A 72089-nucleotide genomic window follows, 5' to 3' on the forward strand; every position below is an offset into this window, starting at 1 on the left:
AAGAATCGTTTTCTTCAAACCAGAGCTCATCTTTGGAAAGTAAGCATTCTAACATCTCAAGGGAGGTCATTTGAGGTGATCCAAGCACCTGGATCACTTCTGTAAGTGGAGGAACACCATTGTTGCTCTCACTTTGGAGCATTTGCAGTTGGAGGTCCATGGAGTAATTCAGGAGGTTCTGAGCCAAGCCAATCATCCAGGCACATTCCTCAGGTCATAGTGAAGCTAACCAGATGGCTGCAGCTCATCTGTAACTCAAGAATCAACACCCTCCATGTTCACTTGAAGCTGAAATCGAGGGAGGACCATAGAGCAATTCAGGAGGTTTCAAGCTCCAACAAGCATTCAGTTAGCATCATTGAGTCTTAGGGAAGCTATTGAGATCATTCATTCAAGCCCAGTTGCTCTCAATCATCCTCACGACCTCCATTTTCAGAGGTAAGTTCCTGAACCTCACTTCTCTAATTTAAGTACTCTTTGTGAAATAGCTCGATTCTATCTTGTTCAGTATCATTAGAGGATTGAAAACCCTCTATCATCATCCATTTATCTTGCAGTATAGTCATTTAATTTGATTTTGAAATTTTAGGGTTCTTCACGATTTCTGGTAAATTAGTTAGATGTAGTTAATATTAATTCATGTTAGTTACATATTTAGAATCGTGAGTGAATTTAGAGCAAGTTTCATGTTTACATCATTGCAAATGGTTGAGAGTTGAGAGAGTTCAGAAATTTGAATTGATGGAGCTTGAGGTTGAAGACGAAGATGGAGGGTGGCGCCATTTTTCAAATCTCTGAGCAAAGTTTGTTTTATTTTTAATGATAGGCATTCCCTTAACGACTGAACAAACTTGCCCTAGTGGCCTCCCATACGCCCTTAGTATCATCATGCCTCAAGTCTGGGGTTCGAATCCCCCTCGCCCCAGACTTTTTGATTCTTTTATTTTTCAAGGATTTGCAACTTGTTTTGAAACATAACCAAATGAAGGCAAGTCACTATCACCACACGCGCGTTGGCTCAGTGGTGTTTGTTTTGAGTGTGTGGCCTAGAGGGCGTGGGTTCAAACCCTCCAAGGGCCAAAACTATTTTTTTAACACACAATTTCTTTCATTTTCTCACAAACTTCACATATTTATTTAACCTATCAAATTAATTTATTTTCACTTCATTTTTCACACACTTATCATTTAATATACCTATTTTGTGAATAATCAAAAAAATCATAAAAATATTATTTATTTCATATATTTTTATTAGGTTTAAAATAGTATGTTTTAAGTGTTTTCTTAAATACTTTAAATACATATATTCACTTTGTTTTAACCTAAATCATTTTGTAAATAAAGTTTATGATAAAACCCTAATTGTTTAGGTCTTAATTAAGTAAAAATCTTTATTTTTACTTTAATTAAGTTGACTTTTGTCAATTCTCAAAACTGTTTTCAAATCTCCAAATAAATCAAATGACTAGGGTTTTCAAACAACAAAACCTTGTATCATTCAAAATCATTTTCAATTGCTTTTACACCAGTACTGTAAAGTACTGGGCCTCTAATAGAGTGTAAGTCCCAAAAAACCTTCTCTTCTTAGCTTGTTTTCAAAACTGTATTTTCAAAATCTTCTTTCTGTTTTCAAAACATTCTTCTGGTATTTGAAGGGCATTATTCCCGGTGAAACTCTTCAGATACCTATGTGACCTTTGTCCATCTTCACTTCTTCTGTTTTCAAAAACCATTAACTGTTTATCATATATATTCAACTGTTATCAACAAAACAACAAAAATTACTGTTGAGGCTCTGTACATACTTCTTCAATGGCCTCCACTCCATCCAGGTTAGGCTTTACAAGCTTTCAATTTACAGTCTTTATTTAAATTACTGTCAAATATAAACTGTACATATATTTGTTTAGAACTACGTTTGAGTATAAACCTTAGGACAGTTAAACTATATATATATTATAGGAATATGGCCTAGGATTGAGAATGTCTTCCCGGTGAAGGCTCTTTCCTAATTAGAGATCTGTAGTTCAAACCCCCAAGTTGAATTATTCCCGGTGAAACATCTTGGTAAAAACCTTAGAATCCAAATAATAGGACACATCCACCCAAAGAGGAATTATTCCCGGTGAAACCTCTTACCCATTTGCTTAGAGCCAAAATAAGTTCAAAACTACATAGCTTTCTCTTGTGCTATAACAAGGACCCTCGACTAGCCTCCTCTTGGGCTTTGTACAAGGACCCACAGGCTTCTTAAAAGCATTTCCAGCTTCCTCTTGAGCTCGTATACAAGGACCCATCAGGTTTCTTATAAACATAGGAACAGGTCTTTAGTCACCTTTTAGCCTACCATGGTGAGTTTCTTCCAATTTAAACCAGACTTTAAACAAGCTAAGTTTGTCTCAATTTTGCATTGAGTACACCTTTTGGAATGAGAGACATGGACAGTCTCTGTCACCCTTATCTTCATCAATCTTCCTTAGCAGAGTCTAGGATCCATGTTTGATCATCCTCAGTATTGAGTCAGCCTTCATCTTGGGCTTTAAACAAGAAGTCTCCACTAGATAATCTTTCTGCCATTCATTTTAATAAAACCCCTGGAAAGGGTTAGCCTCCAACATCTGTCTAAAATAAAATCCCTGGAAAGGGTTAGCTTCCACACATTCCTTCATTTTAATCCCCTGGAAAGGGTTAGCCTCCAAAGTCAATTAAAATCAACCTCCATTTCAACAAACCCCTGGAAAGGGTTAGCCTCCAAAGTCAATTAATAAAAAGTCAAAAAATAAAGATTCATTTCTCTTAGGAGATAATTTCCCCAAAAGAGTCAAAACCCCTGGAAAGGGTCAGCCTCCAAAAACATGATAAAAGTCAATCTTTTAATAGACAAATTCACCAGCTGAGTCAAAATCCCTGGAAAGGGTTAGCTTCCAAAGAAAAACAGTCTTTTTAATCTCCAGTAGAGTTAAAACCAACAAAAACAGTTAGCCTCAACCTTGGGCTTCATACAAGGCACCAAACAATAAAACTCCCCTGTCAAGAGTCAGCCTCAACCTTGGGCATTGTACAAGGCAGATAATAGAGTCTCCCCAGTGAGTTCTTCATCATTCAGTAGCCACAACCTTGGGCTTTGTACAAGGCAGATAAACCATACTTTCATGTGTCAAAGATTCCTAACACTTAGGATCTTTCCCCATATAGTCATCCCTACTCAATTCATTTATTTAAGAGTCCGCCACAACCTTGGGCTTTGTACAAGGCAGAAAATAATGTTTTTCATAGCTAGAGTCAGCCACAACCTTGGGCTTTGTACAAGGCACATAAATAGAGTCTCCCTCAGTAGAGTCAGCCTCAATTCTGGGCTTTGTACAGAACACCAAATAAAATCCATCAAATAAACACTCTCCAAATAGAGTCAGCCTCAATCCTGGGCTTTGTACAGAACACTAAAATACCCTGTAATTAATCCTCAATGGAGTCACCTCCCAGAGTCAATAATATTAATTAATCAATCAAAAAGCCTCAAGCTTGGGCCTCATACAAGCCAGCTAAATTCAAATCTTTTATACAGTAGATAGGCATAGCTTATCTCTATAGAGAGATATTTTTACTACTCTACCACATTCAAACAAACAAACATTTCAATTTCAATTTCAATCAAAGTCTCCCATTTAGGACTCTGAAAGACATGCTCTGGCACATCCCCAGACTTGTACACTTTCCCTAATTTGGACGAGCATCTTTCTTTCATTTAAGAGGCATCTGACTGGCATACTTGCACACACACAAGTAAGGTCCCCCTCTTGAATGAAATGAATTCAGTTATTCTGTCACTCTTTCAAAATGTTTGTGGTAGAATAGTACAAATACCTCTCTGTAGAGATGATTTCATGTCTCTTTACTGTAAACAGAAATTTAATTCCAAGCTTCAACCTTGAGCTTCAAGCAAGGCATCAAAAAAACAATTATTTTCCCTAGTTAGTTCCCCGAACTACATTAAGCTCTGACTTCCACTAGGGATATGTAGGCATGAGGTTCACAAGGAATCTCAGCGAGCTAATAAAATACCAAAAATAGTCAGTCTGTCTGTCTTTTCAAATCAAATCAATTCCTTCTCCTAACACAAAGGAGAAACTTTCCCAATCATTAGCAGCAAACACAATCACAATGACACAGAGAAGGTTCCTGTAGAGTACTACAGATATGTAGGGTGTTTAAACACTTCCCTATGTATAACCGACCTCCCGGACTCCAGAATTTCTAGTCTAGGTGAAATCCCCACACTTAGCAAACTCCTAGGGTTTAGTTGAGATCTTTTTTCCCCTTTCCTACTCGTAGGACAAATAAGAAAGTTCGTGTGATATCGTAGGTGTTAGAACAAGATTTGTTCTTATCAATTATCTTAGTTTTGATGATAACAATAATATGAATTTTGCTTAAGATAATATGGTACTCTAATCCAATGCAATTTCCCTTTCAGGAAATATATAAAGAGTACGCATAATTCAGCGCTCAGAAGTTGTGTCTCAAATGGTTCAGCATGCAACATCAGAACATGGTCTGGCAAGACATCAGAAGATGGTCGAAGCAGAATCAGAACATGGGTCTATGGAAGCATCAGAAGAACATGAGATCAGAAGCACTGAAGATCAGAAGATGGTATCACGCAACAGAAGCACTTCAAGATCAGAAGATCAGAAGATGCTATGCACCAAGCTGTTTTGACTCTGATGATATTCAAACGTCGTATTCACAAACATCAGATCAGAAGGAAGTACAGGTGGCAGACTACGCTGACTGACAAAAGGAACGTTAAAGCTACTAAAGGCAACGTCAGTAGACACAGCGTGAACAAGGCTCGAGGTAGTTGACAAAAGCGTATAACATTAAATGCGATGCTGTACGGAACACGCAAAGCATTAAATGCACTCAACGGTCATCTTCTCAACGCCTATAAATATGAAGTTCTGATGAGAAGCAAGGTTGACGATTTTAACGATTCTGCACCAAAACAACTTATATCAAACTTGCTGAAACTCTGTTCAAATCTAAACTCAGAATCTTCATCTTCATCAAAGCTCACTACATTGCTTTTGTAATATCTTAGTGAGATTAAGCTTAAACGTTAAGAGAAATATCACAGTTGTGATTATCGCTTTTTAGAAGCATTTGTAAACTCTTGAATAGATTACATTAAGTTGTAAGGAACTAGAGTGATCGTGTGATCAGTATACTCTAGGAAGTCTTAGCAGTTGGCTGAGCAGTTTGTAACTAGAGTGATCAGGTTGATCAGTAGACTCTAGAAAAGTCTTAGGAGTGAACTAAGCAGTTGTTCCTGGAGTGATCAAGTTGTGATCAGAATACTCTGGAAGACTTAGTTGCGGACTAAGTGGAAAACCATTGTAATCCGTGCGATTAGTGGATTAAATCCTCAGTTGAGGTAAATCATCTCTGCGGGGGTGGACTGGAGTAGCTTCGTTAACAGCGAACCAGGATAAAAATAATTGTGCAATTTATTTTTATCGTCCAAGATTTAAAGTCACACTTATTCAATCCCCCCCTTTCTAAGTGTTTTTCTATCCTTCAATTGGCATCAGAGCGCCGGTTCTAAGGTGCAAGCACTTAACCGTGTTTAGAAAAGATTCAGGAAGAGAAAAACGCTTCAGTAAAAGATGGTTGATGAAAGTGAAAAGTCTACACCTACACCTGCATCTACATCTGGCTCTGCTGAGCAATACAACGGTAACAATGGTTATACTAGACCGCCGGTATTTGATGGTGAAAACTTTGAATACTGGAAAGATAAACTAGAAAGTTACTTTTTGGGTCTAGATGGTGATCTATGGGATCTTCTGATGGATGGTTACAAACATCCAGTAAATGCTAGTGGCGTAAAGCTGTCTAGGCAAGAAATGAATGATGATCAGAAGAAGCTTTTCAGGAATCATCATAAATGCAGAACTGTTTTGCTGAATGCTATCTCTCATGCTGAGTATGAGAAGATATCTAACAGGGAAACGGCCTATGATATATATGAGTCCTTGAAAATGACTCATGAAGGAAATGCTCAAGTCAAGGAGACAAAAGCTCTTGCCTTAATCCAGAAGTATGAAGCCTTCAAGATGGAGGATGATGAAGACATTGAAAAGATGTTTTCGAGATTTCAAACTCTGACTGCTGGATTGAGAGTTCTTGACAAAGGATACACCAAGGCTGATCATGTGAAGAAGATCATCAGAAGCTTACCCAGAAGATGGGGTCCTATGGTGACTGCATTCAAGATTGCAAAGAATCTGAATGAAGTTTCTCTGGAAGAGCTTATCAGTGCCTTGAGAAGTCATGAAATAGAGCTGGACGCAAATGAGCCTCAAAAGAAAGGTAAGTCTATTGCATTAAAATCTAATATCAAGAAATGCACTAACGCTTTTCAGGCCAAAGAAGAAGATCCTGAAGAATCAGAATCTGAAGAAGAAGATGAACTGTCCTTAATCTCCAGAAGGCTAAATCAACTCTGGAAGACCAAGCAAAGGAAGTTCAGAGGCTTCAGAAGTTCAAAGAAATTTGAACGTGGAGAATCTTCTGATGACAGAAGATTTGACAAGAAGAAGGTCATGTGCTATGAATGCAATGAGCCTGGACACTACAAGAATGAATGTCCAAATCTTCAGAAGGAAAGTCCCAAGAAAAAGTTTCATAAGAAGAAAGGTCTTATGGCAACCTGGGATGAGTCAGAAGATGATTCAGAACATGAGCAGGCTAACTGTGCGCTGATGGCGACAGAAGATGACGGATCAGAATCTACATCAGAATCAGATTCTGAAGAGGTATTTTCTGAACTTACTAGAGATGAGTTAGTTTCCGGATTAACTGAACTTCTGGAATCCAAGTCTCAGATTTGTATTAAATACAAAAAGCTGAAAAAGCTATTTGAATTTGAAACAAAGAGGCTTGAGTTGGAAAATTCTGAATTGAAAGATAAACTTTTAAAATTATCCAATGATGTTGGATCTCCTTCTAATTCAGAAAAATCCACTCCCAGTCTAAACCATATTCTGAAAGAATATGATTTAAGTTTCAGGAAGTTCTTATCTAGAAGTATTGGCAGAAGTCAGCTAGCTTCTATGATATATGCCGTATCTGGAAACAAAAGAGTTGGCATTGGTTATGAGGGTGAAACCCCATACAAACTTGAACCTGTTGATGAAATGAAACTCACATACAAGCCATTGTATGATCAGTTCAAGTATGGCCACTCTCATGATATTAGGCACACTTCACATGCTCAAAATTTTCACATAACACACACAAAAAGGCATGTGACACAACCTAGGAAATATCATGAAACTCACATTAAGAATTATCATGTTGTTTCTCCTATTGCTTACAATGTTAAACCCAAGTTCAATCAGAACTTGAGAAAATCTAACAAGAAAGGACCCAAGAAAATGTGGGTACCTAAGGATAAGATTATTCCTATTGCAGATATCCTTGGCTGCAAGAAGGACAAAGCACAACATGTCATGGTACCTGGACTCTGGATGCTCGCGACACATGACAGGAAGAAGGTCTATGTTCCAAGACCTGGTGCTTAAGTCTGGAGGAGAAGTCAAGTTCGGAGGAGATCAGAAGGGCAAGATAATTGGCTCTGGAACTATAAAGTCTGGTAACTCTCCTTCCATTTCTAATGTACTTCTTGTAAAAGGATTAACTCATAACCTCTTATCTATCAGTCAATTAAGTGACAATGGTTATGATATAATCTTTAATCAAGAGTCTTGCAAGGCTGTAAATCAGAAGGATGGCTCAATCCTATTTACAGGCAAGAGGAAGAACAACATTTATAAGACAGATCTGCAAGATCTTATGAGTCAGAAGGTGACTTGTCTTATGTCTGTTTCTGAAGAGCAGTGGGTCTGGCACAGGAGATTAGGTCATGCTAGTTTGAGAAAGATCTCTCAGATTAACAAACTGAATCTTGTCAGAGGACTCCCTAATCTGAAATTCAAATCAGATGCTCTTTGTGAAGCATGTCAGAAGGGCAAGTTCTCCAAACCTGCATTCAAGTCTAAGAATGTTGTTTCTACCTCAAGGCCATTAGAACTCTTGCACATTGATCTGTTTGGACCAGTCAAAACAGCATCTGTCAGAGGAAAGAAATATGGATTAGTCATCGTAGATGATTATAGTCGCTGGACGTGGGTAAAATTCTTGAAACACAAGGATGAGACTCATTCAGTGTTCTTTGATTTCTGCATTCAGATTCAATCTGAAAAAGAGTGTAAAATCATAAAGGTCAGAAGTGATCATGGTGGTGAATTTGAGAACAGATCCTTTGAAGAATTCTTCAAAGAAAATGGTATTGCCCATGATTTCTCTTGTCATAGAACTCCACAGCAAAATGGGGTTGTAGAACGAAAGAATAGGACTCTGCAAGAAATGGCCAGAACCATGATCAATGAAACCAATATGGCTAAGCATTTCTGGGCAGAAGCAATAAACACTGCATGCTATATTCAGAATAGAATCTCTATCAGACCTATTCTAAATAAGACTCCCTATGAATTGTGGAAGAATAAAAAGCCCAACATTTCATATTTCCATCCTTTTGGATGTGTATGCTTTATTCTGAACACTAAAGATTATCTTGGTAAGTTTGATTCCAAAGCACAGAAATGTTTCCTTCTTGGATATTCTGAACGCTCAAAAGGCTACAGAGTATACAATACTGAAACATTGATTGTAGAAGAATCAATCAATATCAGGTTTGATGATAAGCTTGGTTCTGAAAAACCAAAGCAGTTTGATAATTTTGCAGATTATGATATTGACATATCAGAAGTTGTTGAGCCAAGAAGCAATGCATCAGAAGCAGAGCTTCTCAGAAGCAAAGAATCTGAAGATCAAGTATCAGCTTCTCTGGAGGATCTAAGCATTTCTGAAGAACCATCTGTCAGAAGATCATCCAGACTCATCTCTGGTCATTCAGAAGATGTCATTCTTGGAAAGAAGGATGATCCAATCAGAACAAGAGCATTCCTTAAGAACAATGCAGACTGTCAATTAGGTCTTGTATCTTTGATCGAGCCAACTTCTGTTGATCATGCTCTAGAAGATCCAGACTGGATAATTGCTATGCAAGAAGAACTGAATCAGTTTACAAGGAATGATGTTTGGGATCTTGTTCCTAGACCAGATGGATTCAATATAATTGGTACAAAATGGGTCTTCAGAAACAAGCTCAGTGAGAAAGGTGAAGTGGTAAGGAACAAAGCCAGACTGGTGGCTCAGGGTTATAGTCAGCAAGAAGGGATTGATTATACAGAAACCTTTGCACCAGTGGCCAGGTTAGAGTCTATTCGTCTATTAATTTCTTTTGCCACTCAACATAACATCACTCTCTATCAGATGGATGTTAAGAGTGCCTTCTTAAATGGTTATATAGATGAAGAAGTTTATGTCCATCAACCTCCTGGTTTTGAAGACTCTATGTCTCCTAATCATGTTTTTAAACTTAAGAAATCATTGTATGGATTGAAACAGGCTCCCAGAGCTTGGTATGAACGCTTAAGTTCTTTCCTTCTGGATAATGGTTTCACTAGAGGAAAAGTGGACACTACTCTCTTTTGTAAAACCTTTGAAAAGGATATTTTAATCTGTCAAATATATGTAGATGATATTATTTTTGGAACATCTAATGCTACACTTGGAAAGGAGTTTGCTAAGTCTATGCAGGCTGAGTTTGAAATGAGCATGATGGGAGAACTCAAGTATTTCCTTGGAATACAAATAAATCAAACATCAGAAGGAACGTATGTTCATCAAACCAAGTATGTGAAGGAACTTCTGAAGAAGTTTAATCTTCTAGACTGCAAAGAAGCCAAAACTCCTATGCATCCAACATGCATCCTAGGTAAGGATGAGGTAAGTAAAAAGGTAGATCAGAAGTTATACAGAGGTATGATTGGATCTCTTCTATATCTGACTGCTTCTAGACCTGACATTCTGTTCAGTGTTTGTTTGTGTGCTAGATTCCAATCAGATCCTAGAGAATCTCATTTAACTGCTGTTAAGAGAATTCTAAGGTATCTGAAAGGTACTACTAATGTTGGCTTAGTTTACAGAAAATCTAAAGAATACAACTTAGTAGGATTCTGTGATGCTGATTATGCTGGAGACAGAATTGAAAGAAAAAGTACTTCAGGAAGCTGCCAGTTTCTTGGAAGTCATTTGATCTCTTGGTATAGCAAGAAGCAAGCAACTATTGCTCTATCAACAACAGAAGCAGAATATGTCGCTGCTGCTGGCTGTAGTACACAGATGCTCTGGATGAAGAGTCAGTTAGAAGATTATCAGATATTTGAGAGTAACATTCCTATATTCTGTGATAATACTTCTGCTATATGTTTATCTAAGAATCCTATTCTTCATTCAAAAGCTAAACATATTGAGATTAAACATCATTTCATAAGGGACTATGTTCAGAAGGGTGTTATTTCTTTAAACTTTGTTGATACAGACCATCAATGGGCTGATATCTTTACAAAACCCCTGGCTGAAGATAGGTTTAAGTTCATTCTGAAAAACATCAGTATGGATTTATGCCCAGAATGAGAAGATGAGAAGTTCTCATGTATGAGTATCTTCTGAAATGAAAATGGATTATTTTTTATATCAGAAAAGTTTCTTTGTGTTTTACATTCCAGTAAATGTTTTCTTTTGTCGTTTTATGCATCTGAATCTTTTTAAATATTCTTTTTGATGTTATGACAAAAAGGGGGAGAAGATAAATGATAAATGATTTGATTAAATCTATCAGTTGCTGGGTAAAGAGGCTCCCACACATTCACTAACAAGAACTGCAAGTTCTATATGGTTTAAGTGTTTTGCAGGTACAGAGAAGTGAAGTGAATCTTCAGAAGCAAACACTAGAAGCAAAACCATAAGAAGCGTTATTCTGTAAAAGGAATAAGCTCTTGGAAACTGAAGCAAGCTGAGTGCTGTCAAGCTTCAGGAATCAGAAGCACGATCAGAAGCACTGATAATAGAATTTGAATATCATTGTCTATCCTGTTCTGACAAAATTCTATTTGCTCTGATACATATAATGTTATGGCTCTGATACATTATTTGCTCGGATACACGTTTTTAGCCAAAATGCTCTGATACATTTGGCTCTGATACATATCATGTATTTGAACATACATTTTATGTTCTAACTCGTTCATGCTGACTTTTGTCGTTTAGTTTTTGTTCTGTAACATTTCAGGATGTAGAGATGCTCTGATGATGCTCTGGTACATTCAACAATGTTCTGATACAAATCTAGCATGAAGTGATGATTGGTAGACATTCAAAGTTCTGAAGCTATCCGAGGGAAGCAGAAATCAGAAGATGTGAATGTTCTAGAAGATCCAGAAAACTCAAGTTCTGAAGCTGTCCTGAATGGAAGCAGAAATCAGAAGCTGTAAATGTTCTGAAGATCAAAGAAATTCAAGTTCTGAAGCTGTCCTGAATGGAAGCAGAAATCAGAAGCTGTGAATGTTCTGAAGATCAAAGAAATTCAAGTTCTGAAGCTGTCCACGATGGAAGCAGGAATCAGAAGCTGTGAGTGTTCTAAGGATCTAAAGAAATTCAAGTTCTGAAGCTGTCCAATGGAAGCAGAAGTCAGAAGCTATGAATTCTCTGAAGGCAGAAGCTTATATGATCGTCTCTACCGAAATAATCAGGGAAGTCTTTTATTAAAGTTCTTCGAGTATTTATTTCAGGGGGAGATTATTTATCTCAGGGGGAGATTGTTAATCTCAGGGGGAGACATATTCATATGCTTATGCTATAGCTGTGTAATTTGTCTTTTGCCGTCTACTCTTTCTGATCGCAAATTCATATCATTTATATATGTTTTTGTCATCATCAAAAAGGGGGAGATTGTTAGAACAAGATTTGTTCTTATCAATTATCTTAGTTTTGATGATAACAATAATATGAATTTTGCTTAAGATAATATGGTACTCTAATCCAATGCAATTTCCCTTTCAGGAAATATATAAAGAGTACGCATAATTCAGCGCTCAGAAGTTGTGTCTCAAATGGTTCAGCATGCAACATCAGAACATGGTCTGGCAAGACATCAGAAGATGGTCGAAGCAGAATCAGAACATGGGTCTATGGAAGCATCAGAAGAACATGAGATCAGAAGCACTGAAGATCAGAAGATGGTATCACGCAACAGAAGCACTTCAAGATCAGAAGATCAGAAGATGCTATGCACCAAGCTGTTTTGACTCTGATGATATTCAAACGTCGTATTCACAAACATCAGATCAGAAGGAAGTACAGGTGGCAGACTACGCTGACTGACAAAAGGAACGTTAAAGCTACTAAAGGCAACGTCAGTAGACACAGCGTGAACAAGGCTCGAGGTAGTTAACAAAAGCGTATAACATTAAATGCGATGCTGTACGGAACACGCAAAGCATTAAATGCACTCAACGGTCATCTTCTCAACGCCTATAAATATGAAGTTCTGATGAGAAGCAAGGTTGACGATTTTAACGATTCTGCACCAAAACAACTTATATCAAACTTGCTGAAACTCTGTTCAAATCTAAACTCAGAATCTTCATCTTCATCAAAGCTCACTACATTGCTTTTGTAATATCTTAGTGAGATTAAGCTTAAACGTTAAGAGAAATATCACAGTTGTGATTATCGCTTTTTAGAAGCATTTGTAAACTCTTGAATAGATTACATTAAGTTGTAAGGAACTAGAGTGATCGTGTGATCAGTATACTCTAGGAAGTCTTAGCAGTTGGCTGAGCAGTTTGTAACTAGAGTGATCAGGTTGATCAGTAGACTCTAGAAAAGTCTTAGGAGTGAACTAAGCAGTTGTTCCTGGAGTGATCAAGTTGTGATCAGAATACTCTGGAAGACTTAGTTGCGGACTAAGTGGAAAACCATTGTAATCCGTGCGATTAGTGGATTAAATCCTCAGTTGAGGTAAATCATCTCTGCGGGGGTGGACTGGAGTAGCTTCGTTAACAGCGAACCAGGATAAAAATAATTGTGCAATTTATTTTTATCGTCCAAGATTTAAAGTCACACTTATTCAATCCCCCCCTTTCTAAGTGTTTTTCTATCCTTCAGTAGGAAGAACTGAAATAAAATTCATCCCGCCACGGGCGCATTCTCCTTCCAAATTTCGCGTGAAGGGTTTAGCGTGCCGTCCTCCCAAGTGAAACGGGGAGGTAAAAGAAAACGACACCACAGTGACTATGCGGTTGGTGCGGTCTTAGGCCAAAGGAAGAACAAACAATTCCATGCTATACATTATGCGAGCAAAGTTTTAAATGAGGCACAGGTTAACTATGCCACTACCGAAAAAGAATTGCTCGCAATTGTATTTGCATTGGAAAAGTTTCGTCCTTACCTCATTGGTTCTAAAGTTGTGTGTTATACTGATCATGCCGCAATCAAATATCTTCTTACCAAGCCTGATTCAAAACAGAGGCTTATTCGGTGGATTCTTTTGCTTCAAGAATTTGATCTTGAAGTGAGAGATAAGAAAGGTACAGAAAATTTGATTGCGGATCATTTGTCTAGGTTAGTGAATACCGAGGTAACAAACAATGAAAAAGAAGTGTATGAAGAATTCCCTGATGAAAAACTGTACATGGTACAGGAAGTTAGACCCTGGTTCGCGGATATGGCTAACCACAAAGCATCCGGCTGGATACCTGAGGATCTAACTTGGAATCAAAGAAAAAAGTTTTTGAACGATGCTAATTTCTATGTTTGGGATGATCCTCACTTGTTTAAGTTGAGTAGTGACAATCTTTTGAGAAGATGTGTCGCGGATGAGGAGTCAAAAAGCATATTGTGGCATTGCCACAATTCGCCTTATGGTGGTCATTTTAATGGTTTGCGTACGGCCACAAAAGTCCTTCAATCGGGATTTTGGTGGCCTACTTTGTTCAAAGATGCTTACCACCATGTTGCCTCATGCGACAGTTGTCAAAGAACTGGTGGAATAGGGAAAAGAGAGGAAATGCCCCTCCAAAGTATTGTAGAAGTTGAGGTATTTGATTGTTGGGGTATTGACTTTGTTGGACCATTCCCTTCCTCAATGTCAAATGAATACATCTTGGTAGCTGTGGATTATGTGTCTAAATGGGTGGAAGCGATTGCTTCACCCAAAGCGGATGGTAAGACTGTGATTAAATTTCTGAAGAAAAATATATTTTCGCGGTTTGGCTCGCCAAGAGTAATAATGAGTGATGGTGGATCTCATTTCTGTAATGCCCCGCTTGAAAAAGTGTTGGAGCAATATGGAGTAAAGCACAAGGTGGCTACTCCATATCATCCACAAACTAATGGGCAAGTTGAGAGGACCAATAGAGAAATTAAGAGAATTCTTGAGAAAACTGTGTCTAGCTCTAGGAAGGATTGGTCAATGAAGCTTGATGAAACCTTGTGGGCATATCGGACCGCTTTCAAAGCACCGATCGGTCTGACACCATTCCAAATGGTGTATGGTAAAAGTTGTCACCTTCCCGTAGAACTAGAGCATAAGGCATATTGGGCCTTGAAGCTTTTGAATTTTGACCACAAGTTGTGTGGAGAGAGAAGAAAAATCCAATTAAATGAGTTGGAAGAGATGAGATTGCATGCCTATAAGTCTAATTCGATTTACAAAGAAAAGACCAAATTCTATCATGATAGTAAGATTAGAATGAAAGACTTTAAGGTAGGGCAATTAGTTTTACTCTTCAATTCCCGGTTAAGACTTTTTCCGGGAAAGTTGAAGTCTAAATGGTCCGGACCGTTTTTGGTCAAAGAGGTTAGAAGCCATGGGGCTATTGTGATAGAGGACCAAAAATCAAAGCAAGAATGGGTAGTTAATGGTCAGAGGTTGAAGGTTTATCGAGGAAGCGATTTTAATCGTGAAACTTGTGTTTTATCGTTTGGTGATCCTTGATTGCCTTTGACCGTCGAGCTGACCGACGTTAAACAAAGCGCTTATTGGGAGGCACCCCAATTTGTATATATTCAGCTTGTTTTATGTGTTTTTTACCGTTTATGTTTTTTGCGTTCTGGTCGAACCAAAATCAGTCTACCGGTAAAGTTTCACATGCTGGTAGAAAGAAAAATTTTTCTGTGTTCTGTCAAGGGCGCTTAGCGCGCTCCTAGCCCGCTTAGCGCGCTTTTGAAATTTTGGAACCCTTCGTTCCAGAGACTTGCGCGCTTAGCGCGCTTCATACCCCGCTTAGCGCGGGTTGGTTTTCAGAAAAAAAAATATTTTTGATTTTGGGCCCTTTGTCTTTGACCCGGCCCAACACGAATTCTGGGTGAGGGAAGTAGGGTTTTGAGGTTTGGTTGCCTCATTTCTCCCATTTTCTTCTCCTAGCTTTCTTTCTTTCTTTCTTTGCTTACTTTTTGTTTTGCTAATTAATCAAGGTTCTTGTGCCTTCTTCATCATCACCAAGGTAATGTCTTCATCTTCTTCTTTTTATTTCTTTTCTCTTATGCTTGCATTATATATTAAGGTTTAATTTTTGATTTTAGGAATATATGATTTGGTTAGGATTTTTGTGTTGAAAACCTAGTAGTAGAATCTCTTTTCCAGTACCATGTTGTGTTTAAAATCGTATTTGGGTGCTGGAGATGTTTGGAAATAGCCCTGGTTCGCAGGGGATTTTTTCTGCAAATCGCAGAGCCCGCTTAGAGCGGTAGGTGCGCTTAGCGCGGTCTGGGGATTTCAGAAAAATCCCCTCTTCTGCCTGTTTTTGTTTGATGCAGGGGGGAGTGGTATTGTCTTTGCTTCTTCTTGGGCTGTTTATTATTATTTTTTTTTGTGTGTTATGAAATGTGTTAACATATTGGTTTTTGTGTGCTGTTTCTTTAATCATTTCAGATGGGACCGAAATTCCTAGGCTCTAAGAAAAGAAAGTCCGGAACCGAAGGTGGCAGCTCTTCTCAAGCACCTAGGGCTATTCCGTTTAATCATAACCGTTTTAAGAGTCATGTCCAAGAGGAGAGGTACAAAAAGTTAGAGGTTAGGACATGGTGGCCTGAGCGAATTGTGAGAATCAATCCTGAGGGAACCTATGGGTGGTGTCATAACACCATTGAGGAGTATGGTTGGCTTAAGCTTTGTGAGCCTGCACCTAAGTTTCACTTGGAGATTGTAAGAGAGTTCTATGCTAATGTTGTTCCAAATGAGGAATTTCCGGTTGAAGGTGTTCCCTTTGAGTTCAAAACTTGGGTGCGTGGTAAGGAAATTGATTTTTCTCGTCAAGCTATCCGTGAGTTTCTTGGAACTCAATTACCTTTTGAGGATGGTGAGCTGTGTGGGTATCATGTGCAATTGGCAAGGGGTAATTTTGATTGGGAGCATCTGAGGGAGGTCTTGTGTGCGAGGGGGCAGTCTTATGATCTTAATCCTTCACAACAGCCCCAGAAATTCTCTAGGAAGTCGTTGTCTACTAATGCTCAGATTCTCATGTCTGTGGTCCTTCATAATTTAAGGCCTAGGAGTCACACTTCCTCTTTACCTGCTGAGTCTGCTGCACTGGTTGCTCGTATGATTGAGCATGAGCCGATTGATATTACTCGCATTATTGCGAATGAGCTGAAGAGAGTTGCTTTGAGTGGAACTCGGCATGGTGATCGTGCTCCATGCAAGCTGATTTTTCCTGGTTTGATCATGAATCTGTGCAAGAAAGCAAGAGTGCAGATTCCTTCTGAGGGGCTTGTGTCTATTGACACTTTTATTGATGACATTTTTATTGAGCGTTATTGTTTATCCAGGTTGACTGCTGTTCCTGTTGCTGCTGCTCGCCCTGCTCGCCGCCGTAGTAATCCTGATAGAGAGGAGAACTTGGCATTTCATATGGCGCATCAGAGAGCATTCATGTTTTTGCATGATTCTATGTCTCAGCTGAGGTTGCAGATGATGGAGCCCCATGTGGCTCATCCGTGGAGTTCTCGCCAAGATTTGATGGATTATGCTGATTGGCCTGAGGTCAGTCCATTTCCTGAGGAGGAGGAAGGTGGCGAGGATGAGAATGTGGAAGAAGATCATCAGGATGAGGATGAGTAGTTTTATATTTTATGTTTAGTGCTATAGTATATTTAGTACTAGTTTTTTTATTTTATTAGCTTTGTTATGTTTTGTTCCATCCTTGTATAGGATGAGGTATTTTGAACCTTAGGCATTGCTATGCCTTTTTGGATATTGTGACACCTTTTGGTGTTTGTTTTAAATTATTAAGTTTTTAAGTTTAATTGCTTTTATTTTTATGAACATATGCAATTGTTTTCTTTTAATTTTTGATTGTCCTTGTGAAAGTGTTTCCTTGAGGGAGCAAGTTTTACATCCAATTGGGGCGGTGATGATATAATGTGAAATTAGTACGTACAAGGTACATTTTTATCGTTTCTTTAATATACCATGAAGTAGATACTTCTAATTGTACAAATTAGATGTCTTATTTTATTTAACAAATATAGTTCAATAATGAATCATTTTAGCTCTAAAACTAGTGTGAGGAGCCTTTCCATTGTACATATATATATTATTTTGTGGTTACCAACAATGTGCGTTTAACTCGTGTTTATTATGTTTAATCTTGCGGTTTTATTTAATTGTGTAAAGCATGAAAGTGATCAAAGCATTTTGTTTCGCATTACGAGTATAACTTCTCTTCCAAATATAACCTACCCGGTGAGTGTGTGAGTATTTGCTAACCACTTTGAGCCATTTTGCCAAGATTCAATCGGTATCATGTCATGCCTTATAATTGCCGATTTTTGATTTGAATCTTGATGACTTTCTTTGAACCTTGAAAAGTACCATGAAATGTGGTTAGGATTGATTCCTTTTCGCCTTAGAATAGGGAGCATTCGTGATTATGTGGTGGTAATATTCAAGTTGGGGAGAATAAAATTTTGATCTTAGTTGTATTGGTGTGTAGAAGAAAATAAATAATTGCTCAAGAGAGAAAAAGAAAAAAAAAGAAAATGAATGAAAAGAAAAAGAAAAAGGAAAAGAAAAGAGCTTTGTATATAGCTAGTTCCTTTAAAATAAAAAGATGAACTCTTGAGCAATAAAATTGTGTGATCGGTTGATAAGGATGTGTGGATATAATCATGATTTGAATGCTCTCTTAGGAATTGACCCCTTTTGTTTCAATGGCCTTGAGAAATGACACTTCCTTGTTAACCAACCCAAGTTTCAACCCTAAAGTCTTTGTGATTCTTGCTTTTACGCTTTTTATATAAATGTTGTGTGGATGAATGCATAATTAATTCTGGATGTTGGCGACATTGTTGTGTGAGTGTTAGGACCTCAATTTTGTCTCTTACTAGAGAAGTGTATAGGTTGTGATTCAATTTTGAACTTATTTTGTTTTAGGAATTTTAGACATCAAATATGTACTTAGTATTAGTATCTGCATCATGGTGTTATTTTAGTAAAGGTAAGATGTTACTTGTGTGCTTATGGAATTTGAACCACCCAATTGTTTTTGTCTTAGCTTGTGATCTCTTGGTGTATTTGTTTTGTTTGAGGACAAACAAAGGTTTAAGTTGGGGAGAGTTGTTAGTTACCAATTTGTGTAAATATCTTAGGTAATTTTTGGTAACTCTCAAGTCTTTTTGTGGTTAATAGTAGTATTTTATTGTCATTTGGTATATATTTATTCTTATATTTATATTATTGTTGAATAGTTCTTATCTTTGCAATCTATGTTGGATTTTGTAGTTTTTATAGATAATTGGAAGCTTGGACCATGGAACAAGCACTTTGAAGATGTTCCAAGACCAAAGCCAAGGATTGCTGAAAAGAGGTAGCGCGCTAAGCGAGGTTGAGCCCGCTAAGCGCGCTTTTGAAGAAAAGAAGGAAGTTCTGGCAGAGAGTTCCGCGCTAAGCGAGGTCTGGAGCCCGCTTAGCGCGGTTGGGCGGTTTAAGCAATTATTGATAGCGCGCTTAGCGGGCTGCACCGCGCTAAGCGCGGTCTGCGAAACTTTGTTTATTTGTTTATGGGCCAGATCACTTTTGAAAGTATGTAGAGATATTTTAGAGAGAACCAAGAGCATAATACACTGTAGCAAACATAGAGTTGAAGATTGGAAGCCTTGATCGTCGATTAATCGCCTTTGATGCTTGTTGATCTTCATCCTTTCCTTCTTATGCAAGCTACCATTCTCATGGATAGCTAAATCCCTTTTGTATCAAGATAAGATGTAATCTTCCTAGCCTTTTGTATGTTTTTCTTGTGAATATATGTGTATGAACAAGTGATGATCAATATAGATGGTTTAGTTTGTTTATTAAAGCTTTTCTTTGGTATAAATGTTTGAGACATCAATGTTTGTATCTAGACCTAACTCATCATCTTTCAAACTATAAGTTGCAGACATGGATTTAGAGTTTGATGTTTACTAAGTATCGGTTTTAAAACGTTATTTGTATTGTTTAAACGGTGGAGAAATCGTCGGTTAAACAATACGGTAAATCTAACTATATCGTTGCGGACACGGACGATATAGGTGTCGATACGTAATTATATTGATCGTTAGCAAGTTCATAAGCATCTATTTATAAGGAAACATACAAATTTAGGTCGATGAAATCGAATCTTGATACATTTTCTTTAACTTAGAACTTTCATTAATTTACTCTTTGCTACTAAAGTGATTGAATGATCTTTTGCAAACCTAAAACAAAAGTAACATTAACTCAAGACAAAATAGGCTATAGAACGGCGGTGATATCGCAATAATCCCTGTGGATACGATATAAACGGAAAGTACACCACAATACTCTTTCAACAATATACGATAAGAGAGCGCAGAAGGAGGCTTGATGCTCTGACAGTAGATGATGTCATTTGGACACCATATACAGCTCACCAGATCCACCGTGCATCCAAAGGCGCTTCCTTATATTCAGGGCATATGAGGTTGGAGACCTCGGTGGCTACATAGTTGTCTGAGAGGTGTCTGCAACAATATGGTTATGTCCATGGCACCCCTCTACTAGTTCTAGGGCTCTAGAATGGGGAATTGATATATGGCTTTAGAGCCACATCATCAACTCTGCTTGTGACATTATATCTAGCGCAATGAGGGTTCAACATCCTTCGTAGTTTGAGGATGGTTACCTGAAGTGGTATCTCACTATATCACACCCTCACATCATACCACTTGCTGTAGGATGTTCAAATGTTAGGGGCCTTATGATGTTAGGGTTTCTGATGTTGAGGTACATGCTGAAGACGTGTCGCTGCCACCATCTCCACCAGGAACAGATGACCATGAGCGCCTTTAGTTGATCGCTGTTATTGTGGATAACCTCATGGGTTTGATAAACCCAGATGGTGAAGTTTTTACATGATTATCTCGGTTAGCACACATAGCCTGTAGGGGGCTATTTAATTTTTGATTTGATAGTTATATTCTTTTGTATATTTTGTGACTCAAACTACTTATCATAGTACTTTTTATTGCATAATCTTTTGGCGATTACATGTTTCGCTTTGAAGATGAACATATCATAAGACAAAAGAACAATCATAAATTAAAAATAACTAAACATGAAAACCTAGGTACTTCTAGATAATTATGGATGTTTCAGTATCTTGATTATGTCGTCGATAGATCTTGAATTATGCGCATCAAACTCGATCAGCCCCCTAGTTATCCTACGGCGAAATGACTTCCACATTGCCGTCACATCTTCATGGTCTTCAACTAAATCAGGTTGTATTTAACTCTTCCATTACTATCAATCCAATATTCACGAAATTCGATATTTCTCACCCTTCTGTTATCGGTATCAGGCAGTAACTCATTCAACTTGTCTGTCAAGTTGGGGAGAGATGTGGCGTCATCCAGAAGCTTGAATTTAATAGGAGGATTGTCTTCGTTCAAATACACTTTTGCCTTAATCAGACAATAAGGAAAAAGTATTTTTTTGAGATGACTTTCTCTATAACATATGCCTCTATTTATAACACTTTAGATTCATTCTATACCATATAAAATTATCGGTGAAATCACAACCGTACAAAACTTTTGGAAAAATTCTAATCTTTAAAAAAATAATTAGTCAATACACTGTCGAAAATTTCACCCTTTAATTAAATTTTCGGTACAAAATGGTAGATTTTGAAATTTCTGGAAAAAATTATAAGTTACTAGAAATTTCAAATGAACTACCAAAAATTTTGTACATACCGGAAATTTTCAACTTTGTACCGAATATTTTGTTCGACTTAATATTAAAAAAATATGGAGGGTGTCAGGTTTATTTTTGGTGTGGTAAGTGAAATCTGAGGAATCTACATGCCACCCCTAAAATTAAACATGCCAACCCCCCAAAGCTATGCTTTTACCATTATACCCTTGCCTAAAGTCACTAATTTTCAAAAAATATACGTTTCTACCGGAAATTTCGAAAAAAAATACCGGATTTTTAAAAATTTCCGTGATTTTTTATCAAAAATTTCAAAAAAATATCGGAAATTTTGAAAAAATTACTGGATTTTTTCGAAATTTCTGGTATTTGAAAAAAACTGTGATACCATAAATTTGAAATCTCCGATACATACCAGAAATTTCAAATTAACTAAAATTTCCGGTATGATGTGCATGAAATTTAGAAAAAATTACCGAATTTTTCAAAATTTCCAATACTTTTTTGCAAAAAAAAAAATTAATACCATAAATTTTAAATTTCCATTATGTACCGGAAATTTCAAATTAACTAAAATTTCCAGTATGTAGTTCCAGAAATTTCCTTATAACTGAAATTTCCGGTATGTTGTACCGGAAATTTGACACTGCATACCGAAAATTTCTTCCGAAATTTTTTTGTATCTCAACATTTTTCAACAAGGATAAAATTTGATTAAAAAAATATGAGAAGGTGCCAAGTATAAAAAAGGGTGGCACTTAGATTTCGAAAAATTTACTTCCTACCCCTACAATTAGACCTATACCCCTACATGAAAAAAAATTGGACGGAAATACCCTCTTATAAACAATACATATTTTATTTTATTTTTCATTTTTTTAAAAAAAATTTGAAACACCCAAAAATATATCACCCGGAACACTTTTTCAAAGTTTTCCGGTTCAAAAAAATCACACCGGAACACTTAGAAAAAGAGTTCCGGTAAAGGGGTTTAAATATGCACACCAGAACACTTATAAAAATTGTTCCGGAGGTTTAATTTTTAAAAAAAATTCTAAACTTTACGCAACGGTTTTAAACCGTCGCCAAAAGGTATTGGCCAACATAATAAAACCGTTGCCTGTGCTGATTGTAGCTTCAAACCACACTTTAGGCAACGCTTTTTTAATTTGTCATTCACTTTAGGCAACGCTTTAAAACCGTTGCGTTAAGGCTAGAATTTTATAAAAAAAAAAACCACCGGAACACTTTAAATAAGTGTTCCGGTATGCAACTTTAAGCAACTGAAAATTACCGGAACTCTTTTTCTAAGTGTTCCGGTGTAGTTTTTTTAAACCGGAAGACTTTGAAAAAGTGTTCCGGTTTATATATTTTTGGGTGTTTCGAAAAATTTTCTGAAATGTGAGGAAAAAATAAATTTTTTTAAAATATATACTATTTATACGAGGGTATTTCAGTCCAATTCTTTTTTATGTAAGGGTATAATTGTAGGGGTATAAAGTAAAATTTTCTTAGATTTCTCGTTAAATCTTCGGTAAGTGCATATATTAAATAGTAGAACTGACCCAATAACTAGGCCCAAAGCTATAGGAATGAGATGCTCACCTCAACATTACACCTCAACAATACAGAATGATACAACATGGTAATATACCTCTTAGGCCATTTCTACATACTAACAAACTTATGAACCAAACACCTAGAAGCATTCTTTAAATCTAAAACATCATTTAATATATCTTTAATAATTCTCACAACTCTATTAGAAATAATCACATTTCTTTCCGTTGCCATTATTTAAAATAAACAAACAATTTTGTCAAATGTACCATTTCATCCTATTTTTTCTTGTCATATTTTTGTAAGTTCCATTTACTTAACTTTAACACAAATAATTGAATGTAAAAATAATAAAAACCATTTAATATTTTCCTATATACTTATGTGGTGTGTGGTTAATGTCACTTCTTGTTAGTAGTTAGACATTTTTAATAGTTTTACAAGATACTCATGTTTCAGAGAAATGATTCAAAATCAAATATTTTTATATTTTATTCTTAAATAAATTTAAATGTTAATTTTTGAAAGATAAAAGAAAAGAAAAGAAGAAGAGAATCTACACTTCTTGAAGCAAAGGCATTCATCAAAGTCACATATGTCATAGATAGCTTCACATATATAAATATATAAAAATGGTACATTATCTTATTTTTGTCAATTACACTTGAAATGATGATTAAAGTTAATATATAAAATAAATACAGAACAATTTTGGTTTTTATTTTAAATTTTAGAAAAACCACTCTTAATATTATATGAGCATAATCAAAGCTTAACATAATTATTATCAAGCAACCACTTAAGGTTCCAATTTTTAGAGTCACATTTGTAAGCCCAATAAGCCCATCCAAATGTAGCACGAGAATATACCTCCACTTGTACATTCATAAATTTCTGGAAATCTTGTTTTGATGCATTCTGAACCTTCCAATCACCACTCCATTCCCCTGCAAAATTGATGTTAATGTAAACACTTAAAAGTAGTAATAGAAATTTATCATTTTATAAAATTGACTGAGACTATTTGAAAATTCTAACTCGACTGTGATATTGTTAAGTTGAATGTTAACAACAGAGTTCAAACTTTGATTATCTAAATTGCGTTGTTTACGGATAAAAAAAATGTTGACTTAGGCTATATTCATTGTACAATAATGTATGTAAGAAAAGAAAGCATACCAACAAAGATGAGGGGTCCATTTGATGTGGTCAGAGAATTAAGCTCATAAGCTCTTTGATATTTAATATAATCAATGTTCTGCTTCACATTCATATTTAAGAACTTGTCCGAAAACAGATTGTAGTAATGCACATCAATGACAACTTTATCAAAAGCCTTAACAAACGGTAGAAGCACTTTTGAATCTCTATCAAGAGGGTTAGACATTATCACATAAGCACTTGATGTGTGTTTCCTTACAGCCTCATAACCCGCTTTATAATACTTTTTAAGACTTTCCAAATCAACTCCTTGTGGCTCATTCATCAGTTGTATTCCAATTAAATTTGGTCTCTCAGCATATCTGCACCAGATACAAGATACACTGATTATTCAATAAATTTAAATAACAAACTTTTCTTATATTAAGGACCGGAGCGAGTGAGTATATATGTATGAAACCTTTCTGCTAAGAAGTCTATGATTGCCACCGTATCGGGAATACTAGAATCTCCCCATTCTAGATATCCATCTCTTGTCGCACTATGCGCTCTTCCATTTTGCGAAGCCGGTGCAGCATGCAGGTCTACAATAACTTTGATTCCATATTTTCTGCAAATTCCATTAACTACTAAGTTACAACCACTGGTAGACAAATTGGACTTTTTCATTTGTATGGTAAATAAAATAGACTAGGGACTTAACTGTGCCCATGTGAAGGCACTGTCAAGTGTTTTTAAGGATCCTCCAACAAATGGCCTAGGTGGTGTTGGGTCCTTAGCTATCCACCATCCTACAGGAATTCTGACTGCATTTAAGCCATTTTCTGACATGAATTTGAAATCATCTTCTGTTATGTATGTATTCCAGTGTTCCTGCATGATTTTGGAAGCTTTGTTTGGACCATAACCGTTTGTAATTTGGTATTCTCCTTTTATGATTGTGTCAGACAAAACAGTCATTTTGAATATAGAAGGGTCATTGTCCTCCCATATGGATTCTTCATAAACTGTTCCTGTGGTAATTAAACTCTCTGAAATGGCCTAATTAATCAGTAAACGAAAATATTAATCAAAAGGAGACACTGACACACAGACATCATCAGACACACAGACATTAGACACAACATTGAGGTTGAGACGTAACACCGGTAATATTTCGGTGTTATGTCATTGTCAGTGTTGTGTAGTTGTCGGTGTGTGATACTGACACATGACAGACAAGAACACACATTTTTTTCTAGAGATTACGATATTATTGAGAGTAAGTAAAAAAAAAGAAAGTACAAACCTGTAAAAACAAACCATTTGATGCTCTGATCCTAACCATGTTTGGATCATAATCATTTCTCACAATCTCAAATGTTTCTTTGTTTCCAGGTGAATCTATATCAGCCACTAATTTATTTTTATCTTCTAATCCCAAAAACTGCTTATTTGACACTCTCAAATTAAACATCGTTTCATTCACCCTCCACAACTGTCAAAAAATAAACATATATTAAATTAACTTACTTCTTATTTTTTTATCAACAAACCAAACGAAATTATAATTACTATAAGAAACTCAAATAGAAAACCGACTCTGAAAGTTTCCCAATGAAAAGGTTTGGTTCGGTTGGCGACAATAATAGTTCCTCCACCATGTTCTGCACATAGATACTTTTCCAGTTTTAATGACATGAATTGCACATGAGTTCCATCCTGAAATTACCAAATAATTTAGCTTATAATCTATATAAATATTTTCCCATATCAATAATAAGAGAGATTAATTAGTATATATAATATACCAAAAGATCATTGTTGATTATTCCATCAAAGAGAGAAGGTTTCATCCATCCTTCAATAACAAGCCAATTTCCAAGGTTCACAGCTTTGAGTTGCAAATTGAAATTCTTGGTTTGAGAAGCATAAACATTGTGAAATAATGAGAGGTAGAAAAAGAAAAAAAGGTTCACATAGAACAATTTGTTGCACATCTTATTATACTCGGTGTGTGAAGTGAGTGTTATGTTTATGCATGATGAGGAATTATAACATTATAATATACAGAAATTTCACTTTAGAAAATGTAATAATATTCTTGGATGCATTTCTAGTAGTATTCTAATGTTAAAGGAAATTGCATGTTTTGGTTAGTTTTTGCTATGAATGAGATGAGATAGTAACTTAGCATCTATCATATGTGTACTTATTAACTAATTTGTAATATTCATCTAACAAATTTTGTTACAAGGTTAGGTGTAGGGTGAACATTGTCAATTTACTACATTAAATATATTTTAAAAAATAATGGTAGTGTTAGGAATGGGATTAGATCAACCATTAGTTGTCTTAGACTAATGACTTGTTCTTTTCAAAAGTATTTTTAGACTTGTTAATCTAGCTAAATGTTTATTTAGATTTGTTAAAGGAATTATGACTCTTTTAAAATTCTTTTATCTGTACTAGAAATAAAGTTGATTGAATAGTAAATTATTCCTATTTGACGAGCGTGATTCCAATCAAGATAACATAAAAATATAGGGGTGGTTAAATTCAAACCGATTCAAATAAAAACTATAAATCGATTTAAAAAAAACTCTAAAAAACCGAATATTATTAGATGTGTTTGGATGTCGTTTTGTAAAAATCGTACGGTTCAAATTAGATTTCGGATTGATTTTTCAAAACTGATTCAAACCATGTTAGACAAAGACAACGTATCTAGAGGGGGTGAATAGATCACCAATATAAAATGCACCAATTAAAATTGTGGTTTGAAAAAGTAGTGCGAGCGGAATATATCCCTATAGATCGAACAAGTCATATATACGAACCAAACTATTGGAAGTCGGATATGCAATAAGCGTATGGAATGAATTAACACAATAAGATGAATTCCTTTACTCTAATCAAGTGTCACTCAATTATTCGTTTAAACGAAGTTGCAACAATGTAACCAATCGTTAGTTGGTCCAGTGGTGATTGGCGTTGGACTTGGTAGGGAGAACCACGGTTCGATCCCCCGCAACTGCGATCGGGAGGGGAATGAAACCACTTGATGCCAGAACTCGCCCCCGAACTGGACTAAACCGGTGGTATAAAGCCAAAAAAAAAGTTGCAACAATGTTATTTCCAATACTAACGAGTGAAAAATAATAGGCTGCACAATTTATCAAACACTTGGTATGCGAACAAGTTTTTAGATTTTTTCGATTGAGTTGTGTTGATACGAAATCCACTTATAATCAAAGTGATTATAAGCTGGTCAACACACTACTTTAATAAAAACTATTGCAGAAAAATTCTTATGATTCGGTCGTTTAAATAATGTTATTCGATAAATTACGTAATTGAATTAAAGCGAATAAAGAGATGAGAGAGAGAGAGATACACGAGGATTTGTTTAGGAAGTTCCCCATGTCATCCTCGCATGTGGATACACCTGCCCCTAATTCCAATTATCAAAATTAGGATAGTTTCTTACTATGCAAAAAGTTAATTACAAGAGAAGTGTTCCAAGAGCAACCTACAAACACAACCATTTGATGTTGATTCAACCCCTTATCTTCTTTTGATTTTGAGCAAGACCAAGACACAATAGCTAATAATTGACTGTTCGACTATTGCTACTCCTTTGAGTTCTTTATCTCCAAAGATTTCACACACGATCAATTGTACCTACTGCAACAAAGGACTCCCAATTCAATCAGTCATTCTCGCGTTATTCCTTTGCGTAATTTATCTCCAAAGCTTTCACTAAACTGTGATTCCTTCTTGGACCGTCTTGACCAAAACCCCACCTAAGATCTTGAAGGATAAACCCGCGGTTTTTCCGAATGAAATTCCCTTGATTCTCAACTCCAATCTTAGATTACAAACAACCTAAATTGAACTTTATCAACCGAGTCTAGATGACACCCCAACAAAAGATGATTATGTGTGATTTGTCAGTGTGTATGCATAGGTTTAAGGTTGAAGATGAAGAGCAATCAAGAAAATAGTTTTGGTTTCATCAAGTGAAATGATGCAAGAATGATATATTTATAGTTGTGAAAGTCTGGTGGCAAAAGGAGGAAATTCAGAATGAATAGAATTAAAAGAAATTGAACCAATAAATAATATGTGTCGGCTTGTTCGATAAATGTGCCGACATATGGTATTGAAAATAACAGCATGTGCCAACCTGAAGACGTCTACGTGTCGGCCAAAACAAAACAGAAGCTACAACCTTATTTAAGTAAGTAAATGTGACGACCTGTTTGATGTATGTGTCGGTACAAAAGAATTTCTTTCAATATGTATCAACCTATAATGTGCATGTGTCGACAATGAAACAATGGATACAGGCTTTGTTATTGAGTTGCATGTGTTGACCTAAATGATGTATGTGTCGACACATAAAACAGAGTTTTTAGTCTGTGTCGACCTCAAAGGGCTTACGTGTCGGCCTAACCTTGACAGAAGCCACATGCTTCAATATTGAGTTTCATGTGCCGGCTTGAAAAACATATGTGTCGGCACATGCAATGCATTTTTGTGCATAAGACTTTTTTTTTATGATTTTGGTCCATTTCAAAGTTGTTCTTTAGTGATTCCAAAGACCTCTAATGCAAGGGTGTCACACAAACTCAGAGATACCATCTGACATAAAGAAATCCAAAGTTTTCATATAGTTTTCACATCATGCAAAACATCTAATGGTGAAGTTGCACTCACAAACCGCAAACCGCAAGTTTATATTTATTTTTTATTAATATGATATGTTGCATTAATTCATTAGTCGATGTTACTTATTTTCTCAATACTATTTCTTAGTTTGGTTAAATCTATTTATTTTTATTATTTCAGTTGTTCCAACCATAATCGATCATTCTTATTTTGTAATATTAATATTTAAAATAGCATATGTTATATATTATATCAAATATGTTATTTATTAGCATTTTTATAATCTTACTCAATAATAAATTTGTAATTTGGATATCCAAAAATCGATCCAAAATAAACCGCATCAAATTGGATCAGATCAGATCGAATTTTTTAATTTATCATCCAAAACTGAACCGAACCGTGAATAAATTTATCTTTAGATCGGATGAATTTTAATCTCAAAACTGATCTAAACCGAATCGCGAACACCGCTAATAAAGTGTATGCAATAATTGTTTGTGTGTGAATAAAGTATTATAAAGAGAGTTTAGTTGAAAATGATTCACAAAGAGATTGGTTTTGGCTCAATCGAAGTATTTTTTAATGATAAATTGTTAATAGTTAAATGTTAGTAAAAAATTACCCTTTTATGAGAACTTGAATTTTGATTAATCTCCAATTTCTTTCCAAAAGTTTTTAAAAACTATTTCTTCACAGTTTTTGCATTTATGGTGATTAATAGGAAGTTGATATAGTAGTTGCAGTGGCAACGACGACTTTAGCAAATTTAGTGGCTTTGGATGTCATCATAGCTAGACGGATTTAGAATTGGATCTTTGGGGAAGGATATCATTCAGTTGATGATCGATGTCGATAATTTGAAACTCCAATGTTAGAGCGGAGATTGTTTACGAAGAATTGTAGAAATCAAAAGTCTATTTCCACAAACGGCGCCACTGTTCCATAATGAAACCATAATAATTGATGAAACAATGGAGTTGATCTAGGGAATAATACACCAAAATTCTGGTACAATGACGTGGGTGTGAACTTACAAGTTTAGCACTCTAACACACAAGTCAATGAGAGTATGAGAGGTGATGTAAAGAGGAGATGGATTCAAATTACCTAGAAATAGCACACTTTATCTCTTATATGGTGAAGGTGGTTAAAATTGACCACGTGGGACGCAACATGTTGTGCGATGGACCATCTGATTGATATGGACGGTATATAATGCATAAGAACTCATATATATATATATATATATATATATATATATATATATATATATATATATATATATATATATATATATATATATATATATATATATATATATATATATATATATATATATATATATATATATATATATATATATATATATATATATCATTTGTTAACATCTTTGAGATTTATCACCTTTTTTAAAATTGAATAAAATTGTTATGTATTACAAATTACTTGGGATTACTCTATCTCATTGGAGTTATGTCATCATGAAAATGAAAAATCATAAGTATAACAATATTTTAAGTTTGGGTGATGGTTTTATAAGAAAGTATTATTGAAAGAGACTTGGAAAATTGTTGAAAACAAATAGGTTCATAGCGGTAAAAAAGGAAAAAGAAATAAAAACAAAAGCGAATAGGTACTAATCAAAGAAAGATCCCAAATAGCATAGTATGAATCCTTTAAAGTGTTGATAGGGGTAAAAGGAGTAAAAAGTTTAAAGAATGGATAAATAAAGGAATTTAGTATCTAATTCCAAGAATTATCCCACTTTGCCCAAATTTATGCTACCTTAAATCAAACAATGATACAACCTTTAAAACCTCAAAAGTTTGTATAATAATACTGACTTGATAGAATGTTTAGAAAATTTTCAAGTATGTGTTAAAATGATCATTGCATGTTGGTTGAGTGACACCCTGAGTGAATTGGTGATGAAGAGAGAAAGTTAAATAGACCTGAGCATGATGAAGTCTTTTGATTTATTCATTCTAACGTATGAGAATGCAAGTAGAGCTTGAACAGCACAGAAGTACATTGGTAAGTAATGTTAACTTAGAAATTATCAAGCAAGTAAATTCCAGTGTTTTCTTAAAAATCTAAATTTTATAGTTTTTTCTTCGAGGACAATGAAAGGTTCAAGTCTGAGGTTGTGATTACAATACATCATTATGGATCTATGTGATTGCATGTATAATTAAGTAGTGATCCAAGATAGTGAAGCTTATAGATAGCAAAATACAAGTTAATCAACAACTACTTAGTTTTGATGATGACATAGTTTGATGATGTATGGTTTTGATGATGACAACACATGTAGTCAAGCAATTTCTAAACTTAGCTAAAGTGGTCAACGATTTGATCAGTGCATTTTAATGCACATTCTCCTATGTTTGTTCTTAAGCATTTCTTTGATTTTCTTTGTTTACTTTTATGTTTTATAATGTTTTTCTAATTTAGTTTATTTTTGGTTTAATTTGATTTTTCGCACTTTATTTTCAGCATTAGTAGTCTGCACTAAAATGATCATAAGTGGAGGTCCGGGAATCCGATTGAGGCGTTCTAATAATCGCCGGAAAGCTAAGAGAAAGAGCTACAACTTTTGTGTTGGAGTCAAAGTCAGATTCGGAGCGCATATTTTCCAGAATTTCGTTTGAAGCTGCAACATTAGTTTTATTTAGTTTTAGATCGTTAGTTTTGGGTCTGGGTTATGTTTGTTTGACCCAGTTGGGTTATGACCCGAATTATTGTTTCTCCCATTTACCTAGGTTTGGCCGCTAATGTTCATTGTTACGTTTTTATTATTCAAGAAATTATGAGTCAAGCTTGTACGAATTCCATGGAGAACTAATTCCTTTGAGACAAATTGTTGTATTCAGGTTCCGACCTTGAGGTTATTATAATTATAATTCAGTTCTATTCCTTTCAATATTAATCTATGTCTCTTGTTTTCTTAATTCGATTTGCATAGACTATATTGATTTAATTCGATTGGTTGTATGATCCTAACTATAGTCACGTTATCGTTTGCTTAATTCGTTATCGTGTCCGTTTAATTCATGTTTGCTTAATTCATGAAACTTAATCCCGTTTGCTTAATTCGGATAATAGGAACATAGAAATTATACTATCAATTGCGCTTGTCAATGGATATTATGATCGAATAGGAATAGATAATCCGCTTAGGAGGTTGGAATTACAATAATCAATGATAGATAGGAACCGAATCAGCAAATTGTCGTTTTAGCTTATTTTCTAGTCACTTATTTTAATCTCTTATTTGCTCTATTGTTCATAAATCGATCTAAAACCATAAACCCCAATTTTATTTATATTAGTTAATAACAAAACAAGAATCCTTGTGATACGACTCGAGTCATTGTCGCTATATTACGTTTTCAAAATACTCGTTTTTGATCCGCGCGCGACAGCGGATCAAATTGGCGCCGTTGCCGGGGATTCTTGTCGTTATTAACTGATTTTAGAGTTTTAGGTTTAGTGTTTGTGCGTTTAGGCCATAGGTTCCTCGCGGTTTCGGCCATAACGCCTTTTTGAGTCAAAAAAACATTTTTTTGTTTTTTGGAAATTGAGTCTGATCGATAATATGTTTTTGCCTACTGGGAGCAGAAAAATTGTGCGATCAATTTTTAATGAATTCGACTCCAAATCGCCAAATTCATCGTTTTTCTATTTTTAATGAATTTTTTACTGTTTTCATAGAGTCGAAAAAATTCAAAAAAATTCCCAAAATTCTTATTTGTCTTAATTAGATTAAATTTAGTGTTTTTATATTTTTATGAATTTATTTTAATCGTTTTTCTTCTTTCTATTTGTTTCTGCCTGTTTGGGACATAGTTGGTATTTCTGTGTTTGTTGATAACATGGCTGAACAAAGAACCTTAACGCAGTTGGCTGCCCCTGATGCGAACTTATGCATTGTTTATCCTGATGTTGATGTACCTTTTGAATTTAAATCTGGTTTAATATATTTGTTGCCTAGGTTTAATGGTTTTGCAGGTGAGGATCCGCATAAGCATCTGAATGAATTTGAGGTTATGTGTTGTGCATCTTCCGAACCTTCACTAGAGGATATTGTCAAAGAAATGGCTGCAAATAATCTTAAGTATCAACAACAAATATATTCCACTCTTCAGACTTTGCAAACACAAATTGGACAACTTGCCACTTTATTGAATGCCATGCAGCAAGCTCAAGGATCAAACCAACAACCCTTGGAAGAGCATTCTGTTTTTCAAATAGAGTTGCTTTATGAAACTGTTGATAATACTTGTACTGATTTGCTTGCATCTGACTTTCCATCACTGTCTGATTTTGATGATGTTTACTCATGTTCTAATTGTACTGACACTAATATTTGTGTTGTATGTGCTGAGATTGATGCTGCATTGCAGGGTAATGTAACACCCTTCTAACCCCGGTGGAAATTTAAATAAATATATCAGAGTAAAAACATATGCACAAGGGTGCCACGATTATTTAAAATAATTAAATCAACTAAGGTCAAGTCATGCTTTATTAGGAAACGATTTACCAAAAACACAATTATGTTTATCACAGCGGAATAAGAAACATCATCAACATAACCAAATGGAAACATAATCCAACACCAAATAAAATAGAGAATTCTCATAAATCTCTATAACTATCGTCCCCCAGTGTTACAAGATCAGAGCATGACCGACACGACCCAAAACAACGGATAAACTCTACGAGTCCTCCTCACCGAGCACTAATGCCGCTACTCCTCGATCTGAAAATTATCAAGTAAGGGTGAGTCTCATTTTCAATTAATCAATGTTATGCATTCATAAGCAACAAAACATCATAATATATCATTCACCCAATTTGTCATATATTCAGATTCACATCTATTATTCATCAATTCATACAATAATAGATTACAACACAAAACACAGAAATCCATACAATCATGTTATGACAAAATGCATATGACACAACTGACACTATGCATGTGGTACCAATAAACCGTGGAATCAATCCACCTAACCGATCTACGCCTCATCGAGATACGGCCCACCGACACAATTTCCACACAATGGGAAATATGTCCACCAATGATCCAAACATCACCGGGATCCAACATCAATGCATATGAATGAATGAAACACATATAAGATACTTAAAACACACTGAATCACGATGAACAACTCATCTCAACACCACATCACCGAATAAGTATGTACATGTTTTCAACATCATTCAAATAGTCATGCATCCATCACAATCATAATAACAAATCATAACTAATTCATCATCACATCAAACACATTGTCACACCTATCTCATATGCACACAATGTTCAATTCTCATCAAGTAATTAAATCGAGTTTTTAAAGAAATAAAGTTGGCTAATACCAATATTTATCATTCATCATATAAAACATTTAATTACTTGCACAACGCCCAAAACGGCACTAAGAAATGATTCACGGATCAAAAGATACGTTATTTTGAAGTTTGGGAAAATTCACACACAGCAAGGTTCGCTCAGCGGAGCAAGGCAGAAGCGAAATCCTTCAGACCCCCGCTCAGCGGACCTCAAGCGACGTCAAACAAGAGCGAACTACGTTGGGACCTCCGCTCAGCGGACCCCCTCCGCTCAGCGGACCTGCGATTTCAGCAAACCCCAAGTCTGCCACAGACCCTGCGATTTCATATTCTTTTCACCCAAAACGATTCCAGGCATCACATACAGGCATACAAACATCGAATTTCTCATCACACATCATTATACATCAAAACAACACATCAATAACCAACAATCTATACAATTCATCAATTATCCCAAATCATAACATACCTAACAATATCAAATCCCAATATACCCAATCGAATCGAATCATACGTTAATTCATCCTATTACCCATAATCACATAATAGAAATTAACCGGAAGAGTCCCCCCTTACCTTAGCCAAGAATATGAATTTTTCTCCTTCTTCTCCATCAAACCCGTAAGCCTCTTTTCATCACTTTCAGCAAGGATCTCCAATCTTCAAACCCGCTTATCTCCCTCACCGAGAACTTCCCTGATTTGGAGCTACGAGCAGAGAGTTATGACCCATTTTGTGAGGGCTGCACCATGAATACGAAAATCCCTCTTATCCATGAATTCTCCTTCTCTCCCTCTTAGGTTTTCCTTCTCTATTTCTCAATTTTCTCTTATTTACTTGTTTTATTAAAACATGGCATAATTTAGTAATGGGCTCAACACTTAACACCCCCTCATTACTAAATACTCCACTTGGTCCAAAGACCAATACTCAATAATTCTCCCAATTAGTTCAACGAAAATACCAATTAATTCCAAATAATAATTTAATTTCTGATTAAATTAAAATTAGAAAATATGGGGTGTTACAGGTAACATATCTACTACAGGTGAAGTTGTTATCGATGAAGTTGTTTATGCAGCTGATACTCTTGACATCCCGGCTGCCCCAAGCACTACTTCCATTGAGCAGCCACATTCCCCTGAGCTGAAACCAATTCCTGAAAATCTTAAATATGCTTATTTAGAGATGAATGAAATGCTGCCGGTTATAATTTCTTCTAACCTTGATTTTGATCAAGAAAATAAGATTTTGCAGGTTTTGAAGAAGCATAAGAAGGTGATTGGGTGGACTTTGACCGAAATTCTCGATATTAGCCCATCTATGATTTTGCATAGGGTCTTAATTGAAGGGGAAGATGAAACAAAAGTAGTGAGACAACCCCTCAATCTTTTGATCTCTGATGTTGTTGAAAAGAAGATCACGTGCCCATTCAACACTTTTATTTATAGAAGATTCTTCTTTGATCCTAGAATAAAAGGCGAAGGCACTAATAAAAATTGCAAGTTCAATGGACATTACCCAAAGCTACTCCATGAGAGCCTCACTTTGGAAGAAGAGAATGTAGAAGATATCTCTTTAGGAAAGACTGCTTATGTGATCACTTATCCTCCTTGACTACTCGGGTGTGTTCTTTCCTTTCTCCCACTCTTATTTTATATTTATGTTCTTTCATTGAGGACAATGCTTATTTTAAGTGTGGGGGAAGGAATAATTTATTTTTTTAATTTTCTTTTGTTCTTTGTTTTGTTTTCAGTTTAAAAAATAAAAAAAATAAATATGCATCATTTTGAAAGTTTTAGGCTACAGACTGATTTGAGTCGAGTTTGCGGAGACTTGGGAAAAATTCACAAGATCGGTATCGTTTTAACACCGTAAGTCTCCTGTATATGGAATTTGATTTGAATTTTTTTATTATGTTTTAGCCTTAAATTCTCATTCTCTGAAAGCTCTTGAGTAGTTTATTTCAGCAGTCGGCACCATCTCTCACACACTTTACACAGGGAAGCCGATGAATATAAGTGAGTGTTCCGGAAAAAAAAGAAAAGAAAAAAGAAAAAGGGAATGCACCTTCTAAGTTTGGTGACCCTCACCCGGTCACTTAACCCAACGATTGTGAAACCTTCAAAAAAAGATTTCAAGACTCTTTGTTAGTTGGTTCAGCGGTTTCTGGTGCTGAACTTGGTAGGGAGGATTATGGTCCGATCCCCCGCAACTACAACTGAGTAAATAAAGGGTTATGCCACGTAAGTACCAAAACCCCGTGCAGAGAAGGATCAGAGTCAATAACCGGTCGTCTTGCTATAAGTGTGGAGATAACGGGCTTAATGTGATTGCGCCTGAATGAAAAAGAGCAAAAAGAATGAGTAAGTTAGGCTATGGTATAATAATATGATTTGAATTGGTTTGTGTATTTAGGAGGCTTATGTCTGCACAATTGTGGATTAGTGTTCCTACGATATCCTTAGTGTACAAGATTAGTACCTGTCAATGCAAACATACCCGAAGAAGATTTGTAGCCTAGGATGAGTAACTAATGATGTACTTGTGCTTTCTTTGTTTTGTTGTTCATTTTGCTCGGAGTGCAAAAGTTCAAGTGTGGGGGAATTTGATCAGTGCATTTTAATGCACATTCTCCTATGTTTGTTCTTAAGCATTTCTTTGATTTTCTTTGTTTACTTTTATGTTTTATAATGTTTTTCTAATTTAGTTTATTTTTGGTTTAATTTGATTTTTGCACTTTATTTTCAGCATTAGTAGTCTGCACTAAAATGATCATAAGTGGAGGTCTGGGAATCCGATTGAGGCGTTCTATTAATCGCCGGAAAGCTAAGAGAAAGAGATACAACTTTTGTGTTGGAGTCAAAGTCAGATTCGGAGCGCATATTTTCCAGAATTTCGTTTGAAGCTGCAGCATTAGTTTTATTTAGTTTTGGATCGTTAGTTTTGGGCCTGGGTTATGTTTGTTTGACCCAGTTGGATTATGAACCGAATTATTGTTTCTCCCATTTACCTAGGTCTGGCCGCTAATGTTCATTGTTACGTTTTTATTATTCAAGAAATTATGAGTCAAGCTTGTACGAATTCCATGGATAACTAATTCCTTTGAGACAAATTGCTGTATTCAGGTTCCGACCTTGAGGTTATTATAATTATAATTCAGTTCTATTCCTTTCAATATTAATCTATGTCTCTTGTTTGCTTAATTCGATTTGCATAGACTATATTGATTTAATTCGATTGGTTGTATGATCCTAACTATAGTCACGTTATCGTTTGCTTAATTCGTTATCGTGTCCGTTTAATTCATGTTTGCTTAATTCATGAAACTTAATCCCGTTTGCTTAATTCGGATAATAGGAACATACAACTTATACTATCAATTGCGCTTATCAATGGATATTATGATCGAATAGGAATAGATAATCCGCTTAGGAGGTTGGAATTATAATAATCAATGATAGATAGGAACCGAATCAGCAAATTGTCGTTTTAGCTTATTTTATAATCACTTATTTTAATCTCTTATTTGCTCTATTGTTCATAAATCGATCTAAAACCATAAACCCCAATTTTATTTATATTAGTTAATAACAAAACAAGAATCCTTGTGATACAACTCGAGTCATTGTCGCTATATTACGTTTTCAAAATACTCGTTTTTGATCCGCGCGCGACAGCGGATAAATGCACAAAGTAGTTGATCAATTTATCTTCTAGAATCAAGCTAAAGACATTTGTTTAAAGTCAACACTTAGTTCAACGACTCTCAAGTGAAGACTTAGGGTTTATGATCACAAATGATTTAAAATTTCATTATCTCATATAATGGTAACTAATATGGAGATATCTCAAACATTACTAAGAAGACTTGAGGCTCTTACGTGATAATGTTGGCAAGACTTGAAGCTTCAGAGTGTGAAAGAGAGAAAGTGTGAAAACTCGCTTGATCATGTCCGTTTGAGTAATCAGTGTCTTGTAAAGACACGAGGGGATTTTTTGAACTATTATGAATAAACCATACACACTTAAAACATTGAGAAGTCTCTCAGTTATTTATCAAAATAGGAAAAAAAATGTTTTTGGAGCTTAGTCAGTTGATAAGGGGATTGTCTGCTTGATTAGGAAAACATTTTTAAAACTGTGTAATCGATTAGATTACACCTAATTGATTTTATAAGGGATTATTAAAGTCTCTTAATGATTTGGTAACAACTTTATATCTAAACTTCTATTATGGGTTCTGACAAATGAGTATTGCATTGCCTAACGGTTAGGTCATTTATTTGACTCAAAGATTGTTTCCAAATTTACACTATTTCTTGACATATAAATAGAGAACTTCTCTATCATTTTAAAACATCCAAAAAAATGTGAAAAACCTCACTTTTTTTTTTTTCACAATCTCTCTAAATCTTTCAATTTTTCCTCATATGTTTTAGACATATTACTTTGAGAGTGTTCTTGAATCTAGTGAGGAATATTGTTTTGGGTAAGGACAATATTGAAAAATTATCAAGAGTAGATTTTTCTCTAGAGTAAATAATTCTTCCTTAGGAAGTAATTTTTTTGGTAGGGAGTTAAACTATTGAAAAAGTTCTTATTTGTATTTGGGGGATTAGTATATGTTTTCGTTTGGTTCCTGAAAATCAACCAGTAAAAATTTCTATAATTGTTCTGGATCTTGGTTTGGTCAAAAACTTTAATGATTTGAGATTAGCCTGGTGGTTAAATCTCTCTTGGTTTCTGAGTTAAGCCTGGTACAACAACTCAGTAGTTTCGAGATCAGCCCAGTAAAAATCTTAGTTTAGCTTGTGGTCGACCTATGTAAAACCCATGGTCGGTTCAGAGGATAGCCAAATCAAAAGTAATATTCAATTCGAGACCGGCCTGTGCAAAGTTTCTGCTTTGTGTGAAGGCTAACCGCTTCGAGGCATGTTCTTTGTTTGGTTGGAAGTTAACCCGAAACTTCATTTTTTATGTATAAGGCAGCTAGTGGATTTAACTTTCTGAAAGCTCTCAAGATATAGTGGATACTCTCAAGATCAATTATTGGGTAGAAGAGTAGATCACTTCATTAGGCTAAACCTCTATAAAACGCTGGTGTCATCTCTTTTCCCTTATCTCTTTCATTTTTCACTTAATTTCTTCACTTTGAATTTTTACTACTTACTTATTCAAAAGTTTTTAATAAAATATTTTTAAACTTTGGTTTAGAAAATGATTTTATTTTAAATAAATAATTTTCAAACCTCCACAATTCACTCCCTTTTGTGTATGAAGTGACATGCTCAACAATTGGTATCATAGCCTAACTCTTGTTTAAAGACTCTCTTAGAAGGAAGATGACATCCAATATTATTTTAAACAAGAAGAATTTCCTAAACACACCTCCACCAATTAATGGTGATAGTTTTAAATAGTGAAAAACTAGATTTAAAATATTCATTAAAATTCTTGATCTTGAATTATAGGAAATAATAGTCAATGGTCCATTTACTCCTACTCATTACATAAATGATTAAGTATTAGATAAATCAGATTTTCTTTGGATCGTTGATGAAAAAAGAAAGTTTGAAATTAATTTTAAGATAAAAAATTTATTAGTGATGTCGTTAAATGATAATCAATTGCTTTATGTCCTCAATTGTAATTCCACCAAGGAAATGTGAGACACTCTTGAAAGATCTATGGAGTTTCTCCAAGTATCAAACAAGAGAGCATGAACTCGCGAGGAAAAGAAGATGAATGTTTCCTTCACAAATATTTTCAATCTTTATAAATTTTGGAAGTAATGTTAGAACCTTCACCATTAACAAATATCTAAGAATTTAGAATTTGAATCACAAACCTAATCCAATCCTTAAATTAAGAGATGGGAATACATTTACGATTTTCAAGAAAAATCCAAGAAGGAAGAAATCATCGAGAAATTGAATTAGCTTATTCAACTATTAAAGGATGAAGGCATGATCTCAAACCTATAAGCATATCTAGCAACTTCAACGAATAACTCTTGTGAAGAAGAATAAACTCCAGTAATCTCCTTCAAAAGAACAATCTCGGTGGTTGAACGATCCATGGAAGATACAATGTCTAGTGTAGAAGCTTCATAAAAAAGAGAATACGAAGAAGAAGTTTCATCGAGTGGAATCTAAGAAAGAATAAATGTGGAAGAAATATCAACAAGCCATATCTTCATAGACTCAAAATTAAGGAGAAATCTCAAAGAATCAACCTCTTGTCGAGTCTTCAAAGAATTTTCTTGAAACAAAGAAGATGGACAAGTTTGTTTCATGAAGAAGATAATTGCGAGGTAACAAAGATATCATACAAGAAATTGTTTAAATTAAACGTTAAGTTAATCAAGGATTATAGCCACGTCCTTTGCCAAATTTTGTATGGCTAGAGCATTATGTTGGCTCATTTCCAAAAGATTACTGACAATTGTATTTTTTGCGGGTGATTGGATTATGACTTCATCTTCATCCATCAATTTGTTCCTATATTCTCCATGAAAAATACGAACCTTCATTCTTCTGAGGGAGGAATGGTCGATCTTTGTGTGAATCAAATCCACTGTTTCTCCCATAGTGTCAATTTTGAAAGAGTATAAAATCTTGGTGATTAAAGCTTTGTATGGAAGTATTGTTGTTCGAGTTTGTTTACAGTGGATCATATGAAGAAGCATTTGTTCAAACCAGTTTGTTTAAAACCGTTGAGTTAGCAACCACAAAGGAACTACATCTTCCTTTATGACGATATCAAGGCTTTCTTGCACTGGAATGAGTATCTGAGTAATCAGGAAGTGCGCAACATGAATCTTTGCCTTTAAATAACTCGCTTTTATAGGATGTTTCCTATCCTCCATGGATTTCATAACAAAGGAGATTATGGCACTAGAGAGTTTGAACTTCTTAAACTTCATTGGCCCCTCATAAATATATGATACCCCGCAAAAGGGAAGTTCAAAAATTCTTCTAAATTGATCTCTATGGATGCCAATTTCTATTCCTTTTTCGATTGACTTTAAGGATGACTCTTCAAACGTTAAGTTGGAGTAGAACTCTCACAAGATTAGGAAACATTTGATCTAGTACCTTTGTGAATAATTCTCTTAGTAATCTTTGACAGATATGAACGTACAACTTGAAATTGTTTAAAGATTTCTCCTCCATCTTAGTAGTTGTTAAGACAAAATTATCATTGGATAATTTAATCAACATGAGTTAAAAAAAGTTTGACCACTCACATGCGGATGCAAAATTTACATCAACTAATTTTCTATTTTATGGATCTTATTTACGCACATTAACTATTGATTAGATTGCATCATCTTCCAACACATATTAGTCAATAATGCAATATATGAGAGAACTTGTGATTAGTGAGCAATTTCTCCTTATATATTGTCAGTAGGGGCTTCTGTTTCTTTTGTCGACTTGCCAGCTTCCATTTGTTCTAACTGTCTTTTATCATATTCAAAAGTTTTTATCCATATCAATATGTTCTAGTAATATAATTTTGGGTTGGCCATGGCCCCATCGTATTATCTCTGTATCAATTTTGTCTTAGAGTATTTCTTTACATCTCTCATGCTGTCTTATACTCTCTTTCTCATAGAATGAGCGACAATTCATAAAACAAATTGTTTCAAAATAGTTACTTTTAACTTTGGCTAATGGCTTGATGTCAATGTAATTCACTTTCTTTTTTTTAAATTTGATTTTTTTTCTTGACGAAGAATCATTCTAATAAATTAATTATTTTCCATATTATTATTTAATTACAAAAATAAATGTTTTTTAGTCAAAACTAAAGTTTTTGGATTTAATAGAATTGTATTAGTGTTTAGAATTTCATATTTTCATAGTTTAAAATATAAATATTATCAATTTTAATTAAAAACAGTATAGATTTATTAAAATACTGATTAATTTCGTGATCAAATAAAAGTATGAAGATAAAAATGCAATTTAATCTTTAATTCTTAATGAAATGTTAATTATATATTTGATTGGATAATCTAATTAATACGCCGAGCATAACTCTTATTTATAATAAGAGTGAAGATTCATTTTCATCCTTCATAAAAATTACACAATCTAAATTAGTCTCTCAAAAAAAATAATAATTGATTTAATCTTTTATAAAATTAAGGGGTCTGGTTTTATTTTTTATTTTTCATTTTTTAAATAGTAAATTAATTTTTATTTTTAAACTTTTAAACAACATCTTAAGTATTTTTCAATAGGCCAATAAGCATTCATAACAAATTATTTTCATGATTTCTAATAATATTAAATAATTATGAATTTAAAATAAAAATTATAAAATTTGTACCAATAGCTTCTCGAATCTAAACCTAAGTCCGTTAAATGGTAATCATTTTACAACTAGACAAATCATTTTCTATTATTAATATTCTCAATGATGAATACTTAACTTAATATTTACTAATTTCATATAATATTTGTTTTGAATTATTAATTTATGTATTAATCATTAAGGATATTAACAATAGAAATTGATTTGTCTAGTTGTAAAATGACTATCATTTAACTCGAACGAACTTAATTTTTTAAATTCAAAATTATTTAATATTATTAAAATCATAAGAATTATTTATCATAAAAGTACATTGAATTAGTGGTAAAGACTTAAAGTTATTAACAAAAGAACTTATATGATCAGGTTAAATTTTATAAGGGATTAAAACGGATCCTTTTTAATATGAAAAACTAATTTAAATTGTGTAATTTTTGTGAGGACTAAAATGACTCTTCACTCTTATAATAATAAAGAATATAATTATTAAATAAAATTAATTTAATAAAATTAATTTTCAAAATATATTTATGTATTTTTTAAACATTTATGAATTAAACATATATTTTAATTATTAAAATACATCAAACAAACTAACAAAACTACACTTAAACCTTGATCAGATTGGATTAATTGGCAAATAAATTAGTACGTAGTATTAATTTTGTGCATACTTGTTGTCTCACTTTTTCATTCTTCTAGAAATTTTTTTCATCACATCACTAATCATATACTTATAATCACAATTCAACAAAGTCCAAAAGAGTGTTGAGAGAATTTGTCTTTGCTCTAAAAATGGAGTCACGTGAAATGACATTCCAACAGCTCCATTGTCACTGTGCCCTTTATCTGTATAGCTAATAGCTATGAAGCTACTTTTCATAGTAGATTGCCATTTGGAGAATGATATAGCTATACTCTCAGATCTTTCCTCCAGGGTCCAATTCTAGTCAGTCTATCTACGGATCAAATTCACTGAGGGTGTGTTTGGTTGTGAAGAGAAATTAAGAAGAGATAAAGATATGAGAAAGAGTGTAAGAAGAGAGAAAAAGATGAGAAATAGAGTAGATTTTAAGTATTGTTTGTTATAAGAGAAAGAGAAGAGAAATAAAAAAGATAGAAATATTGATAATTTTTAAAAGTACAAATATAATCTCCTAATGAAAAAACTCATAAAATTTAATATTATTTGCATTGAATTTTTATTATTACATTTTTATTATTACATGATTATTATTTTTATTTAACTAAACAATTTTTTAATTATTATATGTTTCTATTAACCACATATTTTTTATAATAATTACAAGTTTCTATTAATAAAAAACAAATATTATGTAGCACAAAATATAAAATATCATATATTTTAAAATATAGAGGCACATGAACTATTACAAGGGTATTATAGACCTATTACTAAAAAGATTTTCTTTCTGCAGCTTTCTTCGCATATTTGGAAAGAAGAAAAAATGGCATGGGTTCCACTCATTTTATATCTCTCTTCTCTCTTTCTTGCCTTCCCAAATAGAAGAAATATCACATTTCTCTTATACTTTTCTCTTCTCTAACTCTCTCTTCTCTAACTCTCTCATACTAAACACACCCTAAGGGTGTGTTTGGTTGAGAGAAGAAGTTGAGAAGAGAGAAAGAGGTGAGAGAGAGTGTGAGAAGAGAGAAATAAGTGAGAAATATAGAAGATTTGATGTACTGGAATAAGAGAAAGAAGTGAGAAATAGAGAAGAGAGATTTACAATAATTTTGTGAAATGACAAAAATGTCCATATTTAAAAACATTTTATATTAATAATAAAATATAAAAATATACTTTTTAATTTTATAATTAATTATATTACTTATATACGGTTATATATTTATTTAAGTTTAATTATTGTTGTTATTATTACGTCACTTTTTGTTTTAATTTTTAAATAATTTTTTTTATCAACAACATGCTGTTACGTTAGAATCTGGTCTTAACATATTTAAAGTAATTTTATTCCTAAAAAAAATTATTCTTATAAATACTATATATTGGTGTAAAAATCATTGCAATTGGTTTTTAAAAGGTTAACAAGGCTATAATTGGAAAAACTAGATTGTTGACCCGTGCGATGCACGGGGACTTTAGGATTGAAAATATAATATTTATAAAATTTAATATATAATTATTATTATTATTATTATTATTGTTATTATTATTATTAGCGTTAATTTATAACAATTACATTACTATATCAAGATTTATTTTATTTTATTTTTTATATTTAATTTTAATTTTTATAATTATAATAATTATAATTAAAATATTTATTATAAATTAAAAATTGAAGCGAATTTAATTCTTCGATTCATTGTAGTCAGATTTAATTCTTTATTTTAATGATTTTGTCCTTTGATATCACTATGTTATTCTTTTTATCAATTTTTTTATTTCGATGGTTTTGTTTTAAAGGCTTATTATTTATATTAAAATATTTATTACAAAATAAAATTGTTACATAGAAGTAAAACATTTTCATATATTTTTAGTATCTATTAAAAATTTTGACGTTGTCATTGTTTAAATAAAAATAATATAAATAAAATAAAATATATTATTAATGATATACATAATTATATAAATTTCGAGTTAGTGAGATGTTATTGTAACATTTAATATCGGATAATAAATATGAGAAATTCTATAAGAACAATTAAGTTATATAATTTATATAACATGTATATTTTGTTCTCCTACAAAAAAAAATCAACAAATAGGGTGGTTAGGCATTTTTTTAAAACAAACCTTCTATTTGACCTATAATTCTACATATGTATTTGTTGTTCTCGTGCACACAAAAACAACAATTATAAGCACACATGTCAATTAATAAATAGAGAATATAAAAATAATAAAGATTTTATGACTCATGTCTCAAATATAATAGAGCATCATAGTTGAAAAAAACTTAATTTATAATGTAAATAAATTGGTTTTGCTTAGTTATGTTCAAATTATACCATATTTGAATGATTTTAATTTTGATTGACATAATATTAATGAAATCATTGAGAAAGATATGAATATAATCATTTATGATTTCTTTTTGTCTTAAAAAAGAAAAAAAAATCGCTTCATTCAATAAGATCTAGGGAACAAAAGAAGAAGAAAAAAGTGTAAAAGTGATAATTAAATAATACGTTTAGGATTAGTCCTGGTTATAAAGGTGACGAAGAATGATAAAATTCACTAATATTATAAGTATATTGAAAAATAATAAATATAATTTTAATTTTAAAAATTATTTTGAATATTGATATTCTAAAAGTGATTTTAATAACTCGGGTAGTTAAAATAATAAATTAAAATTAAGTATATTTTTCAATCCAACCAAATTTAATTCTTTACTTAAATGTCTTTTAACCGATTTTAATTGATTGAGAGGTTAACAAATTTAATCAAATTTAATTCTTTGTTTCAATTAAGTGGAATCTAATTCTTGATTTCAATATCTCTATGTTATTCTGGGCATCAAATTTAATTTTTATAATTTAAAAGGTATATATTTATATATATATATATATATATATATATATATATATATATATATATATATATATATATATATATATATATATATAATTAGAAATGTATCGTAGATTATAATAAGCACATTTAAAAATATATTTAAATTGTAGTATGAATTTTCAAAAGAAAATGCTGCAAATAAAAATAAAACATTGTATTTATATTTAAATTTGTATGCCTAGAATTTTTTTTTTTGACAGCAAATTTGTATACCTAGAATTGAAAACTATAGAATTGACAAATATGTATTAAACCAAAATAAAATAAATAAATTATATTTGAATGTGAAATTATAATTAATATAATAGAGATATTATTAGTAAATGATATAAATTTCTACCTGAAACATAAATATAATATGCTAAAAATATTGGTAATATAATACAATTTTTGAGAAAAATTAATGATTGTATAGTGTAAGGTAGTATATTTTATATGGATAATCTTACAACAATATTAAAAGTTGAAACATATTGTTAGTATTTTCAACTTCCATTTATGACCAACTTACAATTATCTTTATAATTGTAGAAATTCTTTAAGATAGCTATCAGGCTTGCTTACATATTGTTAGCTGAAGATTTCGTTGAACAAATATATGTGCTTCGAAGGAGTGCATAATCGAAGGCAAGGTGGTTACTGATGACCATCTCTGAGAAGTATAAAATGGCTACTGATGGCCATGTTTCGATAGCAGGAAATGTCTAAGTTTTTTATGAAGGTGATGGCTACTGAAAGCTATTGGAAGGATATATCCTCGAAGACTTAGACAAAATTTATAAATTTACTTAAGTATTATTATTTAGCGTGTTTGTTAGTAAGTGTTTATTAGCATACTGCCACGCGTCGAAGATGGACTCAGGCGGGAAGATTTGAAATTCGAAGATAGTCACGTAACTGCTTATTCACAGATGTCATCGCTGGAAGTTCTTATGAGAAACGTGGCAGCAGATTAGCGTAGGGCCGTTATGGTCGAAACTAGTATAAATAGGAGTTTTCATGATAGAATTCCGTGTGTTCATTTTGTACAAATCACTCACATATTTACTCAAGTATCAAGCGTTAACGAGAACGAGTTCGCTGAGAAAATGTACGTATGACACCACCATCTTAATACATGAGTATTATCTTTTATTGCTTTTCGTCTTCGAATATCTTTAAATTCTTGCATTCTATTTACTTCTTATCATTTACATTACTGTATCTTTAACTTTCATGTTATTTACTTTCATGTTATTTACTTTCATGTTATTTATCTTCATGTTACTTACTTTCAAGATCTTTAACAGTTTTATGTTTTAAGATTCTTTTTAACAGAATTGCATGTTATGTTATATGCGTTGTCTACATTTTAAAGTCATAATCACATATAATCAAGTCATCACTAAAAAGTGTATGTTTTTAATCGAATAACATTTGTCGAAGACAACGAATCATGAACATGGTTCTAAAGAATATTGATAACAATCTAATTGACTATGTGTCCTAGGATCAATCTAGTCGATCCTGCGAGTAACCAAATCATATTTATTATAGTTTGGAGGACTAGCGGTTGTTTACCGGAAATCACCGTAAACAAATTGGCACGCCCAGTGGGACTGTGTCGAACAGATTGTTTTAATCAATTGCTTTGTTTTGTCTAGACAATATCAAGACCTTGTATGAACCTTAGGAACGGTAAATTAACAAACAGTGCACAACCGGTTCCCAAACGAAGGTACAACAAGAAAATGGCTGTTACAGCCAGTGCAGGGGGTAATCAAGATCCCTCACAAGGCACAGGATCAGGAGCGGCAAATTCGAATTCCACTCAAGGAACAAGGGATACAACGGGTCCAAATGGATCGAGACCTGCAGATAATTCCCAGTCGGTGCCTGAGAATAATACAGGACTTTCAGGGACTTTGCCAGTTTCAGTGTCAACAGCTGCACCTTCGACCACGAGTGCAGATGAAGTATTACCGTTTCCCTCAACAAATGCTGCGAATAACTTGTCTAGTCAAGGCACGAATTCAACTTTCGAATGGAGGCCAAATTCTTCATTCGGGATGCCATTTCCTTTTGGATCAGGCGTACGAGGGGCCGGACCTACTTATGCCCCAACTAATAATGCGACATTTTCACCAAATGTGGGATCTGCAAGTCGAAGTACATACAACGGTGGTTTTTCTACCCAGGTGCCTCTTTATACCACAAACAGCCAAGCAGCATTTCGACAAGAAATGGATGCAAGCAACCATGATATGCTAGGGGCCTTAGCCAAAGAATTGACTTCAATCTTTACCCCATTGTTGACAAACATTACTTGCACAAATAGGGAAAATGTAGAAACTTTCCGAAAGATGTCATCTCAAATGAATCGGATGTCGGAGTTCATGGGTGTGACACAACCAAAAAGGAAAGATAAACAGCCCGCATACCAAGAGGAAATGCCCGTTTTAGAACGCATACAAGATGAGGGCCCATCCTCGAGACCACCCATCCGAGATATAAGCTCCTTGCGGAGGACGAATTGGACGGAAGAAACTCCAGTAATTAATTTAGAGACTTCAAGTCAAAGAACCGTCCCCGTTCGACAAGAAACGGAGGAAGAACAACCCAGAGTAAGAATTGTAGGTAGAAATGAACATCCAGATGGGGTTGTTCAAAGAGTCAGAAGGGAAAATCTGGCCACGGAGAATAACTTGACTGCTATGATAGAAAGGGTGATGGCCAATAATGGCCTAAGTACTGGACTCAGACGTCCAAATTATACATCCCCTATATCAGACTATATTATGCAGACAGAATTACCTAGGGGCACTAAGGTACCCAAATTTACAAAATTTTCAGGCGAAACTAACGAATCGACAGTGGAACACATTGCTAGGTATCTAACAGAAGCAGGGGACTTGGCAGGAAACGAGGACTTAAGGATCAAGTATTTCCCTAGTTCGCTGACAAAGAATGCCTTTATCTGGTTTACTACTTTGCCACCCAATTCGATAGATGCGTGGGCATACCTAGAAAGATTGTTCCATGAGCAATTTTACATGGGTCAAACTAAGATAAGTTTGAAGGAATTGGCCAGTGTTAAGAGGAAATTCACGGAGACTATTGATGATTATTTGAATAGGTTCCGTCTGTTGAAATCTAGGTGTTTTACGACAGTTCCTGAGCACGAACTTGTCGAAATGGCAGCAGGTGGTCTAGACTACTCAATAAGAAAGAAATTAGATACCCAATACCTTAGGGACATGGCCCAGTTAGCGGATAGAGTTCGACAGGTCGAACGCTTGAAAGCAGAAAAGGCTAGGGCTAACAAAAGTCATAAGAAGGAAAGGATAGCGTACGTCGAAGTCGAAGACGCTGATGATGAGTCTTGCGATGACTCATATAGCCTGGAGGAAGTCGAAATAGACTTAGCAGAATTAAAAGAGGCACCACCTTATGCCTGCAAACTATTAAATCCTGCAAATGGAAAGAACCCTGTAGAAAATGATAAGAATGATAGGTTTCCTAAGAAAACTTATACATTTGATATTACTAAGTGTGATGAAATATTTGATCTATTAGTAAAAGATGGCCAAATGATACTACCTCCTAATTCCAAAATTCCTCCGTTGGAACAACGGAAGAAAAGAGGTTTCTGTAAATATCATGGGTTTTTAGGCCATAAAACTTCACAATGTTTTCTTTTCAGGGATCTAATTCAAAATGCTATCAATGATGGAAGGTTGAAATTTGCTGACAAGACCAAGAGTCACATGAGGGTCGATACCAATCCCCTAAACATTGCTGATGCTAGCCTCTGTGAGGTAGAAGATATCAACATGGTGGAGGTATCGGAGATCGAAGTGGCGGAAACTAAGGCAATGCTCAACGGAAAGCAGGCTACTGAAAGCCTGAATGATGAAATAATCTTCAATACTGAGATTGAAGAAGCTTCCCAAATAGAGATGACTGAAGCACCAAAAGAAGAGAGCAATGAGGCCACTGAAGACCTCAGGATGAAACTCCAGAAAATCCAAATCTCTGAAGTTGCTCCAGCGGTGGTCAACATGGTTAGCGCCAGACACCCAACATCTGAGTTTGGCGAACTAGAGACACGGCTGACAAGGCAGAATGGGGGTATTAAAGTTCCTCTAAGAGCTGAAAGCCTCAAAGACTACCTATGGAATTGCCATGAGAGAAATGGCGGAAAACAATGGATGTGCCCAAGGTGTTCGATCATGCTGAATCGAAGAATCGAAACCAATTTCGAAAGGGCTCGACGTGAAAGATGGGAACACCCAGGGAGAGAACCAAATCCTTTACTACAAGTGTACCCAAGGATGGATGAAAGCTTATTAGGATTTTTGATCAGATGCCACAAGGGGAACTCTGAAGTTGCACTCTGCCCCAGATGTGGGGCAGCCTATGATGAGATGCTAGCACGATCATTTGAACGTGTGCACTGCTCCATGAATCAAGAAACTCAGGGGCTACGTCCTGACCTGTATGGTTTCGATGTATGGACCCCAACGAAGAGACCAGATAGTCCACATCCTAGAGTTCGAAGGGTAACGTTCAAAATCCCTGCAGATCCACCTAGGGATAGATGGGTACAAGCTGATGCAAGAACCAAAAAATGGCGTAGTTGGGACCAAGGAGGAAGAACCGCAATGGCATATAGGAGACAATTTCAAAGGCCAAATCGAGAGACATATCGATTGGAGAACTATAAGGGAAAAAACCCTATGTCTCGGTCCCAATGGAGGAGGCACCAGAGGATGAAAAAGGCCCAGAAGGAATATAGACCAAGAGAAACTGGAGAAACTAGCAGCAACCAAGTCCCATACCAGGGAGCAAAGTCAAACAAACCTCCGGTGGAACGTGCATTGTTCGAAGCTGAAAAGCTCTTGGATGAAGAAGATAAGATGCGGTCAAATTCCTGGAACGAAGAGGACAGAATGACAAATGATTTTGATTCTGATGGAGTCTCGTCTATAAATTTAAATTGCAATGTTGTGTCCGTACTCCCTCACGAGTTTAACCAAGAAACTGAAGTAGAAGACTGTGAGGAGGCTGATATCGAAGAAATGGCAAAACACAGACCTGTGTGTTACTATGTGCTAAATAATGGTGCAGTCGAAGAGCAGAATGCTTTCTTCGAGAGGCCTGATGAGGGTATGAGAAATCATTTGAAACCACTCTACATTAGGGCTAAGATTGAGAATGTTGGCATCAATAAAGTCCTAGTTGATGGGGGAGCAGCAGTAAATTTGATGCCCCAGTATATGATAAAGAGAATTGGCATGTTCGATACGGACATAAGACCACATAACATGGTCCTGTCTAACTATGAAGGTAAGATAGGACAAACACTGGGAGTTGTTCAAGTTAATTTGACAGTAGGCTCAGTTACCAGACCCACTATGTTCATGGTTATACCAGCAAAAGCAAACTATAACCTGTTGCTCGGAAGGGAATGGATTCATGGGGTAGCAGCTGTACCCTCCACAATGCATCAAAGGGTGACAATCTGGAGAGAAGATGGCATAGTAGAGAACATCGAAGGTGATCAGAGTTACTATATGGCTGAAGTTAACCAGGTAAATAAATCCAACTTCGATAGGAATCTGGCAAATATAGGACCTTGTCATACTGCAGAAGAGATGTACACCCCAAATAAGAATGCATTGTATTATCTTACTTTGCACCCAAACGGATTCCAATGGGATAGAGAGATCATGGATGGTCCAACGGATACAGCACCTTTAGAAGATCATGCAGCAATACGGCCAACAGGCTGGGACGATGACATTAATCATGTCTGAGTCTTCATTCTTCGAAAGGATTTCGGCCTATGTGGCCGAGAACAAACAAAAGGCGGCTCTCGAGGCCGAATTAGCAGATGTAAAGGTAGATACCATCCAAATCAAAGAAGAGATAGCAGAATTGGAGGTGCATACAGATTTCAAACACTCCAAAGATACGATCCTAGACGAAGAGATTATGGACGAAGGATCAAACCAAAGATTAGATGCAATATACGACGAAGAACCTTTAGGGTTCGAAAAAGACCCAATGGCTTCTAATATAAAGATGTTAGCCCAAGATCCACTCGAAGAAGTAAACCTCGGAGACAGGGATCAAAAGAGGATAACATATATCAGCGCGAAATTAGAGCCAGAATTAAAAGCAACGGTCATCAAAATGCTGAAAGAAAATAGAGATTGCTTTGCTTGGGATTATGATGAGATGCCTGGTCTAGGAAGGGATCTAGTCGAATTGAAGCTTCCGATAAAAGAAGGGAAGAAACCTGTGAAGCAAACTCCTAGAAGATTCGCGCCAGAGATCCATTCGAAGATTAAAGCAGAGGTCGAAAGGCTTTTACGTTGCAAGTTTATCCAAACTACAAGGTATGTCGAATGGATTGCCAATATAGTGCCTGTAATTAAAAAGAATGGCTCTTTACGAGTATGCATAGACTTTCGTGATCTTAATGCAGCCACTCCTAAAGACGAATATCCCATGCCTGTAGCAGAAATGCTGGTAGACTCAGCCGCAGGTTTTGAGTATCTAAGTATGTTGGATGGATACTCAGGATATAATCAGATCTTTATTGCAGAAGATGATGTATCCAAGACAGCGTTTCGTTGCCCAGGGGCAATAGGCACTTACGAATGGGTTGTAATGCCTTTTGGTTTAAAAAATGCTGGGGCAACTTACCAAAGAGCAATGAACTCTATATTCCATGACTTTATAGAAACATTCATGCAAGTATATATAGACGACATTGTGGTGAAATCTACTTCGGGAATGAGTCATCTCGATCATTTAAACCAATCATTCGAAAGAATGAGGAAACACGGATTGAAGATGAACCCCCTTAAATGTGCTTTCTTTGTACAAGCAGGAGATTTCTTGGGTTTCGTAGTCCATAAAAAGGGAATAGAGATCAACCAGAACAAGACAAAAGCCATCATGGAAACCAAATCTCCATCCACGAAGAAAGAGTTACAATCATTATTGGGAAAGATAAATTTTTTAAGAAGATTTATCTCTAATTTGAGTGGACGCACGCAAGCCTTCTCGCCTTTACTACGGCTTAAGCAAGGAAAGTTCGAATGGCGTGCTGAACATCAAGAAGCTTTCGATCAGATAAAGCAATACTTGACTTGTCCACCAATCTTATCTCCCCCAAATGGGAAGAAACACATGCGCCTGTACATTTCAGCATCAGACAAAACAATAGGCAGCATGCTGGCACAAGAAGATGAAAATGGCATCGAAAGAGCCATTTACTACTTAAGTAGAGTACTCAATGATGCAGAGACTAGATATACTGCTATAGAAAAACTCTGCCTTTGTTTGTATTTCTCTTGTATTAAGCTTAAGTATTATATAAAGCCAGTTGATGTTTACGTTTCGTCTCATTGTGATGTTATTAAGCATATGTTATCCAAGCCAATATTACATAGTCGAATTGGCAAGTGGGCTTTAGCCCTAACGGAATATTCGCTAATATTCCAACCTCTCAAGGCAATGAAAGGCCAAATTGTGTCAGACTTCATTGTCGATCACGCAGTGGTCGAGAATCATCAGCATTACGTGGACCTAAAACCTTGGAAGTTGTACTTCGATGGGTCGACACATAGAGAAGGTTCTGGAGTTGGAGTGTTGATAATTTCTCCTGATGGAATTCCAACAAAGCTCAAGTACAAACTCGAAGGACCATTATGCTCCAACAATGAAGCTGAGTACGAAGCGTTAATCGCCGGACTTGAGGCTTTGTTAGAATTGGGGGCAACCAGAGTCGAAATTAAAGGAGACTCCGAATTGGTCATCAAACAATTAACAAAAGAATACAAGTGCATCAAAGAGAATCTAATCATGTACTTTGTCATTGCAAATAGGCTACTCAAGAAATTCGAATACGTAGAATTGAAACATGTATCAAGGGTGAATAACCAAGAAGCGAACGACTTGGCACAGTTGGCTTCAGGATACAAAGTATCGAAAGAAAAATTGGAAGAATTGATCGAAGTAAGAGGAAGAGCAATGTCTACTAAACTTTCTCCGAGCGATCTAGAGAATTCACAATTGGGTTATGCCAACAAAGAAGAGTTCGAAGTCCTAAATATTGACTCTTTGGCAGACACGGATTGGAGGAGCCCAATAATCAACTATTTGAAGAATCCTTCGACGGAGACAGATAGAAAAATCAAATATAGAGCCCTGTCATATTTTCTAATGGGGAACGAATTGTTCAAGAAAACTCCTGAAGGGGTATTGCTGAAATGCTTGGGCGAAGCAGAAGCATACTTGGCTCTATCAAACGTACACAGTGGGGCATGTGGTGCACATCAAGCAGGACATAAGATGAAATGGCTTTTGTTTCGTTATGGGATGTATTGGCCTTCAATGTTGAAAGATTGCATAGAATTTGCCAAGGGGTGCCAAGAATGCCAAGAACACGCAGGTATACAACATGCTCCAGCAAATGAACTCAGTACAATAGTGAAACCTTGGCCTTTCAGAGGATGGGCTTTAGATTTAATTGGAGAAATTCACCCTAAATCATCCAGAGGTCAAAGGTACATTTTGGTAGGAATAGATTATTTCACAAAATGGGTCGAAGCAATACCATTGGCAAATGTGGACCAAGAAGCGGTGATTGAGTTTATTCAAAAATATATTATATATAGGTTCGGAATCCCAGAAAGCATAACAACTGATCAGGGATCAGTCTTCACTGGACGAAAAATGCAGGACTTTGCCAAGGAAATAGGATTCAAGTTGCTAACATCCACACCTTATTATGCTCAAGCAAATGGACAAGTCGAAGCAGCAAATAAAATTATAATTGGTCTTATTAAGAAGCATGTGGGGAAGAAACCCAAGAATTGGCATAAGACTTTAGATCAAGCACTTTGGGCTTGTCGAACCTCTCCAAAAGAAGCTACAAATACAACTCCTTTCCAGTTGACGTTTGGACATGATGCGGTACTACCAATCGAAATATTTTTGCAGTCAGTAAGAATACAAAGACAAGCAGACATTTCTCCCAACGTTTACTGGGAGTTAATGATGAATGAGTTGGTAGATCTAGACGAAGACAGGCTTCGAGCATTGGAAATGATTAAAAGACAGAAAGAAAGAGTATCCAGAGCATACAATAAAAAGGTGAAAGGTAAAACTTTTGTTAATAATGATTTAGTCTGGAAAGTTATTTTACCTATAGACCGAAAAAATCAGGCGTTTGGTAAATGGTCCCCACATTGGGAAGGACCTTTTCGAATCTTAAACACATTTTCGAACAATGCTTATGAAATTGAAGAATTAGCAGAAGATCGTAGGATCTTAAGAGTAAATGGGAAGTATTTGAAGAAATATAAGCCAAGCATGTTCGAAGTTAAGATTGCAAAAACGTAGACACTTGAGGTGTCACGAAAAGCCAAAATGGTTAGCCATGTGTCAAAACACATGAGCCATATTGATCAAAATGGCTTTACATGCAGAATAACAGACTTAAAAAAGGAAAAGTCTAAAGAAATTTCAAAATATTTGTCATTCATAACTTGGGTTTTGCATGCATTACAAAAGATCCAAACAGGATCTGAAAGTACAACAAAAAGGAAAGAAAGCATAAAAACCCTAAGACAAAGGAAAAAGGAAAGTTGTTAGTTAATCCTTTGGTTTAAACCCTCCAAGGACAACACGGGTGAAGGTTCGGCTTCGAACATGTCGATGGCTCCGCCCTCACGCATGCGTCTCACTACACCCTTTCTTTGAAAGATGAAAGAAAGAAGTCTTCCGTAAGGGAGGCAAGTCACGTTCCTCTGCCGTTCAGTACCAATAGAGACAGCTTTCACAAGACCTTTGAATATCATCAAAGGAATGTTGATCTTCTTCCCTCGAAGACCACAGAAGATGAACTCCAAATCTTCAACCAAGATGTTGTTTTCGTTGACCCTCCGAGGCTGGAAGTTGCCTACGAGCATCTGATGCCAGATCCTAACAACTCTGGCGCTGAAAGGATCATTTTCCATGACGGACCTCAGCATGAGATGCGTGGTCATGTTAAAGACATCATCATCAAAGCGTTCCCCAGAGTTACTACACTTGATTAAGTGAGCAATGGTGGCAGGAGTAATACTGAAACGTGCATGCCGAATCTCAGAATCTATGGTGGTTCTACCTTCAGGATCTATGCGTACAGTAGCATTCATCCAAAATTCAGCCAACATGTTTGGATAAACAGCACCTTCCAAGACTTCCTCAAAGTAGAAGTCCAACTCCTGATTGGCAAACAAAGTTTCAAAAGTGACAAAGTGGCGAAGGAGTTCATCCTCAGAAAGTCTGAACTCGCTCCGGATAAGGGTTTTGATTTCATTGAGTGAGAGGATTTCGGCCATTATGAAAAAGAGAAGAAGGTTTTGGAGGAAGAAAAATGGTTTCTCTTTTCTGAGTTTAGGAAAGAAGAGAATGAGTGAATGAAGAAAATAAGGGTGATATTGGACCTTTATATAGAAGGGGAATACTAAAGGTTGGTTTAGTTTCTTAATAATTGATTAGACTGCAGTTGGTTTTTTCAAAGAGAGGAGTTATTACATCCGCCGTTTCCCGCCCTTGGAAGTTGAACAGCAATCATGAAACTGATTCACGCACGTCTTGAAATGACGTTTTGAAAAAGTAACGTTACTGTTAGTCATGATTAGGGCTAAAGAAGTAGAAACGTCAAGTCCAAAGGCTAAGAGGTCGCGAAGAGTATTCGGAGTTTACATGTTGCATTAATGAAGAATACTGTGGAGGATCTGAAAATATATTTTGACAAGAGATTGAAAAGATTTGCTAAGAAATAGTGCTGATAAATATTATATTAAGGGAGAAGTTAAGCATATAAATAAGTGCTTTTACAAAACATATGAGGTTTCGATTACAAATGAGAACGCAACAGATAATAAGGTTCGAAGCAGCTAGTTGAAACCCTCAGGGAGGTTATTCTTGATCTTTGAATATTGTGACTCCCAAGAAGTCATACGGAGTTCGATCACCGATCGTTGCTTCTTCAACCTTTCGATCTCAGGAATTAATTTTTGAGCAGCCTCGAAATGTGTGATCCCTGATTGTACTATTTCGACCAACTCCTTTTGATTGGATTGTTGGATGGTTGCCTGGCTGCGTTCAGCTTCCTCGATTTTCTCCTCAAGTGCCTTTATCTCTTGTTTCCAGATCTTGATATTTTTTGCATGATCATCAAAGGCCTTCTGGTCTTCTGATTGCTTAAGTTTGAGGACCTCGCCTCGTTGGGTTGCATCTACTGCAGAATTCCATGAAGAATCACGGGAGGCTATTGCTTCAGATAACTCTCTTTCGATATTTCGTTTTCGAAGGATATCAGCTTGAAGTTGCTCAACCAAGGAGCCTAACAGAACAAGTACATCTGAGACTGTTGTGGAGACTTGAAGTAAATCTACTTTTCTCAAAAGTTGATGTAAACCATGACTCTTAAGAGGATCCCGAATGAGGAGATCCACAAGATTGACATCGAAGAACCGCTCTTTGATTTGTCGAAGCACGCTAGAAGTGTCTTCTTGATTGCCAGACTCCACAGTCGCAACTGGAATAGCGTCAGGACTTGGAGACGAAGAAGCATCCACATTCATGATAATCTTCAAGAAACTAAGAGGATCAGCATGCTTTAATTGTTCTAGCTCCGAAGGCGTAGGGGCAGGCATTGAAGTGGTCCCAGGATCAGCTTTTGTGTCAAGAGTCGAAGCTTCTTGAAAGTTTTGCTTTTCTAGTTTGGAAGTTTCCTCCGTAGCATCTGATTCAGACACGGTGTCGTCACTGTGATGAGGATGCAGATTCACATTGTCACTACCTGAGAGGGCGTGATCTTCGCCTTCCAAACTTTTGTCTTGATGGGTAGCTGGAGACTCATCAGTAGAATGACTTTCTTCAACGGGTTCATCAGGCAGCATAGTGTTGATGGGCTGAGCATCTTCGACCACGGGTGAAAGAGCGGGAGCTTTGTCTCGAGAAGTATCTGTGTCGAATAAAGCAGAGTTAGTCATAAGAATAAACCTGTAACAAGTTTGTTCAACGAAGCTAAAGATTATTATTACCATAAAGTTTGGGGACATCAACGGTAAGACCAGGATCTTTGAAGCCTGAAGTAGCAGTACCAGCATCATCCTGCAATAACAAGGTAGAAAAGTTAATCCCATTATCTAGATAAAGTCACAAGTTAATATGCGAAAAACCTGGAAGACCTTGGTTTGAATATTATCTGGACTTGAATTGTGACTTTCGACAACAAGTATGTTGCTAGTTGTTTTCAAAGGAGAATCTTCAGAGGACGCTTTATCAGTAGGAGAAGCAGTTTTGGAGGGACTCGCTCCCTTTCCTTTTTTCGAAGGAGTAGCAGATTTTTGTCTTTTCCTAAGTCCTTGTCTAGTGTTAGGAGGAGATTTATCCCCATCATCTGAAGCAGCGGGCGAAGAAACTTTCCGTTTCGGACCAGTTGGGGGCTTCGAACTCTGAAAAGACAGATGATAAGCAAAGGGACTATTGATTACGGATTATATAAGATTAAGAACGCAAAAGGTGCGTACCGTAGGCTTTTTATCAGGATTGAGAGAGCCACTTTCACTGGGTTTGTCGCTTTGGGATGTCCCAGGATTCTTTTGGGCAGGAGTCTCTTTGATCTTCCTCCTGTGAGCAACAGCTGTAGTCGAAACTAAAATTAGTATACCAGTCAAAAAGGAAAAGTCAGTCGAAAAGATTGTCTGAATCCAAACCTTCAGGTATTGGAGTCAAGACACGAACGTGTTTGAGATCTATATGGAGATGTCCTTTGAAAGTATCCAAGGTATGCTTAGTCGGAACCACCCGTTCAGCGCGTTTTTTACTACTATTTTGAAGATCTTTTAAAACGTTGCCACACACAAACCAATCTGGAAAAGGAGGGCTCAAAGCCACACCAAAATCCGCGCTTGGCAGCGGAGGAAATTTTGGAGGATTAAGTTTGAAAGCCACTTCATAACGTAGTTCTGGTCGAACATACGAGGGCAATTTCAACTTATCCAGTTTGGCGGAAAACTTTTCGCGCAAAGTAATTGCAGCCTCACGGACGGTCCGACTAAGATCATCAGGCCTATAGATAGTTTCAAAAAATTTTTGGAAAGCTTGTATTTCTTTAATATGAGTTGTAGTACCTTTACGAAAATGCTCCTGCACATCAGCAAAAGCTGCAGTTAGTTCCTGCGTCAAACTATCAGCATCAAGGATTTGAGAAGTATAATAATCCGTCCACCATTGATGGAAGTCTGGTGTACAGTAAAAGGAAGGTTCGAAAGGAATAGGGGAAAGGTTGGTGACGCCAGCATATCTGTTAACTTTCTTTTCACATTCTTCTTCTGACAAGTATAAGGTGTGGAAGCATATATGACTCCTTTTCTCATATAAGCATTTTGGTTTTATTTGGACCAATCCAAACTGTCGTGAAACCAAATTTGGTTGATAGCACACAAGAGTGCATTGCCCTTTCGATGGTCGAAGGCGATAGAGGAACAATCTTGGAGTCAGAAAAGATTCCCAAATTTCCATAAGCTCAGTTTGTTGGTCCTGAGATGTTGGTGGGAATTTCTGAGTAAACCATTCAGGACCCTTGGTTCTATGTACAAACGGAGCCATAGACGGATCAAATTGACGACGTTGGGCAAACATCATCATGTACGCTAAGAAGCATTCTTGAAGTTTCCTAGGCTCTTCTTGTGGAGTCAGGTAAGCCAACCTAGTTCCTTCAATGGTTCGATTCCTGATTTTGTCATCTTCCTCCTTGATTTTCCCTCGAAACGGAAGATGAGCTTCGAACGTAGCATTTAGCCACAGTTGCAAAAGCCAGAAAGGTCCAGCATAAAGTAAGGTACCAGATTGGAAATTCTTGGTAAGGTTTGCAGCTTCGCTGAGGTTTTCATAAAGAAATCCCAGAAGTAGTTGGCCAAGATTGAGCTTTTTTCCATTATGCAATTGGTTAGCCATGCAAAGATATCTCTTTGCAACTTGTATGGATCTTGAGCAGAAAGCACACCGCGAAAGCCATAGCGCCAAGAAAGCAATATGTTCGTTATCAGAGACTTCTTCGTTCGCGGTAACATGATGTCGTTGGATAAAAGCAGTATAAGTAACTGTCGAATTATTAAAGCCAATCGTGTCATCATCCATCTCAGTGGGATCGAAGTCTTCCCCAGTTGGTCGAAGTCCTGTAATCGCAGCTACATCAAAGAGAGTAGGGGTGACCATTCCACATGGGAGGTGGAAAGTGTTGTGGGAAGCATCCCAGAAATGGACCGCTGCTACTAACATGGGTTGGTTATATGTTAAGCCTGTTTTTGATAGTTGGATCAAATCGTAGATTCCTAATGATTTCCAGTCAGATTCTTTCTTTTTCTCTACTTTTTCTAACCAGGCAAAGTATAAGTCAGGATCTTTGGCTAAAGGGAGTGACCTAAACACTTTTACAAAGTTGGTCATATAATTTAACCTAATTTTTGGCAAAGCCAAAGGGGCTACGGTTGAAGTTTCTTCAACATTAGCAGATTCTCCTGAAGGAGAGCAACCCTCTTCATTTGTGTTAGCTTTGCTCACTAATGGCCTAGTCTTATAATAAGCAGGGAAGAACCTACTTAGGGTTTGATTATCTTCACCCGGCAATGGACCCATAAAAGCAAAAGTTTTTCCAGAAAGTTCAAAGGGTATGATTACCTGGGAAGCGTAAATAGCACGAACTTCTTCAACGTTAGGGTTTGGAATATGTTCGTTTTCACCAGACCGTGTGGTGGATTGGAGCTTTAGAGCAGGTTGAAGAACGTTGGAAGATGAAGCCATCGGATGAGTTTTGAGAAATTCAGATTTGAAAAGTTTGAAGATGTTGGTTCCTTTGTTTGATGAAGAAGACGGAGAAATAGGAATGAGAAGTTGTAAAAAGAGTGCAAGTCCAAAGTATTTAAAGGTTTAACGGAAACCCTTTTTTAAAATCTTTTGGGTAAAACCCAAAGGACACGTGGCGAATGATGATTTAATCCAATGGCGGTCGAGAGATTCAGCTTTACTCCTAGTATATAGGAGTAATAATCAGGAAGTAAGGTCAAGGACGTGGGAATGTAAGTTATGAGAAGACATTTTGAGAATGACAAGACGTTTCGGAAACAGAGATTATCAATGATTATGACGTTTAGTCAGTAGTCTTGGAACTATCAAAACTTAATAAGAGACGAAATCTTATGATGGCAAAAAACGCCTATTTCTGTTGATCTTCGAAACAGGCATTTATTGGGGGCAATTTGTTAGCTGAAGATTTCGTTGAACAAATATATGTGCTTCGAAGGAGTGCATAATCGAAGGCAAGGTGGTTACTGATGACCATCTCTGAGAAGTATAAAATGGCTACTGATGGCCATGTTTCGATAGCAGGAAATGTCTAAGTTTTTTATGAAGGTGATGGCTACTGAAAGCTATTGGAAGGATATATCCTCGAAGACTTAGACAAAATTTATAAATTTACTTAAGTATTATTATTTAGCGTGTTTGTTAGTAAGTGTTTATTAGCATACTGCCACGCGTCGAAGATGGACTCAGGCGGGAAGATTTGAAATTCGAAGATAGTCACGTAACTGCTTATTCACAGATGTCATCGCTGGAAGTTCTTATGAGAAACGTGGCAGCAGATTAGCGTAGGGCCGTTATGGTCGAAACTAGTATAAATAGGAGTTTTCATGATAGAATTCCGTGTGTTCATTTTGTACAAATCACTCACATATTTACTCAAGTATCAAGCGTTAACGAGAACGAGTTCGCTGAGAAAATGTACGTATGACACCACCATCTTAATACATGAGTATTATCTTTTATTGCTTTTCGTCTTCGAATATCTTTAAATTCTTGCATTCTATTTACTTCTTATCATTTACATTACTGTATCTTTAACTTTCATGTTATTTACTTTCATGTTATTTACTTTCATGTTATTTATCTTCATGTTACTTACTTTCAAGATCTTTAACAGTTTTATGTTTTAAGATTCTTTTTAACAGAATTGCATGTTATGTTATATGCGTTGTCTACATTTTAAAGTCATAATCACATATAATCAAGTCATCACTAAAAAGTGTATGTTTTTAATCGAATAACATTTGTCGAAGACAACGAATCATGAACATGGTTCTAAAGAATATTGATAACAATCTAATTGACTATGTGTCCTAGGATCAATCTAGTCGATCCTGCGAGTAACCAAATCATATTTATTATAGTTTGGAGGACTAGCGGTTGTTTACCGGAAATCACCGTAAACACATATATGACTGACCTTAAAATTCTCTTTATAACAACATTAATTTATTAAGATAGCTATGAGACACGAAATATCTAGAAAAAATTAGTATAAAATAATTATAGAGACATGAAACATCTAGAAAAAATTAGTATAAAATAATTATAGAGAATAGAGATGTAATAGCAAGAGAAATCCATACTTTTGTTGAGAGAATTGAAAGACAATTCCTTGAATGTGAATATAGAATTGCATTCAGACATCTTTATAAAAATAATGATAGGTTAGATTTGTGGATGAACATTGAAAGATAGATATTTGATATGTTAAAAACATCAAAATAGTTATCTGAGATGCCATTAACAAATATATAATCTTTTATCCTGTAATAAAAATAAAATTAACAATCAATACATATGTATAAAGTAAGAAATATGAGATAAAAACTATCATACAAATTTAAAGATTAGCATAAAAATGAATTTCTGAAACTAAAGTCACATATTTATACTAACATCGAGAAAGAGGTCCAATAGAAATTAATAAAATAATAACAGAAAAATTATTATTAAAATTTTATATTAATACAATTATTATGTGAGCAATTATAATTAAAGAGTTTTATAAACATTAAATTCAATAAAAATGTAACAGAATTATTAAAATTAAAATTAATTTATAGTTATGTAAGAATTAAATTTTAGAAATAGTATGATAAACCGTCAATTCATGATTATTTAATGGAGAAATTAATGAAAGGCGTTATAAAAGTAATTTTCAATTATAGTATATTAAAGGTAAAGAAATTATAAAAATTAATTTATAGTTATATTAGTGTTATTATTTTTTATAATTTATGTTATTAATATATTAAAATAAAATGCATATAAACTTTAACTATTATATCAATAAGTCTTTAGTATTTTTTTTAATTATTAAAATTTTAAAAATATTATCTACTTTAATTATTTAACGCATATTTTCTAGTTTGGTAAAAACATTTTTATTTTATATTATTAAAATGAAATGCTTAAGAACTTTAGACTATCCTATTATTTAATCTTTAGATCCATTTTTTAATTATTACTTTTATAAAATTTTATATACTTCAATTTTTTAACATATATTTTTTTATTTCAAAGATTTTTTTTAATAATTATTATCAACATGATTTTGGAAACTTTAAAAATAATTGTAATTTAATAACTTATAACTAAAGTAGTAAAAAAATTGAAAAATATTTTATAATGTTAGTTACAATTTTAATAATCATTAAAATGAAATTTATTTTAAATTTTTATTTTGTATATTTTATTATTGTAATGTTATTAAATTTTATAATTTTTATATAATAATAAATAAAAACTAAAATTGACAATCTTGGATTTATATTAAGTAGATGTAGTGTATTAGGTACAATTTGTAAATTATTATTTAATCTTAATTTCAAATTTCAAAAAAACATTTTTACTTTTTTGTTAAAAATAGAATAAATACTCTTAAGAATGAAAAACTTACACCGTAACTACAAATATTTTCAAAATATCCTTATAAAATTGTTCTTAAAAATAATCATTATTTTAATATTTTACCCAATCATTTGATTAAAAATTATTTATTTATTATAATAAAATTAGGGTATTAGATTGGATAAATATAATGATTTGATGTGAAGAATAAAAAAAATGATAAAAAAATTCAAAATTTAATAGGTTTCTAATATGATGCCACATTGGATTAAGGTTTCTAATATGATGTCACATTGGATTTAGGATTAGGGTTGTGTCCAAGGTTGCTATCATGACAAGCTTGAATTTATATTAAGTAGATAATTAAAGAGCAAGTTTCTATCACATTTCTTCTCATATGAGAGAAGAGTATAAAAAGGTGTGGGTCCCACTAAAATTTAGTCTCTCTATTCTATTTCTCTGCTTACCAAACAAGAGAAGTTGGACATCTCTCTCCTATTTCTCTCTTTGCTAACTCTCTCTTCATGATTTCTCTTAAAACAAACACAGCATAAAGGTGTTTTTGGTTTAGATGAGAAATTGTGAAGAGAGAAGTAGGTAAGAGAGTGAGAGATGAGAAATTGTGAAGAGAGAAGTAGGTAAGAGAGTGAGAGAAGACAGAAAAATGTGAAAAATAGAGCAGATTAAATGTATTATTTGTTATAACAGAAATATTAGAGAAATAGAAGAGAAAAAATGTAACTATTTTTGAAAAGACAAAAATATTCTTTATAAACAAAGTTATTACACCATGAATTTAAAAAATAGATAAAAATTAATAATATAATAATTGAGTAAAATTGGAAAATTGACACTCTTTTTCATTTCTCTTCAATTATGAGAAGATTGAAAAAATGGTGAGACTCATAGATTATAACTCTCTCTCTTCTATTTCTCACCTCAACCAGACAAGAGAAGTTTCACTCTTTTCTTTAACCTCTCTCTCTTCTTTTTCTCCTCTACCAAGCATACACTAAGGATGTGTTTGTTTTAGATGATTTTGTGAAGAGAGAGTTTAGTGAGAGAGAAGTATAAGAGAAGTTGTGTATTTCTCTTGCTTGGTTGAGAGATGAAATAGAGAAGAGAGATCAATTTTTGTGGGTCCATGTATTTTTTCATTTCTCTCCTAGGATGAGAAGAAAACTACATTTAGCAGGTGATTTTTTTGTCTTTCTTCAATTACCCTTATGTTATTAGTTAAACTAGTATTGATTATTGAATATACTACTAGTAACAAACCCGTGCGTTCGCACGGATTTTGATTTGGGACGCGCATTTGTTTCAAATATATAGTTTTTTAATGGAAAAAAATATATTAAAAGTAATTAACATTTTGTAGAAAAAATAAGAATATTTATTATTAAATTGTGTCTAAAAAATTCAGAAACAAAATTGAAAGCACCAAAATTAAATTGTGTCTAAATAGCCTTTTGTAACTTTTTGTTCCCGTTAATCAATACTGTGATCAGTAACTTTATGTTCCCGTTAATATTTAATATTTTAATCAGTAACTTCAGGTTCTAGTTAATATTCAATATTGTGATCAGTAAGTTCATGTTCCCGTTAATATTCACTATTTTGATCAGTAACTTCATGTTCTCGTTAATATTCAATATTTTAATCAGTAACTTCAGGTTCCCGTTAGTATTCAGTATGGTGATCAATAACTTCATGTTCCCGTTAATATTCACTATTTTGATCTGTAACTTCATGTTCCCGTTAATATTCACTATTTTAATCAGTAACTTCATGTTCCCGTTCAATATTGTGATAAGTAACTTCATGCTCCTGTTAATATTTACTATTTTGATCAGTAACTTCATGTCTCCGTTAATATTCAGTATTTTAATCAGTAACTTCAAGTTCCCGTTAATATTCAATATTGTGATCAGTAACTTCATGTTCCCGTTAATATTCATTATTTTGATCAGTAACTTCATGTTCCAATTAATATTCAATATTTTAATTAGTAACTTCATGTCCCCGTTAATATTCACTATTTTGATCGGTAACTTCATGTTCCCGTTAATATTCAATATTTTAATCAGTAACTTCAGTTTCCTGTTAATACTCAATATTTTAATCAGTAACTTCAGGTTCCCGTTAATATTCAATATTGTGATCAGTAATTTCATGTTCCCGTTAGTATTCAATATTTTGAGATATTACAACTTAAAATATTATATTCCCGTAGCGGGTTGGATATGGGAACTGACAACTGACATGTGCGTTCGCACGGGTTGGTACGGGATACACATTTGTTTCAGATGTATAGTTTTTTAATAGAAAAATGTCTGGTACCCGTGAAAAAATAATAATTGAATGTATAATTAAGAAAAAAAATATTTTGATCAGTAATTTCATGTTCCCGTTAATAATCAATATTTGGATCAATAACTTCATGTTTCCGTGTACAAATATTATTTTTGTTTAGGTATCGTTATAAAAAAAATATATGGATCAATAGTAAATTTTTGCGCATATAAAATTTTAATTTCTTAATTTATATCATTCGTTTTTTAAAAGATATAAAATTAAAAATTAAAATAATATTAATTTAATTTATTGTAACTGATTTCTATTTTATAACTAATATGATTATTTTTTTATAAAAAATATTTTGATCAGTAACTTCATGTTCCCGTTAATAATCAATATTTTGATCAATAACTTCATGTTTCCGTGTATAAATATTATTTTTGTTTAGGTATCTTTATCAAAAATATATGGATCAATTGTAAATTTTCGTGTATAAAAATATTTAGATCAATAATAGATTTTTTTTCGTATATCATTTTTTAATAAAAAATATTGAGATCTTAAATATCATTTTTTATATAAAAATATTTGGATAAATAATAATTTTTTTCCGTATACAAATATTATTCTTGTTTAGGTAGATATCGTTTACAAAAATATTTGGATCAATAGTAAATTTTTGTATAAAAAAATATTTAGATTAATAATAGATTTTTCCCGTATACCATTTTTGAATAAAAAATAATTAGATCATAAATATCATTATTCGTATATAAAATTATATAGACAAATAATAGATTTTTTCTCGTATACAAATATTATTTTTGTTTAGGTATCATTTACAAAAATATTTGTATCAATAGTAAATTTTTGTGCATATAAAATTTTAATTTCTTAATTTATATCCTTCGTTTTTTAAAAGATATAAACTAAAAAATTAAAATAATATTAATTTAATTTATTGTAACTGATTTCTATTTTATAACTAATATGATTGTTTTTTTATTAGATTTGTATTATTATATTATATAAACATATTTTTTTCATTAAATTTAATATAAATTAATGTGAAATGTAGCAAAAACATTAAATGGGAAGAAGTGATGGGAGAAAGAAAATAATAAAATAAACAAAAAACAACAAAACATAAGCATTTGGCAAAGAAGCTTGCCATAAAAAGGAAGGAAGCATTATGAAGGCATCCATGTGGCGGAGTGTAGAAGCAGCAGGGTAAAATTGGTATTTTCAGACCATTTATTTTTCTTATGTTGTAGATTGCCAACAAAATAATATTTTTCACGTTGTATTATTATTAAAATGTTTATCAATTATATCAAAATATTATTATTATTATTAGCAAATTATTTTTTTAATTAAATTAAAAAATGATTTAATTAATTAAGTTTAAATAGAAAAATTAAATTAATTTTGATAGAAATATTATTTAACTTATGGACATTATTGTACTTTAAAAAAAACTACACTTCTCTCTTCTCTAGTTTTTCTTTCTCTTATACCAATCATTATATTAAATCTACTTTATTTCTTATCATGTTCTCTCTTCTCACATTCTCTCTTATTCATTTCTCTCTTCACAACTTCTCTTCTAAACCAAACACACCCTAATAATATGTTTGGATTGTTTTTTAGAAGACCCATAATCAATTTTATAAGTGTAAAATTGATTCCCAGTAATTTTAAGATGTTTGTTTTATCAAAAGTATAATCGGTTATATTTGAATTTAGAATTTGTAACTTCTATCTATAGAATTAATTCTGGGTGATTTTTTCACTGAAATTTAATTTTCAACTCACATTTACATAAATGTATCAAAAAATAAATCCTTTTTACTTAATTCAATTATGTTAAAATCAGTTCTATCAAATTCAATTCTATTAAAATCAATTTTATTTACCGTCAATCCAAACACATCCTAAATCAATTCCCGTGGGACAAACCCCATACATAGGTGCTTGTGTAGTGCATGCTAAAGGGTGGCAAAACGGGTCGCCCGCTCCGCCTTATGCCCGCCAAAAAGCAAGCGTGGCGGGCAAGTCGCCAAGTGAAATGGACATAAAAATCATGTCAGCCTCGCTAAGATGTGCGCGGGTTGGCGGACAGCGGGCTTGCCCGCCAATTTTTTATTTATATATTTACATATTTTTTTAATAGATTAATATGTTTTTTTTTTATTTTTAAATTAAATTTTTCACTTATTTTTTGAAACAATTTTTATAAAAGCATCTTTTTAACAAATTTTATTTAAAAAATGTATACATTAAAACCATCAAGAATTGAAGTTATTAGAATTAACTAAAAAAAAAGGCGGACTTAAGGTGAGACGGACTGAACGAATAAGCAATGCAGATTTTGGCGAACGACGAGCTTTGGCGGACGGCGGATTTTGGCGGGGCGAGCTTTGATGGGCGGCGGCCCAAAATCTCAACCCAACCCAACCCGCCAAATTTTGGCGAGTGCGCGGGCCGATCTGGCGGGCCACGACCTGTTTTTGCCACCCCATATATTCTACCCATATAGCATGCAGGGCCGGCCCTGGGCCAGGGCAAGCAGGCCCACAACCCAGGGCCTCAAAAAAATGGAGGCCTCAATTTTGAGAGGTGTGGTTAAGAAATTATAATACTAAATAAATAATATATACATATGTCAGCGAAATTGCTAGAGAACTTGTGTGTGTGCTCTAGCGGCTATTTACGTAGCTCATGCAGTGTGATGTCCATGGTTCGATATTTGCTGGGCTTTCTAATTTTTAATTATTAATTTTTGCAGGAAAACTCCATCAAACCATCATTTCAATTCTCATTTAGAAAGAATATGGAGAGGTAATGACTAACTTAGTTAATTATATCTTACAATTAACATTTTATTTATTTTATTTTTAAACTTTTATAGTTTTATTTTAATGTAAATTTTAGAGACATAATTAAATATTTAAAAGTTTGTCATACAATTAATTTATTTATTATTACTTGTGCTTTGATTTATTATTTTTTATCATAGAAATACATTTTTTATCACTCAGGTAAACTTACGTATTAGGGACAATGCATGATTTACGCCTATTTTTACATTTTCTAGCCATATAATTTGATTTCCCATCATTAAAGCAAGAGAAAATGTCACTTTTATTTCCTTAAGATGGTGGATGTTGCCTATAAATTAGAACAATTTAGGCACTTAAAAGATTTTCATTCTTAATGTTTAATTGCTATGTATTTTTAGTGTAAAACATTTTACACTAACAATGCATCACAATTATTTTCAACAAATTAAATTTTACTTAAAATTAAATTAAAATAAAAGTCAAACATTTTCAACAAATTAACAGTGTAAAATTTCTTTACTGTCAATGAATAAAACGTTATTTTTTGTTAGGGGTCTATTTTTTATTTTGCCCGGGGCCTCTAAAAAGTCGGGACCGGCCCTGGTAGCATGGACATGTTTTTGTTTTTATCACAATCACATTAGTTTTAAATATTCTTAAAGGTATATAATTGTAGTTTAAACATTCAAAGATTAAAGTAGTAAAAGAATGGTGGAGAATAAATAATAATAATAATAATAATAATAACAATAATAATAATAATAACAATAATAATAATTAAGGTTAATAACTAATTGAGACAAATTATTTATTTATTTTATAAAAGCTAAATATATTAAGAAAAGAGAAGGGATACAAAGAGGGAGGACTAGGCCGAACCCACCTTTAAGATGTGAACCAAAAGTTAGATAATCTTATTCTTTTTCTACACAAACTACTACAAAGTTTCTTGGGAATTTCAATGAACTAAACATAGTTAAGAATGCTCAATCTTCTCATTAGTAAGATTGCCTGCGCAAGTGTTACATTCCCTATAGACATAAGGCGCCACTAAACGCATATATCTAATCAATCTCTTGCAATTTCTCAACGGTGTCTTAGAGGCCAAGGAATGAAAACAGAAGAAGAAAAGGCCTTTACAATCAAAATAAAATCGGTTTCTAACCAAAGATTATGCCAAAGGTTGGCGTGAGCAATCTCGATAGTTCTAATTGCACTTATAATCTCAGCAAAGAAGGCACTGCAAATACCCAGGTTTTCCTCAAATTCATCCACAAAGTCTGACTCAAAGTTACCAAAGATGCCTACACACGTTGAGGAAGAATAAATGGGCTCCATACGTGTTAACAAAAGATGTCAATTTCTCATATCTATATGTCGATTTCTAGGTAGAAGTTGCACAGGGTAGGAATTAGGAGAGAAGGTGTAAACTGAGATTGTTTAGGATTTGAACTAGTACTACTAATAGTGAATTTTCTTTCTGACTTGGTAGCCCCTATATTAGGTGTTGTTGCACTGAACTGGGTTAACTATTCCTCTGTGTTATTTATCATTCTACAATTGTTCTCTGCATATCTTTTTGTTTGGTAAACATGTGTTCTGTCAGCAGATGATGTCAAGACATTTGTCCTAACACTGTAGTTTGAGTTGAGACATTAATCTCAACTTGTGATTTGTGTTGGTTGTCATTCTGTGATTTATTTGTGTGCAAAAGTTACAGGTGAATGCCATTATTCTGTGTCAGGATCAGATGTCATAACATTTGCCTTGATGTCGTGTTCTAATGTTGGAACATTAGTATTAATATGTGGTGACCCTGTACTAGATAAATTTCAGAAAGCATGGGAGAGGAAATTACTCCTTTAATTGTTAAGGATTCACCATTGGCAACACTAACTCTATTAGTCCTACATAAGATTTCTTGGATTGTAAGAAATAGAGATAAGAAGTAAGGTGATGAGAAGCACCTGAGTTTGAAAAATAAGCTCGACTCTCAAGATCCTTAGGAAGAGAATAAGCATGTGTAGAATCTATTAGATTTATTGTTTGAGATTAAGACGCAGAGGCTTCATATTTGTCAGTTAAGGCACCGGGAAATTATGCTAGTTTTGACCGATTATGAGTATGTATGAATGCCCATCAAACCTCTGCCAATAATCCATTACAACATGAACATAATACCACAAAATTATCATTTCGATCTTGTACCAGATGAGAATCAACCTCTACCACGACCTCAACCTCTAGGCATGCACCTTCAACCTCGATTATGTGAAACATTTTCATGCATACCAAATGTATGGTCAATTGCATGCGTTACATACATAGTCACATTAGATCTTGCTTAAAAATGCGTGGTTTCACATGCAAGTATACATGTTATTTTAAAGTTTCAAGTGATATATTAGTAAGGATGTCTAACCCATAGGGAGTGGAAATAATTTAGATTGATTTGTAAAACAATCTTTTATAAACGAGCATCAGAAGAAATAATAATAATTTATGATTGTCACAAATTTAGTTTTTAAGGTAAACATTGGTAGAGATATTTTGGTAAGATTAATGAGATCAATAATGGAGAATATGTTAGGCAATGATATGTTAATATGACTTGCCTATTGTGTGTACATGATGTGTTATGTCGTGTCAGATGAGGTTAGCATGTGAACTTATGGTGTATTCCTACAATATCCAAAACATATACAATAAAGCAAAGGAACAAATTCCTAAGCCTTACTTGTAACTTTAATGCATGCATGGTTTCGTTCCAAATGTCCTATAAGGTTGTAACTCTTTATGCCTAAAGTAGCTAGTGAGTGAATATTCATATCCTACTATTTTCAATTATATTTATCATGAGTTCCACTTGTTGTTGGATTCCTCACAACAATGAGCTTCTATCTTTTCCTAAGTTGATCAATCAAAGAATCAAATTTATAACATTATAATGCATGATAAAATAAAGCACTAACAACACATCAATTAACACAAAAAACTACTTTACATTAACTTCACATTGCTTAAGGTAAATGAGTTTCGCTCATGATGAGCTTAATACATACATCAATACTGGATCTTAATCTAAACATTCTTAAACACATAATAAAAAAGAAATGAAAACCCAAGAGTAATTTCTTTGTCTTTTTGCAATCTTCAATCAGCAAGAGACAAGTTATGTCACGCCAGATACTGGTAGCTTATACTTGAGATGATGACATGAATAGTTCTCCATTTTCATCCAACTTGCACTTTAAACCGATTTCTACCAAGTGTTTCTCTCTGAGGTTCTGAACCTCTTTTACATTTCCTTCAAGAGGTCCTTTTATAGTCAACTTCATCTAGG

The 72089-nt window shown here is 34.3% G+C and overlaps 1 protein-coding gene across 1 annotated transcript; it reads right to left on the reverse strand.

The window, feature by feature from the left end:
- Positions 1-23338: 23338 nt before the first annotated feature.
- On the reverse strand, positions 23339-25933 carry LOC131641733 (probable glucan 1,3-beta-glucosidase A). The gene is made up of 7 exons (XM_058912036.1): positions 25705-25933; positions 25496-25615; positions 25203-25391; positions 24618-24955; positions 24375-24524; positions 23933-24276; positions 23339-23700 (listed from the first exon to the last, which is right to left on the reverse strand). The coding sequence occupies exons 1-7, from the start codon at positions 25891-25893 to the stop codon at positions 23519-23521; spliced, it is 1512 nt and encodes a 503-aa protein (XP_058768019.1). The 5' UTR covers positions 25894-25933; the 3' UTR covers positions 23339-23518.
- Positions 25934-72089: the final 46156 nt, after the last annotated feature.

Source organism: Vicia villosa, unplaced genomic scaffold, assembly GCF_029867415.1.
Source record: "Vicia villosa cultivar HV-30 ecotype Madison, WI unplaced genomic scaffold, Vvil1.0 ctg.004003F_1_1, whole genome shotgun sequence".
In the NCBI taxonomy this organism is placed as follows: Eukaryota; Viridiplantae; Streptophyta; class Magnoliopsida; order Fabales; family Fabaceae; genus Vicia; species Vicia villosa.

Coding starts and splice junctions, on each gene's coding strand:
- LOC131641733 (XM_058912036.1), bottom strand. CDS start 25,893: ATGTGCAACAAATTGTTCTATGTGAACCTTTTTTTCTTTTTCTACCTC. Junction 25,616..25,704: donor TAATCAACAATGATCTTTTG/GTATATTATATA, acceptor TGGTAATTTCAG/GATGGAACTCATGTGCAATT. Junction 24,956..25,202: donor CAAATGGTTTGTTTTTACAG/GTTTGTACTTTC, acceptor CTGATTAATTAG/GCCATTTCAGAGAGTTTAAT.